Consider the following 72,089-nt stretch of genomic DNA (forward strand, 5'->3'; position numbering starts at 1 on the left):
TCTAATTCTTTGTTTGTTTGTTTGTTTGTTTGTTTGTTATTAGGCTATATGTTCATTTATCATTTGAGATCACAGATTTATTAAGTTGAGAGAGTATGCCAGTGACCCCCTAAAGCTGTGTCAATGTAAAGAGTAGCTATAGTGAACCGTTAGGGAAATGAAAAATACCCTTTTCACACTTTTATACCATAATATCCGTGATCATCATATGGACATTGGGCATATCAAAAACAATGGGAAGATTTTCACCTTTGTGTATTTTTGAGTGGCCCTCCTGGTTTAATGTTTGTTTTTAGTTCAATGTTTGTTTTAAAAATGCATTGACAATGAAGGGAAAATCTAGTCATATTGTCCCTCATTACGTCATATTGTCTCTTTATTGTTAATGGCATTTAATGTTTGTGTTGGCACCGTTTGTTTTACATCACCATTACATCGCCACATGAGTTAGACTTTAATATATTAGCGCCCCTTTCACACGGGTGTGATTTTTATATCAAAAGTCCATAAAAAGCCAATTTGAATTACTTCCTTTGAACCAGAGCGCTTTGAAAAAAAACGTGATACGTGATGACGTGTCGAGTGTTGCATGAAGCTTGATTTCATTCACCTGTTTGATTCCCAAAATTGCTGCGTCGTCCTCCAAACAGCTGATGTTGATTACAGAACTAGGGCCAGGCCAGAGCCATTTTTTTCTAAGGCTCTGGGCCAGGCCTACTCCGTTTTTAGTCTCATACAAGATGACATCCAGACAGTGTATTACTCGTTTTAAATATGTATCTGAAAACATTATAGGTATAATAAGCCACTTAGCAACAAATCGTATAACCTGCGGCCGACTGTCTGACTTTGCGTGCGCGCGTCTACCGTCCCATCGCATGAAGGGATGCGATACTCTGATTGGTTCAGAAAGTTACAGCCAATATTGCACCAGGTCTTTAAGTTTACATTGATAATCCAAAGCAGAACTTTGAACCAGTGAATAGTGTGCTTGATAAACTTTAATACCTAAATACTTTCTGTTCATTTATTTGAATGCTAATTGCTTAGTTTTTTATATTTTTCTGCATTTATTGGTGATCTCTCCAAAATGTAAATTTTTCAGGAATGGAAGAAAAACAATTATATTTGACATCAAAGTTGGTGTTGTGACTTTATATACCTCAAACCCTTAGATCTCCATATATGGAGCTGACCTGTTCTGACATACCATATGTTGATCTGACCTCATCAAACCCGGTACACTCAAGACATGCTCCATATATGGCCAGTACAGAATTCATTCCATATGTTTGATCTGACCCCCCCCATGCCAAAGCGCCAGCGCTCGCCCAGCAGTCTGCTGTCACCCATGTGGATGCGTGCACGCAGGCTTCTCGCCCTCAGGCGTCTTACTGGTAATAAAAACTCAAATGGAGTTAGGTGGTTTTCTCCGGACAGCAACAATATGGATAGTACAGTGAGGAGGGACAGGGTGACACACAGCAAAAGCCATCATGATGCAGAAACAAATCAACCCGCAACTCTCAATATATGTGGTATATATGTGCTATCATCCCCCCGCACCCTCCAAACTGGGGTCCCACAGGGATCTGTACTTGGTCCCCTCCTCTTCTCACTGTACACTAAATCCCTTGGCACCATTATCTCTGCTCACAATATATCCTATCACTGCTATGCCGATGACACACAACTGTTTCTATCCTTACCCCCCTCTGCCACCCAGGTAGAAGAGCGCATCACTGCATGCCTGGCTGACATCTCACAGTGGATGTCTTCCAACCACCTCAAGCTGAACCCAGACAAGACTGAGCTTCTGTTCTTCCCAGCTAAGTCCTGCCCTATGCGGGAGCTAACTATCTCCGTAGACAACGCCCTGGTAAAGTCTGTCCCGACAGCCAGGAACCTTGGTGTTGTCCTGGACAGTCAGTTATCGTTCAAAACACACATCACAGCTGTCACTAGATCCTGTAGGTTTACACTCTACAACATACGACGAATTAGACCGTTCCTCACCCAGGAGTCAGCCCAGCTACCGGCATGTGCACTTAAGCCCCTCCAACTGATCCAAAATGCCGCAGCCCGCTTGGTCTTCAACCAGCCAAAATTCTCACACGTCACCCCCCTTCTCCGCTCCCTCCATTGGCTCCCTACCCTACAAACCCTCCCGCGCACTCAGATCAGCCAACGCAGGGAAGCTGGAGGTACCTTCACTAAAAACGCCGGGACAACGCTCCACACGTCCCAAACTCTTCTCCCTTCTGGCTCCAAAACTATGGAATGCACTTCCCATCACAGTCAGAACTGCAGCCTCACTCCCAATCTTCCGCCGTAGTCTGAAAACCCACCTCTTCAGACTCCACCATGGCCCGTAGCCCGTGGCCCTAGCCTAGCCCCTTAGATAGCACATTATGTAGACTTAGATAGTATTTTAAACAGACTTATAGCTTGTTACGTAGACAGATCTAGAATTGCACTTTATGTAGTCATAGCACTTTATAGTACACATGTATAATATATTATATAGTATAGTATGTATAGTTAACATAGATACTCCACTGTTACGTTCTTAGTTTACGCATGATTCATGATAACTACTTTTTATATATGTGATGTATGCCATGCTTTTGTTATTGCTTAATGTAAGTCGCTCTGGATTAAGAGCGTCTGCTAAATTCCTAAATTGTAAATTGTAAATTGTAAATTGTATAGGCTATATGCGCCTTAACCACTAGGCCATCGGCGCAATAAAAAATTGGGGTCAGATAAAATATTGAAATTTAATTTCAAAAGCAAGTAAGCAACAGTTTAGTGTTTTCCTTTTGGTCTGCAATACAAGGTTTATATATATATATAAAGTATAAATAATTACTGGCAGGTACAACAGGACCTCCATCATGTCATTAATATAACTCAGACATTTATATACGATTTATGGTTCTGATTGTTATGGTCATCTTACTCATCTACTGTAATGGTTCTGTTTATTGGATGGTTTGTCTTTCAGTTGCTTCTATACAATAAAAACACTGCATCTGTACCTTCACCATGGTAATGAAAGCTAAACTGCACTATTTCTTTGGTTGAATTTGCATATAGCTGTCGGGCAGGAAATTAAAAATATAATTTTTTCAGGAAATAAAGAAAACCTTATATTTTTAAAACAAAGCAATACAGCCTCATCAAAGTTGCCGTTGTAACTTTATATATTGTCAATTATTTCCATGAGAGGGGGAGAGGTGGTAGTTGCTTTAGCAGACATTCTGAGGGTCCAATGGAGTTAAGAGGTTTTGTCCAAAGCACTTTTTACTACTTTCCATTGGTTCAATATTTTCGAAACAACACACAGACGTAAAGGGTGTTCAATAGCACCGATTTATGCAAACAAAAAAAATCAAAAACCTCAAAAATGGAGTTATGAGGTTTCCTCCCCGACAGCAATGAATTATGAAGCTCACGCATGCGGCTCACAAACCTTGGTCACAAATCAGCTTTGCCGTGTCCTCTGTCATTCCTGCCCTTTCTCTTGTCTTTTCCATGTTTCTTAATCCTTCCTATATGACCCCTGTAAAAATCCCAAATCCCAGATCCGACCCCCTCCGGCATATAGCTCAACTAACCCCATCCCCCCCCTTATCCCTCCCATCACCGTCATCATCCCACACACTCTGGTTCTCAGTTTATTTTCTCAGGTGAACAAACTGTATCGCACACACTGGCTCCCTCAGTTGCTCTCAATTAGGCTCCTGGAATCATCTGCTCTTTCATCTATACTGCAAGAAAATGTGTGCGTGCGTGCGTGCATGTGTGTGTGTGTGTGTGTGTGTGTGTGTGTGTGTGTGTGTGTGTGTGTGTGTGTGTGTGTGTGTGTGTGTGTGTGTGTGTGTGTGTGTGTGTGTGTGTGTGTGTGTACAACAACACAATCTGTTTAGTCAGCTTCTTTTAGAACTGAATCCAATTGTTTTGAATAATATTAAGAGTCACCAATCAGTCAAAAAGGCTATAAAATAAAGCAGCGCAATCTCTCTCGACCTTTTAAATGACATGTTTTCAAGCCAACAGCCAACAAAACAAAAACAAAAAAGTAATATGTAATTTGTGCCTCACATGGCACCGGTCACGAGGACGTCCCATACTAACATATGTGGATGTACTCAAGAAAGATGCATGCAGGAGTGCAATTAGGCCTCACTCACACCTTCGCAACAGACTGATGTATGCTTGTTGTATACAAAGGGTGTGATACATCTTGCCCCAATGCATTTCCAATGGGAGTCACATGGTTTGACACAACATTTGTGTTGTATGAGGGGGAGGGGGGCAGTCGAAACACAGCCGAAAGCCATACAACAGCTTGTAGTCCAAAATGTTGTATAAAACCATGTGACTTCCATTGGAAATGCATTGGGGCGGCCATGACACTTACAACATTCATACAACAAGCATGCATCAATGTTTTAAAGGTGTGAGTGAGGCCTTAAAGCACCAACGAGCTGGCCGGATGTATGGAGAACCGGGATGACTGGAAGAGACGATGGAAGGCTCGTCTGAGGACGACCTAGAGAGAGAGAGAGAGTGGGCAGTGGGTCTTTTTTTGGAGACAGGCTGAATAGAAAATGTCATAGAAAACATGTTTGCTATGACATGTCAGAGACTACTGAACGCTGGTGAAGATTGTTGCACATCCATTAGAAGAAGAGACCTATAGATTACAGACGAGAGGGTATTCTGTGGGCATTTTGGTTGATTTTCCACTAACATTTGGCTTTGTGAGACCAAAGTTAAATCTTTAACTGGTTGTACGCACCGTGTAATTTTACTGTCGTTTAATGCTGCCCAGCATTTTTTTTAAGCCAAGAATACCCATGACATATTTAAAGATAGTAGTGCTTTTAATTCCAATTAGACTATCATCATCATCATTTTTCGACCACGGTCGAGATCATGGATTTCACAATGCCACGCCAGACTTCCCGGTCCTTCATTGCCACCCCCAGTTCCTGCGTACTGATGCATGTGTCCCTAGCGATGACATCAGGGAACGACAGTTTTCTACCTCTGGTCTGCTTTGAGGCAGGACTCCAGAGAAGAAGGGAAGATATAACCTCATTGTCAGCTCTGTAGCAGTGGCCGGCAAACTGTGTTCTTCTGGATTGGACTAGTGAAGAAGACTATAGATACTAGATCTGTTACAGACTGGGCTTCCAATTCCATTAAGAAAATGCAATGGGAGAATGCTCTGCCCATGGGCAAAGCAACGTTTAAGGCTAATCCAACATGGGAGAGACTGGTCAGTGGGCTGTAAAGGTTCACTTTGAAAATTAACCTCTTTAGCCCATTTTTTTTAAATAGCAAAACATTTACAAGCTCACAATGCATAGCAATGCGAAGCCTTGTAAGCTGTAGATCAGCAATTTTAGCTGTTTTTGAATTTTTATTTCTTTTATTTTTTGTTTGGAAATTACTGCCTATAATAACATGCCCAAAATCGGGACACCAGGTTGAATTTTAAGGAACATTAAGGAAGTTAGACCAACAAAACTAGATTTACATTTCTGTTTTATGAAATTACATGAAATGTGAAGATTGGATTTCTTGAATGAATGACATTTGGTTTCCTTTGTTGTGACCAAGTGGTATAAGTCCCAAAATACATTCAGTCAGACAGACAACTCAAGAAAGATGTAATATATATTTATTGAATATAGATGAGCAATGCAGTATATTTATTATGGTTTGGCGATGTATTGGATCTGCTTTTTAGGTACTCAGATCAAGCGCATCAGTCCCGGCTATAGGGACTCCGAATCCCCCGTACCTAAACAGTAGATCCAAAACGACAGGTGGTAGCTGGGGTGGAGGTGGGTGAGCAGCAGGTTTGTATACAGCGGCACGCTGATACAGCAGCAGCAAGCAAGCAAGCTGGCAGAGGAATGCAAACCTCCGGTTAAAGTAGCCGGTATGAAGATGGAGTGAGTGTGTGATTGACTGAGTGAATCATGTGAATGAGAGCGTGATGCTGAGGCGGCCCAATTAACGGCCGGCAGCAACTGCACTGAGGTTCCATGACTGAACTTGCTCTGCGCATGTCTACGACAGGCACAAATGCTCATTTGTCTACCTGAATTGAACATTACAAATTTTAAGAAACTTACACTGAGGAGATAATTATATATTCAGTTGTTTTTAATGCTACACACTTCAAAAATACTGTGTGAAATGCTTTTCACTCATGATTATACTGTTATATGTTCTAATCTATATAGTACAGCTGCTAGTTCATCCTGAGTTAAAAAAAAGAAAAGAAAATCACACATGAATGTAGTCCAAACAACAGATGCTCAGAGACCTGTGGAACACGGAGAAGGAAAAAAAAGATGACTGAAATCTAGGCAACAATTATAACCTTCAGTTATATCCCACCTTCACAGAAGGCAGATTAAAACATAGATTAACCTATGTAAAGTGAAGAATCTACGACTAGATTAACAAGTACACGACCATTTGGCAGGACAAGCAATTTACGTGTGATGTTTTGGCTTAAAATAAAACGTTGACCTACAGCAGGTATGCAGATTGCAGACATTTACTTTGTTTTTCTCCTTCCAAGCAAAGCAGTACAATCACTGATAAGACTTGAATTATTTTAATTTTAAAATATTATTTTTTTCCCCATACACACATGGACATGGTAGAATGAAAAAACAAAAACAAAACAAAAACAAAACAGAATACACACCTTTACAACATCACATTTCTAGCTTGGTGTATTTGTCTGTAATTAAATAAATAACTATAAAGTGCACATACTAAAGCATATTATGTAAATTAACCACATCCAATCCATTAAATCCATACACAACCTTTCCTATAAAGATGTTGGAAAATCGGAACGCTAACTTATCTTTGTTTCATCACTTCAACATAATCACATGGGCTTTAAAATATGTATTACATATCACAACCTATATACAGTACAACTCTTATCAAAAAAACTAAGATAAATCACAAAGGCAGTCAAGCTGAAAGAGACCAATACATCACGCATTGTTTCATTCAAACAACAATTTGTGCGATAGCCTTCATACATTAAGCAAAAAATAACTGATCTCCAAGCTCAATGGTAATATCGCAGAGATTTTAATTCATCGTGAAATTGTACGCCATTCTATACTTACTGGACCTGAGTTGGCTCTGTACTTGGACCGTTTTTCTTTCCCGTCTACACTGCCCAAATCTCTTTGCCAAAAATAGAATATCTGCAAGCTTTCTTTGTTTGTAGTTCTGCAATTTCTGACTAATGTTCTTCCCAGAATATGGATGCTGGGGTGCCCAGTTAACAAAACTGGCATTTTGGAGTTTTTAAGCATATTTTGATCATTGCGATAATATTGTGAATTGCAATTTTTTTTTGGCCACAATAATCATGACACGAAAATGTCCATATCACTCCATCCCTAAAGCTCATGCACAACCCATCGCATTGTGATGCATTGTGAGCTTGTAGATCAGCTATTTTTGGTACACCACACGTTGCACAGCCTAAAAGTATAGTTTACTTTACATGATGGGCAAAAATTAAAGAGAGTGGCAGTCAATGACAGGATACTGTGTGGAGCAATCAAAGTAGTGTTGATTTCGTCGACTTTGTCAACTACCTTTTTTCACTGAGGAAAATGAATAAAAACGAAATAAAAGCTATAGTAAGCTATGATGACTACATATACTATGACTACATATATTGACAATTTCATCAACAAATAAAAACTAGACTAAAATGTTAGGGAGGGACTAGTGGAGAAGAGACAACTAATGCTGAAATTTGCTTGCTGAAAATAGCTATTTGGCTAAATGGCTATTTTCAGCATGCACCCAACTCTAAAATCAGTCATTACGACACCAGCAAGGCCTGCCAAATACCTTTTAGTCGACTAAATCTACTGTAGATTTACTCAACTACAATATGAAGATATTTAGGCGACTAAAACTAGACTAACATTTAAAACATTTCAGTCGACTAAAATGTGACTAAAACTAAATAAATGTATTCAAAAGACTATGACTAAAACTAAATCTAAATTTGCTCAAATTAAAAGTGTAGAAATAAAGTACACATGTGAAAACACCAGTTGGAACACTGTGCTGCCTGCTTCATTCATCTTTTAAATAATCTTGTCACTTTTCCCAACATATCATAATACATAATGACACATTATATTGAATCAAGTTTACAATAGCAACATTCTGTATAGTATCTCTAGTGATAAAACTATCAATTTATTATGGTGGACATATCCCCAATTAAACCCAATATTGTCCGAAACGTGCTATTGTCGTCATTATAGCTCAAAGGTGCAGTAAGTGATGCTATTTTGGATTGTTTGTTCAAAAGATTGTTGTAGCTCTATATTCAGACAGCATTCTTTTTTTATTTTTGAATTGGAATCCTGAAAAGTAACCTTTTTATTGAATTTCAAATGCATTTAGTTATAGTTACGTTAACTTTATGAACTGTTAACACAACTACATTGGACACAAAAAGAAAATAACATTTTAATAGTCATTAAGTACCAGTCATTTAATACTAGTCATGAAGTAATTAAAGCGGGTTTGGAATTGTAACAGCTGAAATCAATACGATATCAGTATTCTGATATTAACATGCGGGCCACATTAAGTGAAGGTGGGGCCCCCGGGCCACATGCCGGGGGCATGTGGCCCCCAGTGATTTGGCCATTGTATCCCTGTGTAGTGCTGGGTTCCAGCAGCTATTGAACATTTGCTCTGATTATGGGGTTACATATGATGTCATATACAATGCCAAAAAGAGTGTGGTAGTCATTTGCAGGACCAAGGAGGATCAGAAACAACATTGTCCAGTGTTCTACTTGTCGGATCAAACCCTCTCTGTATGTAGAAGTTGCAAATATTTGGAGCACATCATTACTGATAATATGGAAGATGATGCTGTTGCTGACATGTACCGACAGCGAAGAATGCTGCATGCCCAAGCTAATATGTTAGCCAGGACATTTCACTAGACTACTGCTCAGTTGAGGTCAAGGTGATCCTATTCAGAGCGTACTCCACCCCGCTGTATACAGCCCCCTTAGGGACCAGTCGAAATTTAGAAAAGGGGGCCCTGGAGGAAAATAGGGGAGGGCCATGTCTTTTTAATTTTAGTCAGAGGGAGGGTGAGCTAATTTTATTTCGAGTCCAAGGGAGGGTGATCCAATTTTGATAATAAATTTGTCCGGGTTTTATATATATATATCTAAAATCGCGGTTTTTGCGGTCACTTTACTTTCTCACATATTAAAAACGCTAGCAGATTAAAGTTAGGAATAAATAATACTCAGGTAAATGTGATATTAATTAATAGGGGAGGGTGATTCCTTTTTGTTTAATCACCTGGGGAGGGGACTGGATTTTTATTTTCATTCACAGGGAGGGTGATGGTATTTTATATCAGGACACATACATTTCCTCCAGGGGTACCCCTATTTAAATTTCGACCTGTCCCTTATGGGTGAATTATAAAAAAGAGAGCCTGCGCAAGCTAAAGGTGGCTTATAATGATGCTCTCAGGATTCTCCAGAAGAAGCCTAGGGGTGGCAGTGCTAGTCAGCTCTTCTTGCGACTCTGGCCTAACCACCTTCCAGGCTCTCTTGTTCAGCTTTAAAAGCAGACTTGATGGGTCACATAATAACGTGATTAAGGTGTTGACCAATCCTAGGTTTAGCACTGTTAGATACCGCTCTTTTATTTGGAAACATTGGTACGAGTGCCTCTTATAGATTTTTTTATATGAGAGACTTTTAGAGTTTTATGAACTCCTGTATTTATTTGTAACTGTTTTGTATGTTTTTAATTGTTGTTTGTCTTCTATTGGCTACGGCTGTCAATAAAGTTTGATTGATAAGAAGTCAGCGCCCCTGAATCATAGGGCAGGGGATAGATAAGTTGCTTTGTGTGTAACACAGTGAATCATATCATAGGACAGGGAATATACGTTGGGTGCAGTTGGGTCACATGGTGCACAGCAGGTAGCGCTCTGGTAATCTACGTGTATAGCAGAGTTGGTCCAAGTGGTTAGGTTACAGCTACAGAGACATCCATCCGCTCAGCGGGCTGCTCTGGAATGAACGGTATAGATAGGAAAGAAGGAACGTTAATCTTCAGATACCTTTCTCTCCCTTGTACGTTGATGTTATTTAGCTCTTGTTAATACTTTTCATTGGTCATATAAATACAATCTAGTCTACAGACACACTTTCACTTAAACTTTCAACATTATTCTAAAATAGCAGATCTACAAGCTCACTGGGAGCTTGTAGGCCGGCTATTTTTCGCATCACATTGTTTTTGCCTGAGCAACGCCTTGTAACTTTCCTTCTGCTACACTGCACAAAGTTTGCAATACATGTGCTTCCCCCTTGTGGACAGTCGGTTGACATGACATCCTGATCTCTTGGAAGAAAGTACTCACATTCTTTTACATTTTAAAGTAAAAGTATCGATACTGCAATATAGAAGTACTCCGTTACAAGTAAAAGACCGGAATTCAAAATGTACTTGAGTAAAAGTACAAAAGTATCGACATCAAAATGTACTTAAAGTACAAAAAGTAAAAGTACTCATTATGCAGAATGTCCCATTTCAAGTTGGGTAAATTACTTAAGTAAATGTACTTTCCATCACTGTCCGTAATTTTGTTGAATTGGAAACAGGTTCATCAGTGGTGGAAAGTAACTAGTAAAGTTACTAGTAAAGTCCAATTTTGTTACTTGAGTATGTCAAATTTTCAGTACTTGTACTTCTACTACTCAACTACATTTCAGAGGCACATATTGAACTTTTACTCCACTACAATTTGGCCTAATTGACAACTTTACGTTACATTTACTTACTGTAGACTTTCATTATTATTACAAAACATACATTATCCACTTCAGCCCTATATAGATTTCAGCCCTTTGAAAATAGCTGATCTACAAGCTCACAATGTGGCGCAATGCTGCTATTTTCCAAAGAATATTGAAAACATGAAATGCGACATTCTGCATATAACGAGTACTTTCTACTTTTGGTACTTTAAGTACATTTGAATGCCAATACTTCTGTACTTCTACTCAAGTACATTTTGAATTCCGGGACATTTACTTGTAACAGAGTATCTAACATTGCAGTATTAGTACTTTTACTTAAGTAAACCATGTGAGTGCTTCCACCACTGTTGATCGTCGCCATTATGCAACACGTTAGATTGGAGCCCTTTATTGACTATGGTCAGAGTGTATTGAGATGATTGGCCCTTCAGATGCAACACCTAATAGATTGGAGCCCTTTATTGACTATGGTCAGAGTGTATTGAGATGATTGGCCCTTCAGATGCAGCCTCTCATTACTATGGTCAGAGTGTATTGAGATGATTGGCCCTTCAGATGCAGCCTCTCAGACTATGGTCAGAGTGTATTGAGATGATTGGCCCTTCAGATGCAGCCTCTCAGACTATGGTCAGAGTGTATTGAGATGATTGGCCCTTCAGATGCAGCCTCTCATTACTATGGTCAGAGTGTATTGAGATGATTGGCCCTTCAGATGCAGCCTCTCAGACTATGGTCAGAGTGTATTGAGATGATTGCCCCTTCAGATGCAGCCTCTCAGACTATGGTCAGAGTGTATTGAGATGATTGGCCCTTCAGATGCAGCCTCTCAGACTATGGTCAGAGTGTATTGAGATGATTGGCCCTTCAGATGCAGCCTCTCATTACTATGTAACTATGTAGAGGCCAGTCAATGTTGATTTCGTCGACGACGAAAAATGTTCGTCGACTACCTTTTTTCACTGACGAAAACTAAATGGAAACTAAGCTATATGATGACTAAAACTAAGACTAAATATACTGTCAATTTTGTCAACAAATAAAAACTAGACTAAAATACTAGGAGGGGACTAGTGGACAAGAGATCCAGTATAAGTCATTTTACACTTGGTTGCATGCTGAAAATAGCCGATCCACAAGCTCACAAGTTGTGAGCTTGTGGATCGGCTATTTTCAGCAAGTGTAAAAACAGTCACTCGGCTAAATCAACTGTAGATTTAGTCGACTAAAATCTTATGATATTTAGTTGACTAAAACTAGACTAAAACTAGACTAACACTAAAACTTTCCGGGTGACTAAAATGTGACTAAAACTAAATAAACTATTCAAGAGACTATGACTAAAACTGGCTGCCAAAAACAACACTGAGGCCAGTATAGGTGTCCTCTCCATGTCTTTCTGCTGTAGTGAAAGATGTCTCAACTCGTCACATAAAACGGCTCTTTCCCTCTATGTCCTATATCGGGTATTTGGGTGGGGATCCTGGGGATGGGGGTTGTTTTGTGTTTTTGTGAATCTGTGCAAACGATCATTTTAATTTAGATCTGATATACTATTATTTGTGTATCTTTGTGTGTTCTGTTCATTTAGTAGGCCTAATGCAAACAAACATGTAATAAACATAAATTAAATGAACATAAAATGAAAATGCCACAATAACAATGATAGACCTACCTCAACTATCTAGGAGGGGGGCACACATGAAGATCGCCGTGATCTGCACATTGTTCTCTGTTGGGGGGGGGGAGTACAGTAAAACCATAATGGACATGAACACATAGAAAACATGATAATCCTTGCAAAGTTGCACTTTTTGATTTTTGTTTTGTGATGCACCGATATGGAAATTCTTGGACGATACCGATATTTAAAATAACACATTTAGGCGATAGACGATACTGATACCGGTATATGTTCATTTTGTTTTTGTTGCTTTTATTTCCCCCCTTTGTGCCAAGAAAACAAATCTTCAATAAATCATCTTCAATATAAGAAATAAATGTTCAGAATCTACAGCTGCAGATAACCAACACACCGACACACTAACATAACCAAAGCAAAATGTATGCTTATCAACAACAGATAAACATCCGCTACTGCCATCGGTTAATGTCAGTTTTATTTGCCGATATTGTCCGTTAACGGCAACAAAATACCGATATGTGCTGTATATATATCTACGAAGTTTGTAGATGTTGTTTTCTAAGAAAGGGGGAAAAAAAGCTAACAGAAAGTAGGGCTTAAGTGGTTAGTATAGTGGTAATCATGTACTGTACCCTTGTATACAGGCGGTGATGAAGGACTGGGTCTGAAAGCCACGGGTGTCTCAAAGCCTCCGACGCCCCCATCCTCCAGCTGCAGATCAACATGACAACACATGTCAATTCAATTCAATTCAATTCAAAGGGCTTTATTGGCATGAGAAAACATACGTTTACATTGCCAAAGCAGAAATCACAATACAACAATACAATACAATACAATCAAAACAAAAAATATGTACATTTGAACGTCAGAATCTTCAATAGATCAATTTCTATATTGTACCAAGATCACTGGATGCAGGTATAGTGCAGGAATATACACAATGATTAGTCTTTAGGGTGGTTGTGTTCCGTTTGATATCCTTCTCCTATCACAGCAACTCACAAATATTGCTGCTGTGTTTGCACATTGTTGTACTTCGCCCAGCAGATATGGGTGTTTTTTGTCATTGGTCATGTTTTCAAAATCTCCGTGTGTGGTTGTAATCTGTGGGAAGTATGTGTCTCTGATGTCTTGGTACAATGGACAGCTGGTTAGGAAGTGTAGCTCGGTTTCCACTTCATTTTGTGTGCAGTGGGTGCATAGTGGGTGTCATCCTCCCCCGCCGTTCTAGGAAAGCACCGCTGTGGTTGACACTCGTTTTTGCAACTAAGTAAATGTACTTAGTTACTCTCCATCACTGTCCGTAGGTTAATTTTGTTGAATTGGAAACAGGTTCATCAGTGGTGGAAAGTAACTAGTAAAGTTACTAGTAAAGTCCAATTTTGTTACTTGAGTATGTCATATTTTCAGTACTTGTACTTCTACTACTCAACTACATTTCAGAGGCATATTGCACTTTTACTCCACTACAATTTGGCCTAATTGACAACTTTACGTTACATTTGTAGATTTTCATTATTATTACAAAACATACATTATCCACTTCAGCCCTATATAGATTTCAGCCCTTTGAAAATAGCTGATCTACAAGCTCACAATGCGGCGCAATGCTGCCTAAACCCTAAACCTAACCCCAGTAAAACTATGCTTAACCCTAACCCTAACCTCAGTAATACATATGCCTGCCCAGGAGCCAATCAGACACATGGTAAGGCGGGTCTCTCCTAGAACGTTGGTGGGATTCATAATCACCCGAGCAGCATGTAAGAGCAAAATGGCCGCCGTGTGAACAAGGTCAATAACAACACTGTTGTTATTATTATTATCACATGATAATTCATCAGATTCAAAGGAAACAAACAGCAGATGGCGCTATTATTTCTTTTTTTTCCCTCCTCCTTTTTTGCCGATGGCCCAGATTGTTGTTATTGCATGAATGGTAAATGGCGCTTTACATAGATTGTGCATTAGGTCAGGGGTTCTCAACGTTTTTGGCCGGGGACCCCCGGAAATGCTTTGGCAATGTCTCGGGACCCCCGCCCCGCCCCTCCCGACCCCCAATATAAATTGACTGCTACAATAACCTTAAACCATTTTGGGCGGGAGCCGGGAACCCCTTTTGGTGTTTTAAGCATTGTTATAATTTAGCTATTTTTGAAAAATCGTGGAAAAAAAATTAAAAAACAAAATCTTTTTTTTTTTTTTTTTTTTTTTAATAATTTGGGGACCCCCTAAAATAATTTGGAGACCCCCCGAGGGGTCACGACCCACGGGTTGAGAACCCCTGCATTAGGTCACCCATTCATATACACCAATGGTGGAGGAAACCATGCAAGGCATCAACCTGCACATCTGGAGCAGGTTGGTGCACTGCACTACAGTCCCTATGTCTGGGGAGAACATTCAGCGAAAACAGCCGACACATGATATGATGTGAGCTTGTAGATCGTCTATTTTCGCTTAAGAGATTTGGGGCTCCATTTTCGTCACCGCTAAACCCCTTATCCCTAAACTAATTTGCCTTTTTTACTATTTTGAATTGGCTGTTGATTGGCTAATTTAACTATTCAAAAATAAAAAAGGCAAAGAAGTTTAGTTTGGGGGGACGGGGGACGGGGGGGGGGGGGGGACTAGGAAACTAGGGGCTCCATTTTCGTCACTGCTAAATCCCTTATCCCTAAACTTCTTTGCCAACATTTTTGAATAGTTCAACTAGCCAATCTACATTGACATGTTGTGAGCTTGTAGATTGGCTATTTTAACTATTCAAAAATGTTTTGCAAAATAGTAAAAAAAAAGGCAAAGAAGTTTAGGGATAAGGAGTTTAGCGGTGACGAAAATGGAGCCCTAGGAGGCCTAGACGGCACAGACCCCAGGTGGACTGGTGGTAATTGGGTAATTATCAAAACACAAAAAACAGGTGGAGAGACTGAAGGACAAGTAATCATACCATTTATTGAAGATGAGAAGCTTTCTGATGAAGTCCTTGGCCTCTTCAGAGGTCTCAACGAACTCCTCTTCCTCAAAGCTCCAGTTACACTTCAAGATGTTGTTCAACGTCTGAGTGTCGTCGTCGCCCAGGAAGGGACACAGACCACTTAGACTGTGAGGAAAGAGCAGGGGAGACATTAGAGGATGCATGTGTGTATACCGACCGTACTTGTGTACGTGTGTGTGTGTGTGTGTGTGTGTGTGTGTGTGTGTGTGTGTGTGTGTGTGTGTGTGTGTGTGTGTGTGTGTGTGTGTGTGTGTGTGTGTGTGTGTGTGTGTGTGTGTGTGCGTGTGTGTGATTTTATTTAACCTTTATTTAACCAGTAAAAACCACATTGAGACTGAAGTCTCTTTTACAAGTGTGAACTGGCCAAGAGAAGAGGCAACATAAGTGACACAGCTCTGCCAGTAACAAAAAAATACACGACAAGAAAAACAGGACAGACATACAATGCTCATAAATACAGTATACCGAAGTAGCTCAAAGGGAGAACAGGAACGTTTAATAACGCAACCAATAAAGACTAATAAGTAAAAACTAAGCAACGGAATTTGCTAGTAAACTAAAAAGCTTGTAAGCTCCTAAGCTTGTGGCCGGGACACCGCGTGGGTTGTTTTGATTACATAGCATATACATCAGTTTGTGAGCTTAGCGGACCTGCCATTTGAAAGAAATCTCAATAGAAATGTGATAAAATTGAAACATTTTACCAACACGTGAAATATTTTGTACCGCATTTGGGGATACGCTTGAGAAGCCCCGTCTGTCTCCTGTACTTACAGCATGTAGGCAATGACTCCAAGGCTCCACATGTCGGTGTTGAATGACACGTAGTCGTAGTTGATCACTTCCGGGGCCAGGAACTCTGGAGTGCCAAAGTTCACTTTTAACTTCTCCTTTGGTTTATATCTACGTATATGGAGGAATCGTGTGTCATTTCAGTCTACAAATACTCGTCCCATAATCAACCCTAATCACAAAACGAAACAATACAAAACGTAGCAATATAAATGCTATACGTTTTCTTATTTGAATGTTGTGTTTTGAAGCTCTGTTGTGGTATTACTACTTGTCAGAGCATACTTATTTAGCCGCACCTCGACAGTGGGTGCAGGGCCATTGGGCCAATAAGGCCACCATTCTTTTGGTAAATAATTACTTTATTGAATAAATGACTGACGACTGACCTGACGAAGATCTACTAAGAACGAAACGTTGTCGTTTATTCAATAAAGTAATTCTTTACCAAAAGAATGGTGTGCGGGCCCTACCACCTTCCAGTATTACTACTTGTGACATCAACCGCGGTGAAAACAAATGCAACTTTGAACACATACTGTAGGTACAGTAGCAGAACTGATGTGGATATGAAAACTTACATTCTAGCAAGACCAAAGTCAATGATCTTGACCTTGTTTGTGATCCTGTTCACGCACAGAATGTTCTCAGGCTGAAATAGAAAACAAAACAAATGAAACACTTTAATGTGATTCTACTGATGAACCTTTCAGGCCTACATGGAGGATTACATCTTTCTAATTGTTTCTAACTGTTTTCCCAAACAGTGGGTTGTGGACCAATTTCTATGGGTCGCAAAGTAAATACCCCAATTATTTCAAAAGACAATTGTCTGTCCTGATGAAGGTCTAACGACCGAAACATCGAATAAAGAGCAACATTTTTCCAAGTTCCTGACAGTGTGCGGGTCCTTTTCGTCCTATTCAGAGATCCCCTGCATTTTTTATTGTCATACAATAAAAAATGTCATACGCACCTGTCACCAACCTTTTGAGCTGTGCATTAACCCTCTTTTATGTATTGATTTATTTTTAATCACAAAAAAACCCCAACAATTCTTTTAAAAACAAATTCAAATGATTTTTTAAAATAATTATATTAAAAATAAATCCATTATATAAATAAATAGTGAAAATGCAGATCTATAAGCTTGTGAAAAGAGCTCGATTTACAAGCGAGACGCCGCAATGCGACGTGTTGTGAGCTTTATATAGATCGGCTATTTTTTTCACAGGTTTTTCTCACTAGCTTGGGTCCTTGGGGAAGACATTCCCACACATTTCTCCTTTGGGTCTCGCCGCGAAAAAACGTTGGGAACCTTTTGTTCTGCTGTACCTTCAGGTCCAGATGGAGGATGTACATCTTGTGCATGTGCTGCAGGCCCTCGCAGATCTGCCGGATGAGAATCACCGTGTCCAGCTCCTTCAGCGTGTAGTTCTCATCGATGATCCGGTCGAACAGCTCTCCTCCGTCCACGCTGGAGTCGCACACACACACACACACACACACACACACACACATGTAGAAACCAATTAAGACCTGGAACAAGCATCTGTGTCGCCTTATAGATTTTAACCACTTTTAACCATTGTTGGAAACTTTAAGTTTAAGCTGTTGAAAAATAGGCTAGCAGATCTACAAGCTAGATCTGCTATTTTTGAAAAATCGTGAAAATGTGGCGCACATTTGATATGAATATATAAATATATATTCTTTCACTGCGTTTTTAATGCGAATCTTTGCTTCTGGCGGTGTCCCTGGAAAAAAAAAGATGGGGGTCGGCGGCCAAATATATATAGTATTTGGGGTCCTTGGCAAGAGCACCACTGATATAGAAACATAGGTTTTTCAGAAGAGGATTCAGAAGACATTGTCGAATCTGGTCTCAGGTGGTAATGGGTTAGAGTAGACAAGCATGTCAGAGTTACAGTAAGTACTTCTGTTATATGGCCTATTATGAATTCAGTTCAACCGTATCAAATGTAGGAACATACTATTCCATTACAAGGATGATATCGTTTCTTGACTCGTAGGCAGCGTAGAGTTGGATGAGGGACGCATGGTCCAGTTGGTTCATCACATTGATTTCATTCTTCACCTCTTCCTAGCAAAGACAAACGCACACGCACAAGCACACGCACACGCGCACACGCACACACACACACACACACACACACACACACACACACACACACACACACACACACACACACACACACACACACACACACACACACACACACACACACACACACACGTTGGTATTACTATACTTCAACATTTTAGGAAGGCAATTTTTTAATTTACTTTTTCTTTTTTTACTTTATTTGTCATTTTAGGTTATACTGAGTACCAAAAATAGCCAATCTGCTCTTTTTGGTGAAGCAGATATAACTCCCTAACCCCTATAACAATGTTTAAAAAAAACAAAAAAAAACAATATATTTATTGACATTCTTTTTCAATTATATAAAAAAATTACAGTTATAGCTCTCTTGTTAATGAAATGTCCAGAAAAAACTAACATAACAGATACACAAATACAATACAAATACAATGACAACAAAAAAATAAATAAAATACAGTCATAACAAACACAACTCAACAATCAAAACAAAAACAATGTTTTTTAATGAACAACCATGTCCCCGTTACTGTAAAAACTAACACTATAATAAGAATATAGTTTTAAACCTATTAACAAAGAATCACTTACCAGCCTTTAAAGGAGCACTTTATGTGTCTCATAGGAGGGCTGTGGGCAGTTCAGAAACCCGTCCACCAGTGACATCATCATTAGGCAGATTTTTGTTTTAAACAATATATATATATATTTAAATGTTTATTGTCGTGAGAACGATGGCTTCCATTATCGCATTGCAACTTTTCAGGAATGGAAAACCTGCAGTTTATATTAGCTTGGATTCCCCATCGATGATGTCACTGGTGGACGGGTTTCTGAACTGCCCACAGCCCTCCTATGAGACGCAGACCGAGTAGAACAAAATTGTGAGCTTTTCATGAACATTACTTACTTACTTACTACTGGAAAGTGGTGAAGTGGTCATTTAATGTGAGACAGAAAAACAGAAATGTCACTAGAATAGACTCCGGTAAAACCAAGTACATGGTTGAAGTGGTTAAGTCGTACAGTATTATCTGTATATACCTTTTCTCTTGAAGCCTTGGCTTTGAGGATTTTGGCTGCGAAGGTAAGTCCAGAGGAGTTCTCGACACATTTGTGCACCTGGCCAAAGCGACCCCTTGGAAAAACAAACAAAAAAGGATTAGTTCCCATGTCTTCAATTCCCGGGGTCTGAAGCGCACCTGTTGAGGGTGCGCTATACCCTTTCAGTGGAACTGTAATCTCATGTAAAGGTCAAACTTTGCATTGGCAGCTCTCACACCTACAAGTCACAAATCCTACGGTGTGGCACTCTTGGATAATCCACCAACAAAACACCATTGAATGGTGATAGAAGCCGTTTTAAATTTTTAATCTGCCCGTTGATAAACCAATTATTTTCACACAGAGACATTTTAGGAGTTGTATTGTTGGACATAATCAATGTGCTTGTTAAATAAAAGTAGTATTCCCTCTCCTCTTTGAAGATTTTGGATTAACACGTAGCGATTAGCCACCAGCTGGCAGAAAGGATATGGTTTCACATACCCCACAGTCCACAAGTAAAAATAACTGTCGTGACTCTAAAGCTATGAACCAGATGAGAGATGGGGGGGGGACCTTTATGTAATTAGGCTTTCGGAGTTATTGAGAAAGCCCTTCTGTCTTTGACCTACTGTCTGGTCAACCACCGCCTCTACGTTTGCATTGATTTCAATGAGTTTACTATCCTTAATGTGCTGTACTGAAGTCTGGACACAACAGCAATTATTATTTCTTAGACACCATTAAAACAAGAAGGGGGAAAAAAACAGCTAGCAGCACAAACATGTGTAGTTTCTGAATTACTTTATTCACAACATTGAGTCTATATTATGGACCACATTGATTGATTGATTGATTGATTGATTGATTGATTGATTGATTGATTGATTGATTGATTGATTGATTGATTGAATGAATGAATGAATACCGGTACTTTATTAGCAGTTTGCAAAAAACAAAGTACAGGAAAGTACAGTTCTAGGTCTGCTAAGAGGATTTTAAACCTAAGAAAGCCTATTGCTTGTTTCCATTAGGGTCTTTTTTTCCTTTTTGGGGTCCTTTTGTACTCAATTAATCCAAATCTGCTATTTTCGCTATTCAATATTCATCATACAACCTTGAAGCTTATGCGTAACCACTTAAGCCTTAGCGAAAATAGCAGATCTACAAGCTCACAACGCATCACGGCACAGTGTATCACGATGCATCGTGAGCCTGTACATCTGCAATTTGCTCTTCGTGTTTTCATTGCTGCTGAAGGGTTTGTACATTGCAAACACATGTGTGCTGATTTGTGACTTTGTACCGTGTCGCTTGTCACATGTACACGTTTCTAGCGACAGGTAAACAGTGTGCGCTAATGCTAATGATAGCAAATGTTTACACTGAGTGTGTGTATGGGGCTGGCGGGGGGTGGAAACTCTTAAAGATGGAGTGCCACAATTTTTTGTATTTTTCCAGTTTTTCATGTGTCTATGAGGTGACAGCACTTCATTAGACACCCTGGAGTCCTTTTTATGTGCAATGGTGTATTAACTTTGTATTTAGGGTTTCTTCCTGGAGGCTGAACCCTTGACAGTCAAACGGGCCAATGAAATAAACAGTAATATAGTGACATCACATTATCAGCCCCTCCCCTAACCCCTTTATCATACAACTACAGCTGTGGGTGTGGCTTCAGTTCAGGTGGATCACCACCCATCACCACCCACCAGGCAAACCAGGCATACTTAATGAACTGGTGGGGGTGCCCACATAAAAACGACATTTTAACAAATACTGTACACTTTTTTGAAAAAAAATCTTCCTCCTTATATAACAATAAGACCTGATGATCATGTTTTAGGGTGGAAAAAAATCATGGCACTCCATCTTTAAAGTGAACGCTGATGGTGGCACAGGGTAACTTCATTTATGCTAACAGCTAGCCGCAATAAAAGAGTTAAATCCCACAAAGTAACAGTTTTGGACATAATGAGGTTTCCACCCGTCAGAGACGACATACAGTAGATGCTAATGTATCTCTGGGCTGCAGTACTTACCCTCCTATCATTTCTTGCCGATTGATGCTGTAAAAGTTGTTGATCTGGTTGGGCTTAGCCATCACAATGCGGTGAGTAAACGGAGCATCCGGGGGAAGGCTTTTGTCTGCATGGAAATAGGAAAAAATAATGGCCTAATTTAATCCCAATCTGGCTTTAAAACAAGTTATCATGTTTCATGATTATTCCGCCTGCAACCACTCCAGCTGTAATCCATAATAATCCTCCTGGCGAGCCTCGACACAAGTATAGCCGGTATAAGAAATCATTTACAGTTCATTTCCATGACCAACATGTAGTGGTGGAAACGATGTACCGGTAGTACATTTATGTACAATTTTGAGGTATTTACTAGCGATGCACGATTAATCGGTAGCATAATCGGATTTGGACATATCGGCCATAAAAATGCCATATCGGTATCGGAATGGTCTCAAAATAATACAGATTATTTAATCGGTTTTCACCAGCACATTTTTTTTTAATTTAAATAAATCTACATTTAATTTGTGTACTCATCTCATTCAGTAGTCATTCAGTAGTCATTCAGTAGTGAAAACACTTGGAAACTTGGAAAAGTATTAGGCTATTTATTGATTGATTGAATACTTTATTAACAGGCTTTGGGCCAAGCCCCTATGGCTTGTTTCCATTGTGGTCCTCTGTATAATATCGGAATCGGTCAGAATCGGTATCGGCAGATGTGCAAATAATCGGAGATCGGATATCGGTCATAAATTCATAATCGTGCACGCCTAGTATTTACTTGAGCTCACTGCTAAAATCTAAAATATCTGAAACCACATATTACACACAGAAAGTTTGACAGCTAATTTTGATTTAGTTTTAGCAATTTGGGAGGCAGACTTTTTTTTTTTTTTTTTTTTTTTAGTTAGTTTTAGTCACATTTTAGTCAACTGAAATATTTTTGTGTTAGTCTAGTTTTAGTCTGCTAAATATCATCATACACTATTTTAAATCAACTGTAGATTTAGTAGACTAAACTAACTGTATTTTGGCAGGCCTTGATGGTGTCATAATGACTGATTTTAGAGTTGGTTGCATGCTCTAAATAGCCGATCTACAAGCTCACAACCAAGCATAAAATGACTTGTCTTGTAGTTCTCTCTTCTCCACTAGTTCCTCCCTAACATTCTAGTATTTATTTGTTGACGAAATTGTCAATATATTTAGTCATAGTTTTAGTCATAATAGCTTAGTTTTTATTTTGTTTTTATTCAGTTTTACTGAATAAAAAAGGTACAGTAGTCAACGAATATTTGTCATCATAATTTTAGTCGACGAAATCAACACTAAAAAGTAACAAAGGTGTGCGTGTGTGTGTATTTATCGGTCCTTTGTGTAACTTGAGAACTGTTTGACCGATTGACTTCAAACTTGTTATGTGTCATTCAGTAGTGAAAACACTTGGAAACTTGGAAAAGTATTAGGCTATTTATTGATTGATTGAATACTTTATTAACAGGCTTTGGGCCAAGCCCCTATGGCTTGTTTCCATTGTGGTCCTCTGTATAATATCGGAATCGGTCAGAATCGGTATCGGCAGATGTGACCCTGCAAATAATCGGAGATCGGATATCGGTCATAAATTCATAATCGTGCACGCCTAGTATTTACTTGAGCTCACTGCTAAAATCTAAAATATCTAAAACCACATATTACAAACAGAAAGACCCCCAGGAAAGTGTTCTAAATCTTCTAAACGTCATTAACATATCTTTTTTTGCAAAATCCCTTTTAAGTCAAATAATGGGAGTGCTTTTTCCACCACTGCCAATATATACAGTATGTTCAAAACTCACCAATGAAGTAAGTCTGCTCAGGTAGAATGTCGTCCTCCTCCTCCTTCTCCAAATCCTCCTCCTCCTCCTCCGCCTGCTTCCTCGCTTTCTCCACCCTTTCTCGTAGGTCTTTTAGCTGCAATTGTATTCCGTCCGCCGCGAAGATGCCCCAGCCCTCCTCATCTTCTCCACCTCTCTCCTCCTTCCCCGCTTCTCCATCCTCCTCCTCCTCCTCCTCGTCTTTGCTCGTCCCGTGGTCCTTCTCCTCCGCTCCTCCGCTGTGTTCCACACAAGGTTATTAGGGTTAACGAAAACTAACGAAATAAACAAAACTGAAATTGAAAAAACATTGAACAAAAACGATAAACTAACTGAAACGGTATTGTGTGTTTTGTTTACCAAAACTAAGTAAACCGAACTGAAGGGCATAAAATGCCATTAGTTTTTGTCAATTTATTTACAAGCTTAATCTGTAACTCAATATTATTATTTTTTATTTTTTATTACACAATACTTACTGTGACCCTTTTCAATCCTGCACCTGACTTATCAGGTGCAGGATTGAAAACTAAAACTAACACTAAAACTAATAAAAACTAAACTAAGACTAAGCGTTGTCTAGCTGCTAGACAAGTGTTTGCTAGACTCTAGCAAACGCTTAGCAAACCCGCTCTAAAAACAAACTAAAACTAACTGAATTCGAAGAAAAATAAATACGTCAAAACTAACTAAAAACTAAACTATGATGAAAAGTCATTGTAACCTTGGTTCCACAGTCACGTGGCTCCCCTCTGCTACCTGGTCCTGCTCTGCCTCCGCAGGTAAGGAGGCACTTTTGTGGTCATCACTGCTGGTACTACAAAGCAAGTACTAGTGTTGATTTTGACAGCTAATTTTGATTTAGTTTTAGCAATTTGGGAGGCGGACTTTTTTTTATTTATTTTTTATTTAGTTAGTTTTAGTCACATTTTAGTCAACTGAAATGTTTTTGTGTTAGTCTAGTTTTAGTCTGCTAAATATCATCATACACTATTTTAAATCAACTGTAGATTTAGTAGACTAAACTAACTGTATTTTGGCAGGCCTTGATGGTGTCATAATGACTGATTTTAGAGTTGGTTGCATGCTCTAAATAGCCGATCTACAAGCTCACAACCAAGCATAAAATGACTTGTCTTGTAGTTCTCTCTTCTCCACTAGTTCCTCCCTAACATTCTAGTATTTATTTGTTGACGAAATTGTCAATATATTTAGTCATAGTTTTAGTCATAATAGCTTAGTTTCTATTTTGTTTTTATTCAGTTTTACTGAATAAAAAAGGTACAGTAGTCAACGAATATTTGTCATCATAATTTTAGTCGACGAAATCAACACTAAAAAGTAACAAAGGTTTATTTGTGTGTGTGTGTGTGTGTGTGTGTGTGTGTGTGTGTGTGTGTGTGTGTGTGCGTGCGTGCGTGCGTGCGTGCGTGCGTGCGTGCGTGCGTGCGTGCGTGCGTGCGTGCGTGCGTGCGTGCGTGCGTGCGTGCGTGTGTATTTATCGGTCCTTTGTGTATCTTGAGAACTGTTCGACCGATTGACTTCAAACTTGTTATGTGTCTGTATAACAGAGGACCCGAGGGAGAGAAATTCATTGTTTGGCCTAATAACATAAATTAAATCAAGCTTTGGCCAATCATGAGCAAAGCTGATAAAAAAAAAGGCCCACTGTTCAATGCATTGTCTTGTGCATGTATGTACTGTAATGAGTGTAATACAGTAGCACTGTATTTCCTCAAATTATGTTCATTCACAACTCTTATGTACTAAAGCCGGAATTATACTTAGTTGGGCACGTGCATTGTTGGTGCGCGACACTGGCAAGTATAAATCAGGCTTGTGTTAAAGCCTGAACATCATGCTTTAATACAGTATACTGGAATCGTAGAAGGACAGTAAAGTAAAAGACAGATTGAGGTTAATAACCTTCGCTGTTGTGTTGAGTTATAGGTACCTTGGCCTTGCAATAGGCTCTTTTCCAGAATCCTTGGAAGAAGAAGGCAGTTCTATGGATGATGTTTCCGGCGATGCTTTCTCCTTCTTCTCCGATAAAACCTCCTTTTTCACCGTAATCACGTCCTTCTCTTCAGGCTTGGGTTCGGTCGCTGTCACAGCCTTGGCCGCCTCTCTCACACCATCCACCTCCGGCAAATCTTCCTTCTTCTCAGACTCAGGCCCAGAAGCCTTTGGCCTTTGGGACCCGAGCTGTGGCTCCCCAGGGGCCCCTCCAGCCTCCAGATCCACATGTTCAGAGGGGACCTGTTGCTCCCATTTCTCTTCATTCTCCCTGTTGAGCTTCTGCACTTCCTCCAGGAGCAATATTTGCTTCTTCAGGGAGACATCTACAAACAGAAGAACAAAGGGTAAGACTTTATATTAAGGTTGTGTTTATAATGTGCTATATAAGCCATTATAACACTTGTTATGAATGATTCTAATTATGCACAATTGCTATTTTGTGTTCTCTCCTCCGCGTCATCAGTGCCCATACCCGATCGTGGGGTTGGCGAAAGCCGGGCCTTTCTGTGTGGAGTTTGCATGTTCTCCCCGTCTCCCCTAGGGTAGGTACCCTCACAAAAAACATGCAGTAATCCTGGTCTCTAAACTGCCTCCCCCTGGCTAGCCGGGGCGCCGGATGGAGGGGAAAGAAACTGGTTGAAATAAAATAACATGTTCTTTCCACGCGCTATGCAACCGGGGAAATTCCACCCTGTCAGGTGAAAAGAACTTGGACTCCTCATGCATTGAAGGAAAGATGAGGTCAGTCCTTTGCTCTCCCCAGGTTGGCAGAGGAAGTGTAGAGCCCAGGATTACATTAGATAATGCGGGAAAAAAAGGCTTGAAAAATCGTATGGATAAAAATGTAAAAAAAAAAAAAACCTCACCTGCTGAGGCTCTTCTGGAGGCTTCTTCTGGAGGCTTCTTCTTCTTTTGAGCTTTCTGGCCCTTGGAGCTCAAGGGCCAGAAAGCCCTTGAGCTCTGGCCCTCTTTCTCCTCTTGCCCCTCTTTCCCCTTCTCTTTCAGCTGTGAAATACACAATATGACAGACGGGAAAGGTGCGATGAAGTCAAATAGAATGGCCAGGTATGAAGTCAAAGTCAGATGGCAGTGAGAACTGAGAACTCTCTCTGTGTCAGGATGCATTACTTTGATGTTTTGAATTATAGTTGGTACGGTCATTTCTCTCCACCACCACCACCACCACCACCACCACCACCACCACTAACAAACGATTTTGGGGCAGATGTTCAAATATGGAAACCATTTTGACACAATGCTTTCTGGTAAAGAAACGTATATAAATCCCCAAAAAGTAATGGTATCCCTTAAAAGCAACAACAACCAAAAATGTTTGGGTGAATTTGAGACCAACCTGAGCAAGGATATGATCAGCACAGGACACAAAGGGTACATGAACAGACAAAAAACCTACAGAGGTTCCACGTTTACGGGAGGAGAGGAAAGGCTTTGGTCCATGGTGTTTGATCTTGTGAGAAGGCTCTGGAGTACTGGGCTCACATGCAGAACTTATCTCTTGAGTCCCTTTGGCTTTAGTAGAGGTATAGGTTTCTGTTAAAGAGACAGATGGGCAATGCTTGGTAGTGTTTGAGCCATGTAAAGAGTTTAAGTCTTAAAAAGACAAAAATAGTGCGGCTGCACACACTGATAGCCAAAGAGCCGATTATTTATTAGGATGCAGAGTAAAACCAACGTTTCGGCAGTACAACTGCCTTCTTCAGGGTATGAAACGTTGGTTTTACTCTGCATCCTAATAAATAATCGGCTCTTTGGCTATCAGTGTGTGCAGCCACTCTTTTTGTCTTTTTAAGACTTAAACTCTTTAGATGTTTCTGCCGTGAGCTGGCACCGGTGTGCGTTTAGCATCCTCCTGCACAGTGTTTGAGCCATGCACATTGCACATGGGATGATGGGACAGTTATGTGACATGTATTAGACCAGGGGTTCTCAACCCGTGGGTCGCGACCCCTCGGGGGGTCGCCAAATTATTTTAGGGGGTCCCCAAATTATTAAAAAAAAAAAAAAAAAAAAAAAAAAATTATTTTTTAATTTTATTTTCACGATTTTTCAAAAATAGCAGACCTACAAGCTCGTAGCGCGCCACTCGGTGGCGCGCTATGAGCTTGTAGATCTGCTATTTTTCAATAGCTAAATTATAACAATGCTTAAAACACCAAAAGGGGTTCCCGCCCAAAATGGTTTAAGGTTATTGTAGCAGTCAATTTATATCGGGGGTCGGGAGGGGGCGGGGCGGGGGTCCCGAGACATTGCCAAAGCATTTCCGGGGGTCTCCGGCCAAAAACGTTGAGAACCCCTGTATTAGACAACAATGAGTGTGTAGACATTAGTCAGGTTGACAGATGGATCAGATGAAGGTTGTTAGAAACAAAATGGAAGAAAACACGATGTTAATCCTGGTCTCTAAACTGCCTCCCCTTGGCCAGCCGGGGCGCCTGATGGAGGGGAAATGAACTGGTTGGAATAACGTGTTCCTTCCACGCGCTACGTCCAACCAGGGAAACTCCCCCCTGTCAGGTGTAAAGGAGCGACTTGGACACTCATGCATGAGTTCAAGTCCGTTGCTCTCCCCAGTTTGGCGGAGGGTGTGTAGAGCCCAGGATCACATTAGATAATTGACACAGGGGTGAAAAATGGGTTACAAAATCGTGGGATAAAAATTATATTAAAGATGGAGTGCAATTTTTGTATTTTTCCAGTTTTTCATGTGTCTATGAGGTGACAGTACTTCATTAGACACCCTGGAGTCGTTTTTATGTGCAATGGTGTATTAACTTTGTATTTAGGGTTTCTTCCTGGAGGCTGAACCCTTGACAAACGGGCCAATGAAATAAACAGTAAAATAGTGACACCACACTATCAGCCCCTCCCCTAACCCCTCCCCCTTTATCATACAACTACAGCTGTGGGTGCGGCTTCAGTTCAGGTGGATCACCACCCATCACCACCCACCAGGCAAACCAGGCATACTTAATGCATTGGTGGACGTGCCCACATAAAAGCATGATTTTAACAAATACTGTACACTTTTGGGAAAAAAGTTCTTCCTCCTTATATTATAATAATACCTGATGATCATGTTTTAGGGTGGAAAAAAATCGTGGCACTCCATCTTTAAAAAAAAAAAAAACACGATGTTAACTAGATTGACAATATAATTGTCATGGGTAAAATAACAAAGGAGATAATCAAGGGCAACGTCCCTGTAATTGTCTCGACTTTCACAGAATGGTGCCCGTCTCTGTTCTCCATGCGTGCATCATACAGACTAACTTGGACCATGGCATGCGCTTGCTTATTCATAGCAGATGGACAGACAGACTGGGGCAACGCGGTGAATTTATAGCTTATCACTTGTCACACTCAGCAGTGGAATGCAATGCTGACCCCCGGACGGAAAATATTGCAATAGAACATACGCAGTTATTCAACTTTTGAAAGCAGAGCTGAGCAGGACTCAATTGAAGAACACAACCTTATACGAGTAGGTCAGCATGGAAAAAAAGCCCTCTTGAACTCAGGGAGTCTCTCTGAAAGTTGTTGTGTGGTAAACACCCGGTTTGCAGAGAGGCAGCGGGGGCGATGTTTGGAGTATAGGGAGTTTCCACAGTAACAACAGTTATATGGGTGATTTTATGCTTAGCCGCCTGCCGGTGCTCTGCACACCACTGTTGATTTTGGCAGCAATTTTGATTTTAGTTTTAGTCATAGTCTTTGGAATAGTTTTCATTTAGTTTTAGTCACATTTTAGTCACCTGGAATGTTTTAGTGCTAGTCTAGTTTTAGTCGACTAAATGTCACGCGATTTTAGTCGACTAAATCTACGGTTGATTTAGTCGACTAAAATGTGTTTTGGTGGGCCTTGATGCCGTCGTAATGGCTGATTTTACACTGCGACGCGTTGTGAGCTTGTAGATGGGCTATTTTCAGCATGCAACCAAATGTAAAATGACATATACTGGATCTCTTGTCCACTAGTCCCTTTTAGTCTCGTTTTTATTTCTCGGCGAAATTGTCGATATATTTAGTCTTAGTTTCAGTCACCATGGCTTAGTTTTCATTTAGTTTCTATTTAGTTTTCGTCAGTGAAAAAAGGTAGTCGACGGACATTTCTCGCCTTCGTTTTCGTCGACGAAAACAACACTGCTGCACACAACAAAGTATATCAAGCCCTTTAGTGCTTTCAGGGGGGGGACAAATCCCTGGGATGGGGAGCTTCGGGGGGGCAGCTAAAGTAACAGATGTCGCTCCGCAGACATCTCACACCTCTGGAGGCGGCCCCTCCCTCGGCGGCGCTTCTAACGGCAACAGAAAATTCCTTGAAATCCGAGACGCCGTCGCATTACTACTGTATGAAATCATGGCAATAACAAGCTTTTTGTCTGATTATTCAGCATGATTAAGTCATTTAGACCTGACGTCGAAATTTAAAAAATGTCTTCTAAATTCTGCCGGTTTTCTGGACCCCAAAAATGATATGTAATTGGCCGCCAACCCCCATCTGAAAATATGTTGTTCCAGGAACCCCCCCAGATGCAAAGATTTGAGTTAAAAAAACGTTTGTTCTGAAAAAAATATATATTCCAAATTTGCGCCACATTTTCACGACTTTTCAAAAATAGCAGACCTACAAGCTCGTAGCGCGCCACTCGGTGGCGCGCTATGAGCTTGTAGATCTGCTATTTTTCAATGGCTAAATTATAACAATGTTTAAAACACCAAAAGGGGTTCCCGCCCAAAATGGATTAAACATTTAGAAATTACGCTTGCAGGCTGCAGAGCCTGGCCCAGGGAAGGAAGGGGACACCACTCTGACATATTATGCAGCTATGTGAATGATGGAGTGTGTTGATGACTGGCTTCGAGGTCTCTTTAAGTATAGCTTAATGCCCCAGTGCCAGAGTATCCTCTGACCTTCACACACAGAGCCCCCCCTTCTATAGCTATTGTTCACATCTTCACAATAGAGCTGCAGGGAGAACATGTTGGGTGCCTGGCTGTATCATTTTAAAATGAATACCACTTTACCCACAAGAAAGGCCTTTCTTTTAGCCTTGATAACAAAATGGTTTCATCCCTTACAAAAGACCACACACTATCTGAAGCTATTCACAGATCAAAACATTCCTCTCTATACTGTACACATGCGGGACACAGTATAATTAGCTACTAACATCTGAACACCATGTCAAAAATAGATTCAAACTTTTCAGGGCAGGACCTCCAATAAACGTTTATGGATAGCTTCTTCTGCAGACTGCATGAGAGATCCAGGCAAAATTACTGACCAAGGTTATAATAGTTAAGTAAAACTAACTAAAAAACGAAAACTAGAATTAAAAAAACATTTTAGTTAACTGAAACTAAAAATAAATTAAAAAACGATAACTAAACTGAAACTGTATTGTGTGTCCTCAAAACTAACTGAAATTATAGACAAAATACCCTTAGTTTTAGTTTTTATCAATATTTATATGCCTTTCGGATATTTATAATATAATCCTTTTAAATTCATTAGATTCATTTCCTCATTTCTCCAAGTTTTTTGCAGTTTTCAGCACCGTACGGCAGCATGTAGCCACGCTAATCCTTTTACCCACAAATAAACCAAAGTACGAAAAAAACTAAAACTAAACTATAACTAAACTAAAACTAAACTAAAACTAAGCATTTTCACCAAAATAAAAACTAGCAAGCCCGCTCTAAAAACTAACTAAAACTAACTGAATTAGAAAAAAATATGTCAACACTAACTATAATGAAAAAAACAAAACTATTATAACCTTGGTACTGACAGGGATGGACAATGTGTCGCAATGTGTAGGTCATGGTATTTATGCACGGCACCGGCGTAGTATAAAGTATAAACTAGGACTTTAACACATTTTACTGTGTAGATTGAAATGAAGCACACAATAAAATGTGAAATGTGGATATAGTTTAAGTCAGTCACGCAAATAAAGAGAAAGGTAGAGGGAAAGACTGAGTCATCACAAGCTGTTGACACTTGACTCCTTACTAGCAGGTGGGTTTAATTAAGGCCCATTTGGCTCACAAACAACACTACAGCTGAACTCCTAAAAGTGGCATTTCTAAACATGGCCACCCTACATTCCATCCCTAGCCTCACGCCGGCCCTTTCATGATCTCCATGGGGACCCTAAGCATGCCTCATGGCTTGGAGGCCACATCGCGTGTGAAGGGTGTGCGACGTATACAAACAGGAGTTAAAATGGAATAGGTGTGAAAATAGTATCTGGAGCTGCTGCACAAACACTAGTATTAGTATTTTCTTACAGTGCTCAACGCTTAAAGGATCATACCTGTGGTTTGCAGGTTTAGGCCAATGGATTACAAGTCATGTACTTCATATTAATGGTGACACCTTTTTACAAACCATTCCACAGGTTTTTAGATTTTTGGAGTTTCTTTTACTGTAGGTTAATCATTTCAACGTAAATCTGCTTCTTCGTGTCACCATAAAGAAGCCATGGGAGTATGAATTTCATGTGCACATTTCAAATTCAACTGAATTAAAATATATTTTTTGCCAAACATTTAAGGCTACAGTATATTTTCAGTGCTGACATTAACCTGTGGCTTCCTGGAAAGTATAGGAAAAAACTACGGGATTCTTTGGAAAATTGTCAAGTATATGTGACTTGTACTTAATGGGCTAAACATGCAAATAAACTGGTATGGTCCTATAAGCATGAGCTGCAGAACTAAATCAATTTGAAGCTATGCAAAAGGCCCTTTCCGCTGTCCCTAAAAAGAGAAAAATGTTGCTCATAATAGTCGATAGGTCACATTTTACACCTGCCTACGGAGAGTTACAGGCATGAGCCAAGACACTTTTTTTAGTAAGAGAACTCTTCCTGAGTGCTCAGCTTTGCTGCTATGATCATTTTCATATTCATTGCCAAGAATGTTAAGATACAAAATAAGAGCTAATGGATTTCAACTCAGCATTGAGAACCTGTCACTCCATATCTTGGACTGTAAATAAAACCCGGAAATCCCCGGAAGCTCTTGCCAGTACAAAACATAGGGCATAACCCAACCTCATAATGCACATGGGGCTGTATTCATACACTTGGAGCAGAGAGATAATTTTGGAGTTTCACCTTGTCAGCTTTCTTGGGTATTGCATCCGCAGATGATTGTCTCTTGACGGTTACTTTGCCTTTCTTGTCTTTAGGCCTGGAGGCCTTTCTGGCTGCGGGACCTTTGAACATTAGCTCCATGATCCGCGAGCTTTTCACTGTCTCCCCGATGAAGCTGATCATTTGCTGCATGTTGAGAACCAGTTTCTCCATCCCTTCAAGTTTCTGAGCTTGCTGCTCCGAGCGCTGGTTCACGGCGGACATGATGGAGCTCATCTCCTGACAAAGCAACTCCACCTCTCCCCTGATGACAGCCGGTGCCGCGCTTGTCACGCCGGGCACAATGTGGACCTCCTCTTTGTCCGCCCCGATAGTCTCCGTATCCTGTTCGACGTCAGACCGTCCGTCTAGTCGGTTGAGGACCTTCTCCTGGATGTTGATGAGCCTGTCCATCTTGCCGCTCAGAGACTCAATGTGATTTTGGATGAGGTCGAAGCTCCCACTGTTGACATCCTTCTGGTCACCCATTCTTCCGCCCGTGGTCGGAGAGCAATGCGACATCTTGGAACTCGGGGCGTCAGGCGAGACAGGATCACGTAAGGACACCCCGAAGTAAGAATAGTTCCTACCACGTCCGTGAGGCCGTCTTTTGGGAGGGGATTTAGCCAGTTCTACCCGTCAGTGCACGCAGATGAGCTACAAAGAAATGCCACAGCAAAGAGAAAACTAAAGTATTTACCCACAAAAAAAATAAGACACATAAAGGCAAAAATCCAAAATCCACAGGCCAGCAACACAGAAGGTAAATCTCTTGTCAGGGAAGGTAAAGCCCTATAGTAGCACCTCTGAGCTCTGTCTAAGTGGTCATCTGGTTATGGGATTGCCTCTGTTCCTCTCACCCTCTATCACCGGCACCTGTCACTCTTCCCACTAGAAATGGTATCAAGAATGGGGTAAGCCAGTCTCTCTAAATGTAAACTGGCCGGCTTACGTCAGCAGGGGCCAAGAATTGGGGGCTGGACTTTGGCAATGCTTGTGGGCTGTGAGACATTTGAGATCCCTTGAATCTTATAAGCCCCCCACTGTTGCCTGCCTGCCAAGTGTCAGAATGGCCAGTGTACACACCGTGCCTGCCTCCTCAGTGTGGAAACTAAAGTGCAACATTGCCCGCTCGTCCTACTAGTCCTGCTGCATATCGTAGAAGGTATTGCTGGGTGTTTTAAAGCGCAAATAACATGCATTTTAAAACGGCTTTTAATATTTAATATCATATTGTCTATGTCCCTCAAAGTTATTTCTAATGGTTTGAGCCTCAATCACAATCACCACTCTGATATAACCAAGCCTTGTCATTTCTTTCTGGACTTTGAAAGCAGTTTTGGCTGCAGTACCACAATGTCCTGAGGTGGTGGGGGTGCTGATATGCAGATTATTTAATATTTGAGTCATTATAATACTGAGGCTAGATAAAACCAGGCTTGTTTACATTCCATGCCAGCTTGGAAAATCAATAATGGTGGACATTGTAAACAAAGTGGAAATGCAAATTTGGAACTGAAGACTGAAGAAGAGGAGGAATTATACAAAGTAGGGTGACATTGATGACATCACGATGAGGCCAAAATCAGTTGAGCTGTTCCTGAGAGCAATTTCCATTACAGCACCCATATGATAGCCTGATTGTTCAAAATTGGTTATTTGTGGGGATAGAAAACACATATGGGAGCCCCAAAAACACAAAAGAAATTGAAAAAGTTGAATTTGATGTTATAGGTCCTTTAATTGAAAGCGGACACAGATTTTTGGGGGTATACGTTTGGGGATTTTGAGGACATTTTTAGGAGCAACTCGAGATAACCATTCATTAAAATGTCACACAAACAGCTATGGTGTTGACGAGAGGAGCACAAATATGAATTTATGACCACCATAACCTTTTCAGGATTGAACGTTACTCATTTGGCACTGTATATGCACCTGTCTGCGGTCAATGCAAGCACTTTTGCAATGGAAATTCCCTCCTGGCTGGTTCCCCGTCAGTGGCGTGCACAGACATTTAGAGGGGCAGGTGCTCAAGTTAAAAAAGGGCACCTTGTGCAGCGCGTGTAACCGGCCGGTTGCCTTAATCCATTTTGGGCGGGAACCCCTTTTGGTGTTAGCATTATGTTATGCTTTAGCTATTGAAAAATAGCAGATCTACAAGCTCATAGCGCGCCACCGAGTGGCGCGCTATGAGCTTGTAGGTCTGCTATTTTTGAAAAATCAAAAAAAAAAAAGAAAGAGAAAAGAACGTTTTTTTTTCTTTTTTTTTTCAAAAGGGCACATTGCCAAAAGGGCAGGGGGTGCTCTAGCACCCCCTAGTGTCTATCTGTGCACGCCACTGCCTGTAACTAGCACCTAGTAAGAGGGAAAAGTGAGGAAGCTTGTGGTTCCTGCAGGCTACGGACTACTGAAACAGGAGACGGGCGTCCAGGATGATTCATGGTGTGTCTCTGCACTGACAAACACATCCAATGAGAGTCTCTGTGTATACTTTATCATACACAGTTAAGACAGTTTAACTTAGGACTTGTAATATGAGCACGTACCGCATGTACCCTATAAATCTATCACAATATGACTGATTTAGGTGTATGGGTTGACATACAGTATGGGCTTCAAATCAACTCCTAAGATATCAAACATTTCTTAAAAATCACACCCGTGTGAACTGAGTGGTGTAAGGTATTATATAGCCTGATCAGCTGTGTTCTGACGTAATGTCTGACGTAATGAAATCAGCATCAACCAATCAGCATCAACCATGCTCATTTCTTTTGCACAGACAGACTAACAAAGCCAGTTGTAGGAGTGGTTTACACCACTCAAAAATTACAGAATAGCCATGGGGACACTTGTGGAAATGTTTGGGAAAACAATAGATCTTTCCGCAAATCCGCGGGCATTAAAGGAATGTCATGTTATCAAGTACAGCACTTGGGCTGGACAAAAGGGACACTTGAGATAAGCTTGCGGGACTGTGCCAACTCATGCTGTCTTTGTAGATGAAGGGGGTGAGTGACGCTGATGAGGCATGCAGCTTTGTCAAAGGCAACCATGAGACACGTTGCTGACAAAGGGCCACGGCCTACGAAGACCTCACTTAAAATAGTCCAGCACTCACCTCACTACAGTGACAGTCGCTGGAGGGCCATGGCTGGGCTCACGGGCACAGCCAGGAACCAGAGAAGGATGGGGGTTCATAGTAGGAGGATGGCATGGGCAACCAAGCTCAGGTTACTCGACGAGTCACGCCACCAGCTTTGATACTGCTCTCTTCTCCAATTTGGACAAGAATTAAGGCACAATGCCTGACTTTCAGTATTTGAAGTCGTTGATGAATTGGGAGGTGACATGCTGGACTAGAATTGACTTGAAAGTTCATTTGCGCGAGGCCGCCGAGAGGGGAAAGGGCAGGTGACCCCGACATGGCAGTAACAGATGGGAATCATTCACACATAGCGGAGAGCGAGGGAGACACACTCACACCTGTCCTGGGGTGCCAACGTCTGCCAAGAGATGACAGCGTGGGCAATTCTAACAATGTGGGTCATTCACCTCATCTTGAGTTGCGTGAAATACAATATCTTTTTTTTCCCATTCAGGCTGCAGGTATGCTACTCTGACTTCATAATGAATGGAAATACGAGCCTAAATGTGACGCACCATAACAGTTCATATCCAATGAAAGATATGTGCTGCATCATCAAATAATCCCTACAATGCCTGGTAGCTTATTAGGGCTGCATGTGTTTGAGGTCATTAAACTCCAGATATAAACAGGCCTCAGTGGTGGCCGGCTCATTACACAAACCAAAAGATCATGTTAATATCAGACACGTCCCAGTGCAACTCGAGCGGCGGTGCTATGCCGGCCTAAAGCGTCTGCCCACCCACCCTCACCTTCGCGGCCAAGCTGTGTGTCGTGAACCCACGCACGGCTTCAGTGCATGCAGGTGGCATGCAGCCCGAGGAATCGTTTCCCGGTCTCTCTTTTAGTGCATGATTGAAATGTCGTTTACTGTAATGTGACATCAGAATTATCGGGATGTCGAGAAACACTGAAACAAGTCCGCACACATGAACACTAAGATGGCCAAGGAGGTGATCATGTCGATGCAGTAACTTCATTGTGTGTGTGTGTGTGTGTGTGTGTGTGTGTGTGTGTGTGTGTGTGTGTGTGTGTGTGTGTGTGTGTGTGTGTGTGTGTGTGTGTGTGTGTGTGTGTGTGTGTGTGTGTGTGTGTGTGTGTGTGCGTGCATGCGTGCGCGTGTTTGTGTCCTGATTGACCTGATTGGAATACTGTAGTGACTTATTTCACAGAGTTTTAAAACAGAAAGCTGAAGGAAAATGATTTGTCACCCAAATAAAGTTATCAAACCTTTTCTCTTCTCTTAGTAACCATACAATATGTGAAGAGAATGGACTAATGTTTTGGCTATTAATGCTTGCAATGCTATCAAGATACAACAAAAAAATCCAATATAATGGCAACACATGCACAGTTTTGCACACACTTATAAAATGTCATTTTTGAACAACACATTATCTTGACCAAAATAAATGTCTGTGCTTGTCACGGTATATCAGCTAGAGCAGTGGTTCCCAACCTTTATAGCCCTGTGACCCAAAAGAGAAATGAATACATTCGCCCGGGACCCAACTCAGTGAAAATAGCAGATCTACAAGCTCAAAACGTGTCGCTTTGCGCCGCGTTGTGAGCTTGTAGATCGGCTATTTTCACTACTTTTTAAACATTTGTTTTCTAGTAATAATATGGAATTTCTTAGATTTTAGTTTTATTTATTGACTTATAGATAAAACATTTAATTTGGTATTCATTCATGAAAACTTTAGCTTTTTGGGGAATGCCTTTTGAAAATAATTAAAAACAAAATGTACGAAACAAAAAATGAATTAAGGGACCCCAAAAAATGTGTCCGTGACGTGACCCACAAATGGGTGGACATGGCGAGACTTCCAAATGTTGGGAACCCCTGAGCTATAGAGTGGTGTGACCTGTGTGGTATTGGGTTTGTTTGGCAGCCGGACAAGATTGACTGTTAAAAATGGAGCGCTACCCTCCTCGACCCCTCCCTCCCCCCCACCGCCTTACCCAGAACACAGTGTCCTGTTATGTAATGAAGCACCAGAGTGGTGTGCATATTGCTGTGGTTACATGGGGCTGTTCCAGGCTGCCAGTGCACAAAGTACTCAAATATTTTACTCAAGTCAAAGTATCAATACTGCAATGTAGATGTATACTCTGTAAAAGTCCAGAATTCAGTAAAAGTACAAAAGTATAGTGTCATCAAAAGTACCAAAGGTAAAAGAAAAGAAAGTTCAAGTTTTCAACTGCAGACCGGCTATTTTCAAATGGCCGAAATGCATGTAGGGCTGAAGTGAATAATGTATGTTTTGTAATAATAATGAACATCTACAAAGTAACTAACTAGTAACTAAAGTTTTAAAATAAATGTAGTGGAGTAAAAGTACAATATTTTGCATACGAGATGTGGTGAAGTAGAAGTAAAGGTATTGTACGGTAAATTGGAACTACTCTTAGGCCTCACTCAGACCTTTACTGCATGTTGCGTGTTGTGTAGTGTCATGGCCGTGTAGTGTCATGGCCGCCCCAATGCATTTCCAATGGAAGTCACATGGTTTGTAGTCCACATTTTGGACTACAAGCTGTTGTATGGCTTTCGGCTGTGTTTCGACTGCGCCCCTCCCCCTCATACAACACAAATGTTGTGTCAAACCATGTGACTCCCATTGGAAATGCATTGGGGCGGCCATGACACTACACGGCCATGACACTACACAACACACAACATGCAGTAAAGGTCTGAGTGAGGCCTTACAAATACCTCAAAATTGTACTTGAGTACAGTACTTAAGTAAATGTACTAAATGTTACTATACACCACTGCACCCTTTTCCCCTTCTCCCTGGTTCCATAAGGATATGTCCACAATGTCCTCCCGTCAAGTAAGATGTAAACATTGAGAACTGATTTGACGTGAGGGGAGGGGAGGCGGCTATCAGATCAGAACACCCGGACATTTTCTAACGGCGAATAATAATAATAATACCAGCGTCGATCCAGAGCCATAGAGTAGAAGAGTTGTGACAAGTCAAAGATAGTAGAGAGATGGAAGAATATGGTGTACTGCAGTGACAGTTTACACACCAGCGTCACTGACAAGCAAACTTACAAACTACAGACTGGCAGCCAAGTAGCCTAGCATCCTATACTAGCCTAGATCAGGGGTTCTCAACGTTTTTGGCCGGGGACCCCCGGAAATGCTTTGGCAATGTCTCGGGACCCCCGCCCCGCCCCCTCCCGACCCCCAATATAAATTGACTGCTACAATAACCTTAAACCATTTTGGGCGGGAACCCCTTTTGGTGTTTTAAGCATCATTATAATTTAGCTATTGAAAAATAGCAGATCTACAAGCTCATAGCGCGCCACCGAGTGGCGCGCTATGAACTTGTAGGTCTGCTATTTTTGAAAAATCGTGAAAATAAAATTTTAATTTATTTTATTTTTATTTTATTTTTTGAAAATATTTTGGGGACCCCCCAAAATAATTTGGCGACCCCCCGAGGGGTCGCGACCCACGGGTTGAGAACCCCTGGCCTAGATGTAGGCAAGAAGATGGCGCCCAAATAAGCCAAAATCCTACCGAACGAGTCACTACGCTCTCCCCATATACCCCCCACCAGCATTCAGCCTGCCGACTCTGGCTGTGCTTTCTCCTGGAAACCAAGGGACATAAACGTGCATGGTGGCAATGAAACGCAATACCAGCTGACATCTCAGGCATGTCGTACAGAATCAACATAGGGGGAGAGAGAAAGAGAGAGAGTGAGAGGGTGTGTGTGTGTGTGTGTGTGTGTGTGTGTGTGTGTGTGTGTGTGTGTGTGTGTGTGTGTGTGTGTGTGTGTGTGTGAGAGAGAGAGAGAGAGAGAGAGAGGATCAAATTTCAAACATGCAATATATTACTCTAGTCATTCTAGTCATTCTCTAGTCATTACACAGGCATACAAATATTGTATTGAACATTTGGAAATGCTGGATGTGAACTGCAAGTCATAGAGTGCCACCTTGCGCCTGGTTGATTACTCAGGGGTTCTCAGCCTGGGGGTCGGACTCGTAACCCCTCGGGGGGGGTCCCCAGATTTTTATTTTTTTGCACCTCAATGGCTGGAAATGGAAATTAAGAGTTTACATACCGGTAGTACACATAGTCAATGCATAAACTTATCTGGTTTCAGTATTTATTTATGATGTATTTTCTCTATTGGTATTAAGATTATTGTAACGGTCAATTTGTATTGGGGGTGGGGGCTCTTTCTTTCTTTCTTTCTTTCCTTCTTTCTTTCTTTCTTTTAAACAGCAGATGGTGCTCTTCGTTCGTCATTCAAATAGAGAATTATTTGGCACTGTCAAGTGTGTAATGTAATAGCATCTAGCAATGAGCAAGACATAGACACCAAGAGCAGGTCGCCATGACCTGCTCTTGGTGTCAGCCATTGTGGATGTTCAATATTATATACAATTTACAATTTAGGCATTTAGCAGACACTCTTAATCCAGAGCGATTTACAGTAAACAGGAACAACACATGGTCAATTGTAATACATCAAATACATGAAAATAGTCATGTATGTTTTTTTTCCCAGTAAGAATTGAGGCTTGAATACCTGCACGTATAGTGTAGTAAGCAATAGGTCTATTGAAGTTAAAGGACCACTTCACCACTTTTCAACATCTCTTCATATAATTGGTCGTCACTAATGTTCATGATAAAACACCATAATTTTTTCCTACTCAGTCTGTGTCTCATAGGAGGGCTTTGGGCAGTTCGGACACCCGTCCACCAGTGACATCATCATTAGGCAGATTTTTTTTTAAACAAGATTTGTTTTAAAATATATTTAGATTTGTATTATCGTAAGAACGATGGCTTCAACTTTTGCATTGCAACTTTTCAGGAAAAGAAAGCCTGCCGTTTCTATTAGCTTAGATTCACCATCGATGATGTCACTGGTGGACGGGTTTCTGAACCGCCCACAGCCTTCCGATGAGACACAGACTGAGTAGGAAAAAATGGTGGTATTTTATCATGAACATTAGTTAGGACCAATTATAGGAAGAGAAGTTGAAAAGTGGTGAAGTGGTCCTTTAATTGATAGGCATATTAGCTATATGATGCATTGTTATCTGCAGTGTTGTTAAGCTACATGTTAAGCTACATGTAGCTGACCCAACAGTGCACGCACGCACGCACGCACGCTAATTAAGCTCTTCACCATGTGAAGAAATCATCTAAAATGCCAAGAGAGGAATGGAAACAGGATAGAGTGATGAGGCTTCATCTTGCCTATGTTTATGTAAATATATTTATACTTCAGTGCTGTGTGAATATTTAGACCCATGAAGAGCTCATTTGAATGTGCACGCTTTACTTTCACATGCACCGATCCTCATCGGCGACGGAAAATGAACAGCTCAACAGAAACAAAACAGAAATAGCGCAGCAACGAGTATCCTACACTACAAATACGATTGCATAAGACTTTCTGCAATCCCATGGTGGGAACGCAGGCACCCGGACTCATTTATAGCCATTTATTGTGACCGTAGGTCGCAGATTACTATGAAAACCTGCAAAACCTGTCAGTGACTCCGTCATGCCACCATATATAGCCGTCACGCACGCAACCCTGTACACTCAAGACACTTCCCCAGCTGCCACCCTTAGATCTCCATATATGGAGCTGACCTGTTCTGACATTCCATATGTTGGTCTGACCTCATCAAACCCTGTACACTCAAGACACGCTCCATATATGGCCAGTACAGAATTAATTCCACATGTTGGTCTGACCTCATCAAACCCTGTATACACTCAAGACACGCTCCATATATGGCCAGTACAGAATTCATTCCATATGTTGATCTGACCTCATCAAACCCTGTACACTCAAGACACGCTCCATATATGGCCAGTACAGAATTCATTCCATATGTTGATCTGACCACCAATGGCAAAGTGCCAGCACTCGCCCAGCAGTCTGCCGCCACCCAGGCGGATGCGTGCACACGACCTCTCCCTTTAGGGCTACAAGCTCACAATGCCGAGCTTGTAGATCGTCTATTTTCAAATGGCCGAAATGTATATAGGAAGTGGTTATTTTATAATAATAATCAAAATCTACAAAGTAACTAGTAACTCAAGCTTTTAAATAAATGTAGTGCAGTAGAAGTAAAATATTGTAAATTGGAAGTACTCAAGTAAAGTACAAATACCTCAAAATTAAATGTACTTAGTTACTTCACACCAGAGTACTTCACACCACTGTAAGTACCAAGTAGCCATGTAATAAGCGGGAACATGTACAGTGAGTCATTATGGGAGGGGTTGTATTTACAATACAATCATGCACATACCGTAATCATACTTATGTCCTTTAGTTCACCAAGCTATTGAATGTCTCTCATGGACATATTCCAGAATCGCATTACTGCTGAACATGCAAACAACTGTGTTGAGATAACTAATTGAGTTAAATGTCATGACATTCGGATGGAGAACCTAATGTCCCATGATGTTAATACTGTCATCCTGTTGTGTAGCCAGTAGATAGATACCATTGAATGGCACATTAACATGTTTTGGTCCATTTTTTATCGGTATAGACATTCAGGGACATTATTGAACAACAATACAGAATCACATACAACATATATTCAACATAGTTGAATATAGTTGACCTTCATTTCGCTCACCAGTTTAGTGGCCTTGTGGTTAGAGTGTCCACCCTGAGATTGAGCGGTCAGGGTTTGATTCCACGGCCGGGTCATACCAAAGACTATATGAAAATGGGACCCCAAAGCCTCCCTGCTTGGCACTTGGCATCAAGGGTTGGGTCCCCGCGTCAACATAACCAGGGGGGCGTACTTGAACCTCAAGTTGTTACACGCTAAGGAAACAGGAGATGACATATGGCTCGTTGGATCCCAAGGCGACTTACTTACTTACTATCGATATTTATAACAACACTGTATTTATATATATATATAGGCCGTATACTGTACACCAGTGGTTTTCAACCAGTGGTCCGGGGACCACCATGTGGTCCTTGACGGGGGTTCCAGGTGGGAGAGTTGGTAACCAAATGGACTCGTACAGATCTTTATCTCTTGAGAGTGCAAAATGAAACCTAATGGTACCACATCAATGTACAGAATGGAATTGTGACCAAACAGTCTATCCAACAATAACAAAATAAGTTTTGAGTCTGAGAGGCTAAATCTCATCAAATGGTGGTCCGTGGCTGAAATGCCAAATAACTAATGGGCCTTGATATGAAAAGGGTTGAAAACCACTGCTGTACTGTACATACAATGCTGTATATATATATATATATATATATATATATATATGCCACATATAATGTTGTGTATATATGCTATATACTGTGGATGGACTGTTAATAAGCCTATCTCACAGAATTTCCCCGCCCCCTTTTTACGCCCCCTTTCGGGGCTAGTGGTGATAGCGTGACGTCACTCCATATAGACACTACATGTTAACAGAGGTTATTTAAGAAGTCTACAACTTTTGTTTTCTCAAGGTAAGGTTTGTTCTATCTGTTCGAGCTGATTTACCATCTTGTTTGCTTCATAATAATATTGGTCTGTCACATTTTTACATTAGAAAATGTACTTATATTCTCCAGAGAAAAAAACATGTAAATGCTAATGTTAAATGACACCACTATCTACCGGAAGTGGGCGTGGAAAGCGGGCTGTGAGATAGGCCTATTTTTGCCTGCCGAGTACGGAAATAGCGTTTGTTGACCACCAAGGGTCACACGCACGCACACAAGCACGCACGCGCACACACACACGCACACACAGTAGGCCAGGGAGGAGGGCTTGTACACATTGTTACTCCATGGATGCCAACGATGAACCTCTGCCCCAAATATTCCTCAACGGCCTGTTATAGTAGCCTGGCTTGGCCAGCCTCATAGCGGGGATTCACTGAAGATTCTTCCATATGCGGGGAGGAAACATCAGTGAACCCTCGCTATGAGTCTGGCCGCGCCAGGCTACTGTTATAGCACCATGAGGCCGATTTAGGCAAAACACATTTCTGTAGATTACTCGTACACATTTTATCCATACATCACACAATTCGGTATACACTATCTCCATAGTCATGTGATCAACACAGATCTGCACAATTTCCATCCTGATTGGCTAATATTGGCTTCCAAAGCTCACATGACAGTTCACCGTTTCGAACAAAATGCCACAAATCCCAAACACTGTGCAATTTCCGTGAAATTATACACACACATTTCCACTAGGCCGAGGACGACATGCCACTCATTCTTTTCCAAATCAGCCTCATGGTGGTGCTATAACAGGCCAATTCCTGTTTTTAGCTATAACTTCATCAATCTGTATACAACTTATGTATGCGCACTCCCTAGAGGCCATGGAAAAACATTGTCCCTGCATCCCTCCACATCTGCCGGTTATGAGGCCGATTTCTGCTAAACACATTGCTTATGTTAGTCGCACAGATTTCATCCAAATCTCACGCAAATCGGTACACATGATCTCTGTAGTCATGTGATCAAGACGAGTCTGTTGGATTTATCAGATTCTACACTGATTGGCTAACATTGCCTTCTAAAGTTTTCAGGAGTGGCCCATTTCGTTCAAAATGCTGCACATGTCCTGCTCATCCACAATTCTATCCTCAGAGATTCTATGAGTGATCTGGCTCTGCATTTCCTCAACAAAATGAAGAAAATTGTTGTAAAAAACAAACAAACAAAAAAACATGTTTATATTACTCCTAAACATTTTGCCAAACATCACACACACTCCTATCCTCCTGGTGGAGACCTGTGCCCAGAAGGGCACTTTTTCTAGTTTAATGTGCATTGTGCTTAATAACCCAGTAGTAAGGTATATGAATAAACAATGCTATTTTATATGTAGAGACAAGGACATGACATGGCACGGAATAAAATGTTCTTATCTCAGATGAGGTATTTCTGAGGCTGCATGGCATTAGATTGATTACTAATTAACGAAGGTTGGAACCCTTTCACAGCAGTTGCCATGGGTTTTCCCCCTGCACTGTATCCTGAAACTCGATGCTGTAACAATGCACATTTGACATAGGGCACAATGTCCTTGCAACCTGCTGATGGATTCTGGGCGATTTCCAAGCTTTCATACCCAAGCAGTCACTATGTGACACCTTCTATGACCACGTGGAAAACAAAGGGCCTCACGAACAACAGAGGCGTCCACAGAGGTCAAGCGGTTATTGTGCAACTTTTTTTTATGCGTGTCATGAGGATTGTGCTCTAACCAAGAATATAGTGACCTTGCTGCTTAATGTTCTAACTGAGAAGAGGTGCATGCATAGAAACTGCTGAATTAAATGCAAGTGTTCCATTCCAAACAAATAGGCATTATAGAGCGTCGCAGTCCCGCCCCCTACCATGGCCCAGGAAATGAATCCCAATGCATTTTTCCCATAGACATTTCTTAAAGTATTTATTTAAAGACGGTTACGCCGCGGACAAAGCCAACTCGAGAGTCGTGACAACTCATGACAACACAAACAATATTTTGGACCAAACAAATAATTACAAAGAAGAAAAACAACAAAAAAAGTGTTGTAACCTGCCGTTTTTTTCTTCTTTCTAATTATTTGTTCGGCCCAAAAAATTGTGTTTGTTGTCATGATTTGTCACGACTCGAGTTGGCTTTGTCCGCGGCGTAAACGTCTTTAAATAAATACTTTCTGAAATGTCTATGAGGAAAATGAACGGAGAATCATTTCCTGGGCCATGGTAGGGGGCGGGACTGCGACGCTCTATTGGACCTCTGAAGACCACTTGGCCTGTGTGGTCAACAATCCAGAGGTGAATTTAATATACTGCCGGATAAATTAACAATTTCTGCATCCTGTGCACTGACGTTTTTTCACTCTGTACTGCATTTACTACCCTGTCAGCAATCATAAATCTCTGCCCTGATGTCTCCACTGTTGAATCAGGTGTTAAGTGCCACTCTTATATACAGTGAAACAGATGGTATAACTGAAGCTGATGCTACTACACTACAGTACACACAAATATGTGTGTAAATGTTGGTGATATATAGCTTAATCATCAAGCACGATCTTCTACTTTCAGAAATATATATATATTTTTTAAAAAGCTAATATATCTGATCCACAAGCTGTGATATGGCCCTGCCATATTGCCTCATCAGCTGCTCTCTTCCCCTCTGAATAGAGTCCAAATAGTTTGTCAAGATCTCACATCACAAACAGTCTAGTTTTCAACCAGACAGGGTGGATTTATCAGTCTCATATAAAATACAATCCTGAAGAACTAACAATACCAGTTTATGTAAAATACTGTACTGTAACACATTATTAGACCACAACATCTATACTGACAGTCTGACATGAAACTATAAAGGGTGAGTTTTTACAAATTATCACACCGGATTTTGAAACATGGAAACATGGAAAATGGAAACATGGAAACTAGCATAAACTGCAGGACTTCAAATGTAGCCTATATATAGACTTCCCGTCTAAAAATATAAAAGCAGTGTGTGGTTATAGTAGCTTCCAGATCTCCAATACTGTTGACAAGTATAACATTATACTACCACAGATGTACTGGAAACATATACGAGATGATATTTTAGCTGGACCATTAGAGACTCAAAGAATGTACACAGGCAAAACATGCTAGTCAGAACACCGTGCAAGATGAAGGCAAACCAAAAATGCACAAGCACTTTCAAATAATAATAAGCACTTTATGGCTTCCATAGTTTGTCAAACAAAATTCAACAAATTTCAAAAATTCACTAAAATAAAAAACAATAAAAAAGTGAAAATAGACAAAAAAAAGTATAAAGTAGGGCTTGAGTGGTTAAATCAAAATGTAGGTTTTTGACACATACCCCAAAAAGCGAAGGGTGCAGTGAGTCACAAAGAAAAATGTATGTACATTTTTGAAGTTGCTCGTTGAAAATAAAAGATTTTAAATGTGAAACGTTTTACCCCTTGCATTACTATGCTTGGTATAAATCATGCTCAAATAAGGGGTTCACATTAACCACACTGCCAGTGTCAGCACATCCCACTTACAGCCGGGAACACAGACCTCTCAGTATTATCCAACAAGTCATAATACAACAATCCTTTTCTACCTGGGCGTCGGGAGGAACGGATGCTCTGTGTCGCGTCCGGTAGCAGAGTAAATCCCACAGCGTGTACCAGAAATAGGACGCCATCAGATGCATTCCGTTCGCTAGCCAAACAACACCTCTGCCCTTCAGACAGTTCTCTGTGGGTTTCATCTCATTGTTGAAGCTTCTTCGTCTTGCTTCTACTACTAGACCCTCCATCTATCCGTCTATTCCTGCTGGCTTACAACTCCCAAGGGCTTACGAGTGGAGTGGAGATGTCAGAACACGCTGATTAGGAGGTGTTCTTGAACTTCTTGGTGTGCAAGGAGGAACACCCAGACATTTACACGAGCTCCATGGCTTATCTGTTAATTCAGAGTCCCCCCCCCCCCCCCCCCCCCCCACACACACACACACACACACACAAACATGCACTGACACGGACACGCACACACAACTATCTCATCATCGCTTACAGCCAAAGGACAGGCAGCTCTTATATGACATAAGAGTGACAGGTGCCAGTAATGGGTATCTATCTATCTGCATGGGAGACACACACTCAGACACCCTCTGTCGCTGCTTCATTGCTCATGTCTTAAGTGGTTGAGAACAAACCATAAAAATAAAACGTCACATAAACTTCACAGCAGCATTAATGTTGAGAAGAGTAAGATTTAATACTGAACATTTAAGAGGGTTGATAAGCATTCTATATCTGTCTGTCAGTGTGTAGACATTTGGATTGTGAGGTAAAGAAATAGCCCCTGGTACTATTAGATTACGGCTGCAAATATCACAGAGTCAGACACTCATGTGGGTCGTTCCTTCCAACTGTTTTGATTGGCTTAGAGGCCTCTACACTACAGCAGAGGCATTTTCTTATGGGATTGTGATTTGCGTCAATAACGAGCATAATTATGTAGTATAATAGTATAGGCCTAGTAATTAGCCTATTGTTTAACTGACGTTCACTTACATTTATTATGTTTTCAAAATATGTGATATTAATGATATTTCAAAAACAATGACATAATGACGTAATAACACTGTCTATTAACACCGTCTAATATAACAGTGTAATTTAACTCCTCACAAGGGATGAGTTGCACCTGTGCATACTCCCGGAGTGACATTTGGGTTAGCAGGTGACGAGTCTCTATGTGGAATGAATGAACAGGTGGTTTTTCAATTGAACTGAAAAGAAACATCAAACGTTGTTTGATGTTTGATGAACAAAGAAGGCTAAAAGACTGAAAGACTCTGTGTATCTATCTTAAAATCATGTTCTGTATCTGTACTTAACCCAGCACCCACTGTCGATGTTCTAAATTAACTCCTATTGTAGCCTACAACTTTCTTTGTGAGACTAAAGTTGGCATACAAGAGGATAATAAATTATACATTAAAAATGTATATCTGCCTAAGTCTATTGTACATTGTGACTAAACCCATTAAGACCTGAGGTTGATTCTACAAATGTCACCTTTCACCTAACAGTTTTCTAAGAAACGTATGTTGCTATATCAGTGTCTCTCAAGGATCCCCAAAATGGTATGTATTTGGCCACGGACCCCATCTCAAAATATTAGTGAAAGTTTTTGCTTAAAAAAACAAAAAACAATATATATATATATATATATATATATATATATATATATATAATAATAAAGAATATTATATCTTTTTTCAAAGATCTGCACACATTGTCACCATTTTTCAAAAATAGCAAATCTGCAAGCTCATAGTGTGTCACTTCGTGCCGCTCTATGAGCTTGTAGATCTGCTATTGAGTGGCTTGAGTGGTTAAATCAAAATGTAGGTTTTTGACACATACGAATGTATGTAAATTTTTGAAGTTGCTCGTTGAAAATAACAGATTTTTAATGTGAAACGTTTTACCCCTTGCATTACTATGCTTGGTATAAATCATGCTCAAATAAGGGTTTCCCATAAACCACACTGCCAGTGTCAGCACATCCCACTTACAGCCGGGAACACAGACCTCTCAGTATTATCCAACAAGTCATAAACAATCCTTTTCTACCTGGGCGTCGGGAGGAACGGATGCTCTGTGTCGCGTCCGGTAGCAGAGTAAATCCCACAGCGTGTACCAGAAATAGGACGCCATCAGATGCATGCCGTTCGCTAGCCAAACAACACCTCTGCCCTTCAGACAGTTCTCTGTGGGTTTCATCTCATTGTTGAAGCTTCTTCGTCTTGCTTCAACTACTAGACCCTCCATCTATCCGTCTATCCTGCTGGCTTAGGATACTCCCAACTCCCAAGGGCTTACGAGTGGAGTGAACTTCTTGGTGTGCAAGGAGGAACACCCAATAGATCTGCTATTATTGAATTATTGAAATAATGACACAGATCTTAAAAGGTATATTTCACTTTTGGTCATTTTTATCGTCTACTCGGGCTTATGTGAACACCCCAGACAGTTTTTAAGTTGCTTGCTTCAATATATAGATATTTGATATTCATTTGAGCTGCCCCGCCCCCTTCCTATACAAACCCATTGTAAATTCAAACTCCATTTTAACCCGGTCGATGCCAAACTTTGCACACAAACTCCCTGGATGCCAACGATGAACCTCTGCCCCACATTTTCCAGAACGGCCTGTTATAGCGCCACCATGAGCCAGCTTTTCACATTTTTTACCTAAAACTGCACCGATCTGCGTGAAACGTTGCATGCACACTCCCTAGAGGCCAAGGACAAACCTTTGACCTGCATTTTCCGCATCTGCCTTTATAGCGCCACCAGGAGGCCGACTTTTGTAAAACACATTTTTAGATATTACTCCTCCAGATTCTGTCCAAAAATCTCACAAATCGTTATACAGTATCTCTATGGTCATGTGCTCAAGTCGGATGTGTCCGATATTTCATCCTAATTGGCTATAATTGGCTTTCACAGTTTGCCCCGTTTTCAACAAAAGCCTCAAATCATGAACGCAGCATGCAATTTACGTGAACTCTTTCACACATTTTCTTACTAGGCTGAGGAATATATCCCACCCTTTTCACATTGGCCTGTTATAGCACCACCAACAGGTTGATTTTGGCAAAACACATTTTTGGAACAAAATGCCTCCCTTTTCACATTGGTCTATTATAGCGCCACCAGGAGGCCACAGCCTGACCTGCCCTGGTGGAGACCTGTGCCCCGAGGGGCACTTTTTCTAGTTTCATATATTTTTACTAATTTCTTTTGGAAAAGAATAAGGAGGGGGAGGTGCCAGTGGAGACGGAAAAACAAATCAAAAACAATAGAGTGACAGCAGTGTCACTCTATAGTAGTATGGCAGCAGCAATAACACCTAAACAATTACTGCAGCACTATGTCAAACAAGTCTGCAAACAACCACAGGTATGGAATCAGGACAGAGCCATAATTATTTGTATTTGTAAAATATATTTTGATTTGATTTCATACTTCATACGTCTCTCTAAAAGGAGGCTTTGCCAAGTACATTTCTAGCAGCAGCTACCCGTGTCTTGGATGCTGTGGGTTACTGTGGGGCTGTCACCATTACAAATTTAACTTGGCGATTAATTGTCACACAAATAATTGCGATCAACGATTTAATTGTGTTTTTGGCATTGAACATTGGAACTTTGATATGAATCAAAATGAAATTTCAGATTGCCTTTAAGGCGTCGTACTCAAAAATGGACATATTTAATCATTATAATTGTATACTTTTAAAAATGTAAAAATAACGGAAATAGATGATCTACAAGTGACGCATTGTAAGCTTGTACATCTGCTATTCTTTTTTAATTCGGACGAATATGCCGATTATGCATAAATATTTGCGATTATCTCAAATAATTTCGATTAGGCCATTATGTAATAACTGTGACACTGTGTCCACGAAGTCTTCCTTAGTAGACTTCTCAGGTTCTTGTTAATCCTAGACTGCATGCCACATTCTATTTTGGGCGCCCCTTGGCTTGACCTTCCAATCATCAGTCTGATATAGTGAACATATTCAAAACAATATATATATACAGAATCATGTATGTCTATATGTCTGAACTATACATCCAATCGACTTCACACTTGCCGAGGATCCAAAGGAGTGCTATGTTGGCTGTGAAGTCGATCGGGTAAGCGCTTCTTGAGACCGTTGCAAGCAATATTACCATACCAGCCCACTCCCAACAGGCACACGCTCCCAATGGCCAAAGACTCTATTCGGAATGGACAATAGTTCCACTAATTAAACCTTTTACACTTGTGGATGATGTTTTAAGGTATTTAACAAAAGATCCAGAAGAAGAATTACAAGAAGATAGAATTAAATAAACCCTATCTGAAATAGCTCAAAATAGCTATTCTGATATTTTAATAATCATTATTATGTATATCATTTTTAAACTATTTTTTCCTCATGCTGAATTTAACTTTTTTGCATTGAAAATAATATTTGTTGACCGTTAAGTGTCCTTGTTATTATTTTGAATTAACCACACCGAATATAGATTTGAGTTCCTATTCATGATCTATGAATACTCAATTAATTGAGTCTTCTCCGTAGAGTGAACTAACTGGATTGTTTTTTCAAACAAAAAAAGCTGTATGTGTAGTTCAGCTTGATTGATTGTGGTTACTTTAGTTCAGGGGGTGTAGACCAGTGTTTTTTTAAAGTGGGGTCCGGGGACCCCCAGGGGTCCTTGAGGGACTTCCAGGGGGTCCCCAGCTAAATCATAGTTTGGAACCAAATGGACCCTTATGGGTCTGTAACTCAGAGAGTGTACAGATGGAACCAAATGGACCCTTTTGGTTCCATTTGTGCACTCTCAGAGTTAAATTAACATTGATTTTACAATATAAATTGGGGGTCCCAGAGACCCAGAGATAGAAATGCCATTAAATGGGGCGTCCGTACAAGACTAATGCATGTCAAACTGGGGGTCCTTGGTTGAGAATCACTGCTAGAGCCGTAAAGATCTTCTCTTATGGGGGTCCCTGGCATATATTTTCAAATGGGGGTCCACAGGGTTAATTAGTCAATTTGGGGGTCCTTGACAATTGTAAATGTTTGAGAACTTTTTGAGAAATTACTGGAGGATCACCCTGGCTCAGGAGCAGTAGTGGAAAGTAAGTAAGTATATTTACTCAAGTACTGTACACCTTTGAGGTACTTTTACTTTACTTGAGTATTGTCCAATTTTGAAATGCTTTTACTTCTACTCCACCACATCACAGAGGCAAATATTGTACTTTTACTTCACTACAATTATTTGAAAACTGTACTAGCTAGGCCTACTTTGTAGATTTGAATTAGGTCTATTATTTAAACTTTGGCTATTTGAAAATAACACGATGTGACCGTTTTGAGCTTGTAGATCTGCTATTTCCAAAAGATTTGAATACATTTCATATGCTACCTTGTGAAATGGGACATTCTGCATAATGAGTATACTTTTTACTTTTGGTACTTTAAGTATATTTTGATGCCAATACTTTTGTGCTTTTACTCAAGTACATTATTTCTATTTCTACATTGCGGTATTGATACTTTTTCCACCACTGCTCAGGAGGCAACTTGAACACTAGATGTCACTCATGGTCAACAATGTAATGCAACTCTGTGTGGAGTTTGTATGTTCTCTCCCCTAGGGTAGGTACCCTCACAAAAAACATGCAGTTGTACCGAAGTGAAGTCTGACGTCAATATCGGTAGAGGGCGCTACGTCCACCAGGTACATTTTTATTTGCATTGTAATACCCATAGGGAGATTATAGATCGCCTCATATAAGAACTGTGTTTGAAAAATAAACAAATCATCCTGGCCGTTATACACTCATATGGATATGAAGAATCAACTGACTGAGAGAAAACGCTAATGTTACTGCTGCTGAATTGGTTACATTTTCGCGCTAGAAACTGACTGTATCAAATATGAGTGACTAACTATCGTAAACGATACAGAGACACCTCCCCGACAATATCGCCAAGACAGTTTGTTTATTTTTGGACCACAATGCTTATATAAAACGATTTTAAGAGGACCCCATGAAAAGAAGCAGCTTGGACTCCTCATGCATAGGAGGAAGCATGAGGTCAGTCCGCTGCCCCCCGAGGTTGGCAGAGGAAGTGTAGCGCCCAGGATTGCATTAGATAATTGACACTGGGTGAAAAAATGGGTTGCAAAATCGTGGGATAGAGAATTAACAATGTAATGCAGCTCTGATAATTGTCATGAATTTGATCTCACTATATAAAGTGTAGTTGCTTTTTGGGGATGGATTGAAACACAGAACAGATAACGGATAGATACAACAAGTAAGACGCGCGAACGCGGGAAGCGAACGCAGCTCGTAAATTGCAATAACAACAATTAGAATAAATTACGTACTTTAAGGTTTTTTTTAAGTTCTCTTTTTTTTTTTTTTTTTTTTTTAAGTGTTTTAAGATTTTTTTAAGTTACGTTTTTTTAAGCTCTTTTTGTAGTGTGTGTATGTATGTGTGCGTGCGTGTGTGTGTGTTTTTTTTTAAAGTTTTCTTTTAAGTTAAGTTTTGTGTGTGTCTGTGTGTGTGTGTGTGTGTGTGCGTGTGTGTGTGTGTGTGTTTTGTGTGTGATACAGCTGTGCCCTCTGGTGGCGGGTGGGTGGTGTTACAGCGTGACACACAGACACACAGACAGACAGACATGTTCTGCTAGGTCTCATAGTTAGTGCTCACTGCATTCGCAATCACTGCGTTCGCAATCACTACGTTCACAACTATTAAAAAGATTCAAGAATGAAAATTACAAATAAAAACAGAATACATCAAGCCTGTCCAGACCATCTGCCCTGACCAGGGGCCCGTTCCACGAAAATTGGATTAGAGATTAAGCCGGGATTTAACAGATATCCTGGTTTAATATATCCTGGATCAGCGATTAACCGGTTTCATGGTGGTTGGTTAATCTTGCCAGATTAATTTAACCAGTTAACCTGGATATGTTGAGGCTTGATTCGGTTTCATGAAAGTGATGCTACATTAGTTACCATGGAAACTAATGCTTTGGATTTAGCCTGCTCCGGACCAGGCTAACAGCCAGGTTTAACCTAATCCTGATGTCTTTACTGTTCATTAAGCAGTCAATCTGATCACAAACCAATGATGTTTTCCACACTTATTCAATTATTATGGGTTTATGTTGCCTTATTTTTATCGGTCTGCATTAAAGAACCAAAATATATAGGCTGCACAACATCATGACAGCTTGTGAGCTTGTAGATCAGCTGCTTTTGGTGAATGTTCCCCAGAATAGGTTTGCTGTCGTGCAAGTGCACGGTTAAGAAGAATTATTATATTATATTATTATTATTATTTTTTTGTTGTAAAAGTGAAAACCACTAAATATTACCATTACTCATTGTTTTACAACATATTGCCATTGTAACGTTTCACCCACTATTGAACCCATGACCCACAGTTCACCAGTCTGGCCCCTGTCTCGACAACAACCCCCTTCCCCAAAGGTAGCTCCCTCAGAGGAGGGAGTTATGGCCAAATATCACAATGCGACAATATCATTATGCTTACAATATTAAGAATTCTGTTTTAAGTTAATAGTAGTGGTAAAATGTAAACTATATTTTTGGGGTAGTTAATCATTCAGTCTATCCACTATTGAGAGTATGTTCTCTCTTTAATTACAGCAGCAGTATTTATTTTAGAAGCTTAAGTCCTTGTATCAGTAAGTCTTGAATAGATTAGTAAAGATACTAAGATATACATAAGGGGGCAGTATTGCAACTATTAAGGATGCAAACTGCCATAATACTCCATGAAGAAGAAGGATCAGTAAATCTGTGTTCCACCGAATGGGTCTAGAGACAAAAAGCCAGGCTATCTATTCAGCCAGGCTTTATGATCCTGGCTCGCTAAATCCGCTCATTCTAAGCCTCGCTTGGCTTTAATGGAACGGAATAAACCAGGCTGTAAAGACCAGGATTTAAAAAGCCTGGTTTTGTCCTAAATCCTGGATTAGTTAATCCAAGTTTCGTGGAACAGGCCCCAGGTTAGCATAATGTATGAACTATTAACAGATATAAATATACGGTAAGTATCATGTACAATCTGTCACCAATAATATGGGCATACATCTATCGTTCATGAACTATTACGTATGCCAGAGTGTCAGCCGGCAGTGGGACTATGGATAAATACGTAATAGTAAAATATACAGTGAAGGAGCAATGTCCATCTCAATTTGTTCCTTGCCGGATTGTATTTTGCATTAATTACACTAAGCCTTCCAGCAATTACTACCTGGCTTTCTTGCTTGATCGATTGAATACTTTATTAAGAGTTTTACAGAAAAAAAAGGCACAGGAACGTACAGTTCAATACAAGGTCTGCTAAGAGGATTTATAACCAAAGAAAGCTTGTTTCCATTGGGGTCCTTCATATATTATTCAATTCATCTGAACATGTAACGACATACAACTTCTGAACTGTCCTGTCTGAACTCCTGCCTGATCTGGATTGTGGTTCTCTGCCAGATCAATGTCAGTTACGTGTATTCATCAGGTGATTTAGTGGAAGCGTTGCGTGTGTTAATAAGATCACAGTCAGAATGCCGCTGCGGGGCAAGCGGCCAACGCGGCAATCTGCCGCGTGGGTGGAGCTTCATTTCCATCCACCAGCTGTCTAAAAACCTGGAAATGACGCAAAAGACAGCTTCTTTTGTCCGCGCATGGAATCTTAGGTGTGCCCAGACCCCATAGCAGAGGAAGTGGTGGTGGTAGATGACTTTTGTGACACAGAGCTTTTTAAATATCAACCCACCTGAATCAAAATACAAAACCTGAGCTAAAATCACTGTATGATGTACTCCCAAAACATGTACATTAGGGCAGCAACCATCGATGATTTTATTAAATTATCGAATATCTGTATTTTTTTCTATAATCGATTAGTTCGATTAACTGTTGCACCCCAAATTTACATGAATTCATAGCTATACAGTTAAGTAGGCCTACCTTCATATCCCAGAAGGAGCGTGTGGTTTCCACCCCCTCCCGATACTGAGATAGTGAAAGATTCATGCCTTCAGGCTGATGAACTGACCTCCTCCGGCTCCTGGCCGGATTGGCCACATCCCTCTCCGTCCTTGTGTGGCTGACATCAGGTGCCTGACTACTAGGATGGCTGGGCTTATAGTCTGACCTGGAAAGGAGAGAAAAAAGGTTAATAATTGATAATCAGTAGGTGTGCAACAGCTATTGAACTAATCGTAGTTCAATATTTGAAAATAGTTGAAAATAGACGATCTACAAACTCAAAAGTATAAAGGGATCATGACATAAAAAAATAAGTTTTGTAAATTTATTTATTTATTTTTTCTTCTGAGCTCAATTGCACCCTAGCTAGGCGGGAAATTGATGTGATAGTTCAGTTGGTGATGAAAGCATGAAATTCGGCACAGATGACCTTCATATGACCCTAATTGATAATCAACCTCGGGCCACGCAGAATTCCACCATTTTTCAAGATGGCCACCAGTTTGCAATTGGACCTATACGTTTTGGACTATATCACTTTGCTAGGGCTGTAAATCTTTGATTTCACCATCATTTTGATATAAGAGAAGATCAAAATAACTTTAGGTTTCAATATGGCGGCATGTTTTCCAATATGGCTGCCAATAAACTGCATAAATGTACATCTGCTCATGGTTAATGCACAGTTGGTGATAGAAACATGACATTTGGCACAGATCACCTTCATGACACCCTAATTCATAATCAACCTTGGGCCATGCAGAATTCCTAAATTTGTCAAGATGGCCGCCAGTTTTAAAAATGGCTGCAACTGGACCTATATTTTGGACTATAGCACTTTGCTGAGGCTGAATCTTTGATTTCCACCTAAGGGAATATGTCCTGGAGGTATTTCTACCAAGTAAGATACAAAATAACATTAAGTTCCAATATGGTGGCATGTTTTCCAATATGGCTGCCGATAAATTGCATAACTGTACATCTGTTCATGGTTAATCCACAGTTGGTGATACAAGTATGACATTTGGCACAGATTACCTTTATACCACCCTAATTGGTAATCAACCTCGGGCCACGCATAATTCCTCCATTTTACAAGATGGTCGCCAGTTTTTGCCAGTTGAAATGGCTTCAACTGGGCCTACGTTTTTGTCTATATCCTTTTGCAGGGGCTGTATTTTTTAATTTCCCCCTCATTTTGATATAAGAGAACATGTTCTGGAGGCATTTCTACCAAGTAAGATCAGAAATAACATTAGGTTCCAATATGGCGTCATGTTTTCCAGTATTGCTGCCGATAAATGATTATGGTTAATCCACATGATTTTATAACATGAGCTCCAACACCACATGCTTAAATAATAATTGTATTAATAATTACCATACACAGGATCCATTTAGGTTTTCAATGACCTAGGTTCAAATAGCGTGGCATATTTTGAAATATGGTCACCATCACCATACACAAACTTAGATCCGATAAAGCTTGGTGAAGGTTTTTGGCACATCTTTGCAGCTTGGTATGCAGTTATGGCTTTGTGCAGATTTTTTGTTTTGTCTGTCTTGTTACAGGTCATTCAAAAGCTACCAAATCACGCGCAAATGGGCAGATGTTACTTTTAAGGCTGCTGCGAGTGAATTTAGCCGAAGATACTTTACACTTCTCTTCTGATATTAACTTCCTTTTTCTTTCCAATTTTGATGTTTTTAACTGTTACCATGAGTCTTGGTATGTAGCTTTGTTCAAGTGTCAACTGAATTCCATCATCAAGTTGCCTGGGGTCAAAAATAATTGGCATGCAATTCATTTTGTAAAAACAACTTTGTTAGTTCAATCACTGTGTTTTGTTATGGCCGCGTTGCGTCGTGTGAGGGCTTCGGAGGCAGCCAATCATGACTAGGTTGCTACTACGCGATTTGATACACAAGTCTCATATAGCTTAAGCGGCATTTCAGAGTATGTGGTCAGACTGGGAGTCTGACCACATACATTGGCTTTAATAGGGGCAGTCAATCATGACTAGGTCACTAAAATAAAATGAGCTGTTGTATGCCAGGTTTCCACCTGGCAAAAAATACACTACAATAATTATGGGATACAACTGGGCTGGGCTCAGTAACATCACTATCCTACCCCCAGTCCGATCATTCATCCAATGCTATGTATTTCCTATATGATCTGTACACCTTCCGAAAGACTAAAGCCCTGTCTTCCTTGGCTCGGCTCTCCCGCCCTGGCACATCATGTCAATTCAGGTGCGGCTGTTTAACTTTAATTTGGGGCAAGCTAAACAGCATTTAGGAAACTAGAAAATGTATTAGCATTGAACCCCATGCTGAGTAACACAGCTATAGTGTCAACCAGTGTACCCTGGTACTGCAATAACACAATAAAAACTTGTCAATTGGGCTTTTGGGCTTTTGAAAACCTGTCAGGCATCTTCCCAAATTGAGGAATTCTGCATGGCACGAGGTTGATTACCAATTAGGGTGGTATAAAGGTGATCTGTGCCATATTTCATGCTTGTATCCGGTCTGTGTATTATCCATGAGCAGATGTACATTCATGCAATTTATCGGCAGCCATATTTCTGATCTTACTTTGTAGAAATACCCCCAGAACATATTCTCTTATATCAAAATGAGGGGGAAATAAAAAAACATTACAGTCTCAGCAAAAGGATATAGTCCAAAACATAGGCCCAGTTGAAGCCATTTCAACTGGTGAAACCTGGTGGCCATCTTGGAAAATTGTGGAATTATGCATGGCCCGAGGTTGATTACCAATTAGGGTGGTATAAAGGTCTGTGCCAAATGTCATGCTTGTATCACCAACTGTGGATTAACCATGAGCCATGAATCATGAGTAGTACAGTTATGCAATTTATCGGCAGCCATATTGGAAAACATGCCACCATATTGGAACTTAATGTAATTTTGTTATCTTACCTGGTAGAAATACCTCCAGAACATATTCTCTTATATCAAAATTAGGGGGAAATCAAAGATTCAGCCCCAGCAAAGTGATATTATCCAAAACGTAGGTCCAGTTGCAGCGATTTTGAAAACTGGCGGCCATCTTGAAAAATGTAGGAATTCTGCATTGCCCAAGGTTGATTATGAATTAGGGTGTCATAAAGGTGATCTGTGCCAAATTTCATGTTTGTATCACCAACTGTGCATTAACCATAAGCAGATGTACATTTATACAGTTTATTGGCAGCCATATTGGAAAACATGGCGCCATATTGGAACCTAATGTTACTTTTTATATCGTACTTGGTATAAATACCTCCAGAACATATTCTCTTATATCAAATTGAGGGGAAATAAAATATTTACAGCCCCAGCAAAGTCATATAGTCCAAAAACGTATGTACAGTTGCAGCCATTTTTAAAACTGGCGGGCCACCTTGAAAAAATTGGAATTCTGCGTGGCCCGAGGTTGATTATCGATTAGGGTCATATGAAGGTCATCTGTGCCAAATTTCATGCTTTCATCACCAACTGAACTATCATGTATTGAAAACAGCTACCCATAAAACCAGAACTTTTAACATTCCGTAGATTTTCTGTGGTCTGGGGATTTCTGGATCAAACAAGTGCTCTGATTTGCCTGTCGCTAGTCCACAAATTCCATATCATATAAAAAAAGTTTTGTCATATATATATCACATTATGATATATATATATATATGACAAAACGTTTTTTTTTTTTACCCAAAGTAGTAATGCTATTATACTAATAAACTAATAATCATATTATATATTTTTTCCACCAAAGACGGAGGTATCATTATTCATTTCAATCATGCACAACTTCTTCACACGTGCGACGTGGGCGCGTTCGGAAATAGCGCACTGAGCGCACTGTGCAATGCAAACTAATAGGCGAGTGCGCTCCCGGTGCGCATTTCCGAACGCACCCACGAGTACCAAAGTTCAGACAGAGGAAAGAACCAACCCGGAAGAACAACAACACGTTCAACAACATGGCGGGCGCAGAAGAAGCAACAGCCGCAGCAGTAGTGTCGGAGTCGGCCGCAGTGCAGTGTCCAGTTTGTTCAAAGGACTTCCAGCCTTCCAAAATCAACGCACACCTGGACAGATGCTTGCTGGGTGGTGGTGGTGACGGCTCATGTCCTCCACCTCCAGCAGCAGCAACGACAGACTCGCCGCCTCTAAAGAAATCGCGCATTTCTGGGGAAGAAGCGCTTCCACACACCACCACCACCCCCGCGGACAGCGAGCCGCCGCTATTACCCACCGCCGCATCTGTGTTCTCCATGTTTCACAGCAACAGCAAGAGTAATAAAACTCCATTTAAAAATGAGCGAAACGTGTCGTTTTCTGCTCAACAAAGCCCCGGTGGCACTAGTTCCGCCGCTGTCGGAAAGGGAACGAAGCGCAACCTCGAGAACGGCGTGGAGCAAAGAGGAGCTGCTTCTGTGATGATGATGCGTACTGCTGCTGCTGACAGGAGTGACAGCCGTTCTTCTACCAACGAACCCATACACGGGATGAAGATGTCGTCGTCGTCGTCATCGTCAAACCCACTGATCGCCAGTATCGACAAGCCTCTGGCGGACAAACTGCGACCGAACACGCTGGATGAATATTTCGGGCAGAACAAAGCAGTGGGAGAACAGACACTGATCCGTTCACTGCTGGAGTCCGCTGAGATCCCGTCGCTGATCCTCTGGGGGCCGCCTGGATGTGGAAAGGTGCGTCACGTCACAGGTGGTTCTCAAACCTTCATGCCAGGGAGTCAGGGCCCCCCAAATGAATATAAATTATCTGCAGACGGATACAGGATAGGTGGGCGCTATAGGGCAGTGGTTCTCAAAGTGGGGTCCGGGGATTTTACTGTATAAATGATCAAACTGGGGGTCCTTGAAATTAAAATGTTTGAGAATCAGTGCTGCTAGAGCCATACAAATCGTCTCTTATGGGGGTCCCTGGCAAATATTTTCAAATGGGGGTCTGTGCCTCTGCGGGCTATTAAGTGCCAATTTGGGAGTCCTGACTCCTTGAGTCCTTGATATGAAAAAGTTTATTAGGGACATCCCGTGCCCCCCCCCCCCCCCCCCCCCCGCAGCTTCCGGGGCGGAACTCAAGCGTTTAGGTTCTAAACACTTATTTGTAACACTTTTTAAACGTGTCACAGTGTTTAGTTTATAAACAGAAGAGCATGTTTAAATGCCATGATTGCAGGCTAGTCCTGTCCGCCTCGGCAGGTTCTGTGTTTTGTTCTTGCTGGTGGTGGTTTCATGGTTACTTGTGAACAAGTATAGCCTAAAGAAGCAGAGTACAGTAGCCTACTGTATGCATGCATACCCAGATTAGCATTTCAATGCCTGATCTGCATGTGTACAAGGGGACACGCTACGCGGTCCACCCCCCACCACCCCCCGCCCCGGACAGTGAGGAAAACAGACGTGTTAAGGTGCCAGACTTGGATGGTTAGAGCGGCGCGATTACATACAAAGTCAATGCAAGACGAGAATTGCGCGAACGGGCGCGACCTGATGCGGCACAAACGGGACGAACCGAGGCGAAATATATTCAGGTCCAATAGGCCTATCTCACAGCCCGCTTTCCACGCCCACTTCCGGTAAATAGTGGTGTCTTTAACATTAGCATTTACACGTTTTTTTCTCTGGAGAATCTAAGTACATTTTCTAATGTAAAAATGTGACAGACCAATATTATTATGAAGCAAACAAGATGGTAAATCAGCTCGAACAGATAGAACAAACCTTACCTTGAGAAAACAAAAGTTGTAGACTTCTTCAATTACCTCTGTTAACATGTAGCGTCTATGGAGTGACGTCACGCTATCACCACTAACCCCGAAAGGGGGCGTATTAAGGGGGGCGGGGAAATTCTGTGAGATAGGCTTATTCCTCATGGGGGCCGAGATCCCTTTTCCAATTCCTCATGGGGGCCCTGGCCCCCCCGGCCCCCACAGACTCTACGTCACTGATTCAGGCACATTACAGCTACCACTTTTGCACCACAGACATAGAATGTCATCAACACCGTGCCATGCTTTTGCCTGTGGCATATTTCACCACGTCACCATGACAACGTCACCACACCACAACTTCACGATGCATGTGATATGACACACAGCGGGACACTGCAGAAGAGAGAGCCAACTCAGCCCAGAGCCGTCAATCCAGTCATTCAACACCCTGGCTACCTGGAACGCCCCCACCCCTCCCTTCCCTGTAAATCTGTCCGGAGGCCAGACATCTCACTGGCTGCCAGCCACTGCCAGCCGCCCATTCCATTTCATATACGTTTCAAACACGCTGCTGCTGTTTCGATTAACATACTACAGTTATTTCAGATCCCATCAGAACGCACTGTTGCTCACATGCCTCCAGGGGGAAAACCCGCAGCATCGGAGTTGGAACCGGAGACCGGTTGGGTTGACCCGCTGAGCGCTGTTCAGAGGTGGACAGCCGCTGCCCCCGGCCTGCCCGCGCGGGCAATGGGGCTCAAGAGGTTAAAGGCAGGCAGATCTGCAGTGCACATCATCAGGCGCTGATAGCCTACAACCAGGCGCCGGCTGCCGTCTTTAACATTATTTATGACGTTACATATTATTTACAGCTCGCTTTTACAAATGATATCTGCACTGCACGGGTGTGCGGCGTGCACCGACGGAAAAACAATCACCTTTCATATACTCATATCTTCCTTTTCTATCCCACCCATACTACATGCAGTACATTAAATTCACCGCCACCAGGGGGCGCCAAAAGTCCCAGACCGCCACCATATATATTTTATTTTATTTTATATATTTTTATTTTTTTCCAAAAAAAAAGTCTAAAAAACAAACTAAAAAAAAAAAAACGTCCTTGGCGCTCCAGGACATCATGAAAAAGAAGTTAAATAAGTCCTTGGTGACCATTGAGTTAAAGTAAAGCCCCATCATTTCCGAAGCACAACAATGCTTATGATGCCTTGGCACATGGTGGCCCCTATTGTACACAAGTATACTGCTTTACACTGTCGTCCACAGCAACAGGTTTCTGGTTTTGTAGTGAGTTGTGCTTTCATTCCAATTTAAATGTTCCCATTCTACATAGTGCATACTGCTAAAAAATACTTCAATCAATCCATCCGTCACGCAATCTACACGTGAGCTTGTAGATTGGCTATTTTCACCACTTCTTAATTATTTAATATTATTTGTATTTATGGAATCTCTTAGATTTGTTTGTTCGGTTGCTTTAAAATGTATACAATTCTTTAAAAATGTATTTTAAAAACAATATTTTTTAAAGATATTTCGTGGGCTTTTTTTTTGCCTTTATTGATAGATATACAGCAGCTTGACAGGAAACAGGGAGAGAGATGGGGGGGGGGGGAGACACACAGCGAAGTTCGTCTGGATCGGGACCAGCCAAGGAGCCTGGACCGCTAAGCCGACCCAGGCCAAAAAACGAAATCTTTTGAAATGTATCTATTCTATATTTCTATATTTCAAAAGTCTAAACCATCACCACCACCTACTATCCCTTTCCCTTCTCACTCTCTTTGTTTTGTGCATTTGTGTTTGTGCATCTCCTATAGACGACGCTCGCTCATATCATCGCCAGCACCAGTAGAAAGAAGGGGACCGTTCGCTTTGTTACCCTGTCGGCCACCAGCGCCTCCACCAACGACGTCCGGGAGGTCATCAAGCAGGCACACAATGAACTCCGACTGACGAAGAGGAAGACTATCCTCTTCATTGACGAGATCCACCGCTTCAACAAATCCCAACAGGTGGGATATCTTTTTTTTAAGATATTTTTTTTGTGGCTTTTGCCTTTATTTTCTTTTTTTTTATAGAGGGATAGGTATACAGTAGGCTGACAGGGAATGGGGAGAGAGAGATGGGGGGATGACATGCAGTAAAGGCCGTCGGGATCGGGAGTCGAACCCGCGGCACACTGCCAGACTTGATTACCAGCCAAGGTGCCCAGATGGCTACGCCAGCCGCCCGGGCCAACAGGTGGGATACTGATTGAGACTGCAACGCATCCATCCAGTTCCTTCCCTCTCAAATCCAGTGTTGTGAAGTAATCGAAGCTTTGCTGTTTTGATTTTTGTACTTTTATGTGAAGCAGCTCATTTTGAATTACGGACTTTGACTTGTAACAGAGTAGTTCTACATTGCAGTATTGATACGGTTACTTAAGTCAAATATTTGAGTACTTTTTCGTATATATGACTCCTTCAATGGGTATTTCCCTCGACCACATGCTCTACACATTTAACTGCAGTCTAATGAGAATGTGCTTCCCTAAAATAAACATTTGGCCCGGCCCTCCCTCCTGAAAAATGACCCTCCTAATTGTGCACCTTCATAATTTTTATTGCAGATATTGAGTTACGGCCAAGCTACACCAGGCTTTTTGCGCACAAAACGGGCGTGTTTACCCTAAACGTGTGCGTTGAATTTAGGTCCAGGTCCAAAACGCACACGCGGGCCATGCATTTGGGGTAAACGCGCAAGAAAAGCCTGGTGTAGCTTGGCCGTTAGACCTATTAATCAAATCTCAATAAGACCATTCATATACTAGTAAGTCCAAATTAAATATGTCATATATCAGAAATGTAAGAAACATGAGCTTTACATTATTACAACAACATGTTTTTATATTGATCCATTGATAGACGGCACACTCGTAAGCAGAGCTGGCTCTGTCCGTGTGACTCAAAATAGCCTCGACAGACCAAGCGCACAGTGAATAATGAACAAAATGAATACTTACGCCTGACACAAGTCTGTGCAGAATGTCAAGGTCTTCTTTGTTTTCCCCATGTATCTTTTCTTCTCCCCCCGCTCTGACGATCCTGGTTTGAACATAGGATACCTTCCTTCCTCATGTGGAGTGTGGGACAGTCACCCTGATCGGAGCGACCACGGAGAACCCTTCCTTCCAGGTGAATGCGGCGCTGCTGAGCAGGTGTAGGGTGCTGGTGCTGGAGAAACTGTCTGTGGAGGCGATGAGCTTGATCCTGCGCAGGGCGGTGGCCTCACTTGGGATCAGGGTGCTGGGAGAGGACCCGGCCGAGGACGATCCCCAGCAAGGCGACCTATCAGATGATGGCTCTGAGTAAGTGCTCCCCGGGTCGCTCCCAGAATCCTCCCCTTTTGTCATGATAGATTAGTACCAGAGAGCTGTGAAGACAGACACCCGACAACTCAACATCCCTCCTCTGTCCTTGAATGGATGAAGAATGGGACCCAGGGGAGTAATTTGGAACCCAGGGGTCCCTGTAGACTTATTATATTATATAATTAACTCTGTGGGAGTCTCCCTTTGCACCTTATTTTTTATTTGACAGAAAAGACGGGAGTCTGCAGTGGACATAACCGTCTGCTTAGTGAGGTAACTGTTAACTGCTGGTAGCTGAGAAAAGCAATATTTTAACAGCTTGCTAGATTCATGTTTAATGACAGCCTCAAGCTTTTGACTTAGCTAGTTGTAACGTGTGTTGGCTGGAATGTAGAGAAGGCATCTGTATATTATGTTTGGAATCCATCCAAAGAGATGCAACCAACGGTGTTTATTTAGACAGATCACCACCTCAGTTGTTTGACTTTGACTGAGTAGTTGATAATTTTTCTATAATTATTTGACAATGTACAAATATGGACCTTGTTGCTGGGCTGAGGTCATCATAATTATCTTGACTTAAGAATAAATAGTGGATTAGTTATATACTAATTCAACCTTGTGACAGAATGTTTTTTCCTTAACTTTTTCTTTTTGACCTAAGCACTTAATGAACAAAATGTTACTTGACAAAAATCACACAGTGGACCATTTTTAAGGCAGAGGAGATGTGAGCAGAAAGAATGGTGTGGGTGATGAGGAATGGGTGCTGCTGTCTCCATGGATGCTGCCACTGCGTAATTAAAGAGTCATCCATGGCTCTAATGTTTGTCACCATTCACTGGGGTTATATTACGGCCACGGGGTGGACATCAATGTCTCTTCACTATGTATAACTTTTCTTGTGACCACCGCGCTCTGACTTACGGCGGGGCTCCAACGGGCGCGTCAGCGTCGTGTCTCCGTCACCGTCAGGGAATGTTCCCCTTTTAACAGTTTGACTCCATAAAACGCGTTACCCGCATTTTAATCAAATATTCTACGCTGCCGAGATTGTTTTATTACCTTTGGAGCATACGCTGAAGTATTTGCAGCTTTCAACCACGAAAATCCGGTGAAAAATGGTTCGATGGTTTGTTATGATGAGACGAGCCAGCGGCCATGACAATGCGAAACGAAACCACAGTGCAGAGCAAGTTGTAGTCCAAACAAACCCCCCGTTCACTTGCATTGGGCTCAATTTCCCAGAAGCCCTAGCAGCCCAGATGATGACTTGATTTCCGGCCTCGTCATCAGGTCCCGGATAAATCCGCTGTTTCTTTTTAATTATTTTAAAACAGTGAATTAAACGCATTAAACAAATAGCGGGAATGTCGTATTACGCGCGGCCGAACCCTGGATTAAACAATTAGCGGCCGTCAAACTGTTAATCAATGAAGGGTGGCTCCACTAACTGCGTTGCGCTGCGTTCGGTGACTGCTTTAAAATTGCCCCGGTTCGTTTTTTGACGCACGCACGCGTCCAGTGGAGCCCCGGCGTTATGGTTATCCATCATGCAAGAATAAAAACGTGTGTGTGTGTGTGTGTGTGTGTGTGTGTGTGTGTGTGTGTGTGTGTGTGTGTGTGTGTGTGTGTGTGTGTGTGTGTGTGTGTGTGTGTGTGTGTGTGTGTGTGTGTGTGTGTGTGTGTGTGTGTGTGTGTGTGTGTGTGTGTGTGTGTGTGTGTGTGTGTGTGTGTGTGTGTGTGTGTGTGTGTGTGTGTGTGTGTGTGTGTGTGTGTGTGTGTGTGTGTGTGTGTGTTTTTAACAGGCCCAAAGTTTCCATTGAGCAGAAAGCTCTGGACACCATTGCTCACCTTTGTGACGGTGATGCCAGGGCTGGACTCAACGGTCTCCAGTTGGCTGTTCAGGCCCGGGTGGGTGCGGCCCGCCCTGACTCTTCTCCCCTGGAGATTGTGGTGCAGGAAGTGCATGTCAAAGAGGGTATGCAGAGGTCCCATATTCTCTACGATAAAGCAGGTAATCCCAAACCCTAAATTTGTTTTGTTTGTAGTCAAGTCACCCATCGGCACCTGAGGCAAGGAAACGATGTGATGCTCAGTTTATTTTGTTTGTTGATTGATTGATTGATTGATTGAAATATTTATTAACAGTTTGCAGAATTACAGTACATTTCAAGCACAAACTCAATACAAAGGCTGTTAACTGTGAGTGGACGACCCAATTAAGCATTACACTTGTTTACAATAGGGTCCACCATGTTCAATTCATCAAAACATTTAGAGACGTACAAATAAACACTTCTATATAGACAAAGAACAGAACAGGAATTCATCATAATGGAGGTAAAAAGGGAAAAGAAACATATACAGTGAGGGAAAAAGGGGTCTGTCCGGCGTGTCCGCCCAGAGATGGCGGTTGCGCTGTCCAGATTTCACAGCTGTCGCATATGAAAGTTACACAGTCAGATGAAGGAAATAGATAAGAAAGTGTTAATAGTTTTTTTGATGGCTTTCACAGGTTGTGTATGCCAGTGAGCTGAAATTGAGCGTCTCTGTGACCAAGCATATACATATCCTAGCCAAGGAACAAACTTCTCCTAAAAGACATATGTGCATTTCTGTATATCTCCTTGCTTAGCTAATGGACATCAGAGTCTGTGCTAATGAACTTACTCACAGACTTAGCAGATTTCACAAGGCAAGATATAAGCCAATGTAAGGGAAGTGTACTTTAACACATTTTGTGCCCAAGACGTCTGTGGACGTCCTTGGTATTACCGCACGGGCATAGCCCAAGACGTCTGTGGACGTCTTTGAAAAAGATAATAATATATATATTTTTTTATTTAATTTTTATTAAAAAAATCAAAAAAATCAAAACAATGATTTTTTTCTTTTTTTTTAATACTTGGTGCCAAAGTTTGTGTTTTCGCCATTGAGAATGCATTTGGCGTTTAAATTAAATAACTCAGAAACTAGTAAACTCAGTAAAAAGTTCCAGCATGTGTTTCCACAGAAAGTGAAAGTGATTTTTGGGCAATTTTGCGTGGGCTCTCAATGTAGCACTGTTCGACAAGGCAATTCAAAGTGTTTGCTTTACACAAAACATGAAGAGCATTAAGAAACGCATTATAAAAGGCCATGTGAATACAGTTAATATGTTGTAAGTGATGTTTTTGTTAAACTGGCGGGGGGAGAGAGAAAGGAGGTCTTCACTTATATAACGGTAGTTGAGAAATACAACGTTTCGGTCTCGCGACCTTCATCAGGTATCTGGTTACAGAGGCAACAGGTAATATTCCGGCAGCCGACAGGCTTCTTTTGTTTAAAGTGGGAAATTTGGTATATAGTCTTTTTTTATTGGCCTAAAATTGTCTATATACATACATTCATGAATCCACTTGCTGACCGGCTGTCAGTATTGGGCAAATGTTCTTATAGGGGCTTCTTGTGACCCTACCATTAACATCCTATGGCAGGCAAAATTGTCAAACTTTCCTTTTAATAGCATGTGACATGTCAAACTAGGGTGTTTTCATGATTCTGAATCCATTCCAGGCATTAGTTTTGCACAAAATACACTCCTTGGGCTAAAACGGCCATAGAAGTCATGACAAATGTGATGAGGTTAGCACAAATGTGAGGGGTCAGCACATTTGGGCAAGTGGCTATGGCTGTTAGTACTGTTAAAACTAATAGAGAAAGATACTTAACAGGGCGGTATGAATTACATTATAGCCAACTACACCATCTGGGGAGTTGCGCCACAGGAATTATTTATAAAGATATACCAGTGTGGATATGCTGGTGTACCTGCAGATGACCTAACTGAAACTATTGTCACACTGTTTACAGTGGTATGGTTTTTCTCCAGTGTGGATACGCAGGTGTACCTGCAGATGACCTAACATACTTAAACTCTTGTCACGATGTTTACAGTGGTATGGTTTTTCTCCAGTGTGGCTACGCAGGTGTGCCTTCAGATTACCCGAATCAGTGAAACTCCTGTCACACTGTTGACAGTGGTATGGTTTTTCTCCCGTGTGGATACGCTGGTGTGACCGCAGATGACATAACTGACTGAAACTCTTGTCACATTGTTTACAGCTGTGGGTTTTCTTTCCTGTGTAACTCGGCTGATTTGTCTTTACTTCTCCCGCCAGAGCTAAATTCTTGGTAAACTGTTGATGACATGATAGATTTAGGTGCATCTGTGTCTCTTTGTTTCTGGCTGGTTTCAGAGCCGTTTAGTTGCTGGCAGGCTGCTGAAGGGATCTGTTCATTCCTCAGTGTTTGGCAGTAGCGGTCGTTGTGGCTCCTCTTCATGGGTTCATGGAGGAAGGTGGGGGCACAGGCAAAGGAGACCTGAGTCTGGACATATTGGGCCTCACTCCTGCCTTCCATCATAAATTCAGCTAAACATGGACTGTGATGAGAATGAGAGTTTTAGGTTCCTCTTTTGGGGTTGGACAACGGTGATTTATACTATATATCACTCTCACCCTCTTGTCCGTGTCGTTCTTTCAGTCTCTCGCTCTGGAAACCGCAGGATAAAGCTCCATACTTTGCACTGACATTAAGTGAAAGAATTTTTTTAAAGAATAGAATAAAAATATCAATGACTTTAAATAATAAAATGGAATTATCTAATTATAAAAGAATCAAACCTCTGTAAAAGTTCCAAATATGTGGTGCATTAAAAACCCGAACACTGCACATTTAAAGTTTAGACTCTGGGAACATAAAGCTGACCTGTCGGCCAGAGAGGTCTGAATGGTTCATGATGAATATGAGTATGACATCATATGCAAGTTTCACAGAAAGAAAATACAACTCTTTGTTTTTATATTTTCTCCCACAACTCCTTTCCCAATCCTCCCCACCCACCCACCATCTTTCCCCACGAGGCCAGACATACAAACAACATAAATTATACACAGGTATAAAACCAATAAGTTGAGTACATAACTAAGATACACACAACATATATACAGGTATAAAACCAATAGGTTGAGTACATAACTAAGATACAAAGAAAGGGATCACATGGTTATGTTCACAGAAATAATTAATAAACAACTTAAAAGGGGGGTAAAATAAGAGACATAAAATTAATAAAAAAACAAAAAAATAATAAAATAAAACAGTACAAATAATAATAAAAATATTAATACTTATATATAAAGAGATAAAGCTTATAAGAGCTTAATTGGCTCATTTCTTGACCCTCATGTGTAATGATTTCTGCTATATTAGGAATGGTGCGATAAATTATGTCAAAGTAAAGGTCGATACAGGAGCCAAGCTAATCTCATAAATAAAATAAAAGACCAGAAATGTATTTTGACCCGAAACCATTCAATGCTTTATAAACCAACAATAGTATTTTGAAATGAATAATTTGACAGGCAGGGAGGCCAGTGTAAAGATCCTGAGAACTGGCTTGATATGATGACAACTCTCTTTGGTATTATAAGATCTTGAGAAGCAGCTGTCTGATCCATTTTCTTAGCGCTCCAATGGCTATGGCGACTGACCGATTATGTTGCCACATAATCGGAGAGACTGAGTGACGCCTCTGCTCAGGGGAAGCATGATTAGTGTGTTTATCGGAACCACATAACTAGTCTGCATTGTTAGTGTCCCAGCTGGGGTTTGTAGGAGTTAATACGGCCTGCTTAGAATAGCAGGGTCAACATTCTAATGCGTCAGGATTTTGTCCTGGAAGCAACAGACCCATTTATCATTTAGGACAGGGGTGGGCAACTGGCGGCCCGGGGGCCACATGCGGCCCCCACCTTCACTTAATGCGGCCCGCAGGTTATAGTATTGATTTCAGCTGTTACAATATTCCAAACCCGCTTTAATTACTTCATGACTAGTTCTTAATGACTAGTATTAACATGTTATTGTCTTTTTGTGTCCAATGTAGTCATGTTAACAGTTCATAAAGTCAACATAACTAAATGCATTTGAAATTCAATAAAAAGGTTACTTTTCAGGATTCCAATAAAAAAATAGCAAAAAATTATTCAGGTTTTCAATTCAAATATAGCAAAAATAGCTGATCTACAAGCTCAAAACGCGTCGCAGCGCGACACGTTTTGAGCTTGTAGATCGGCTATTTTTGCTACAGTAACATGCACTGTGGCCCTCTGGAGTGAGTGTGGAAATATAGTGGCCCTCTCCATCGTCAAAGTTGCCCACCCCTGATTTAGGAAAAGCTGCCCCCCAGAGTGACAAATGAGATCGTGTTGCAGATCATTAGAGGACCACTGTCTAATAATGGAACGTTACTTAGTTGTCACGCATGAGGCCCAATCTTATAAAGGCTTCATGCAACAGAGGCTTTAACCCATTCTGACCTGAGATCAGATTCTAAAAATGTCTTCCTGACATCCTGACAGTTTTCTGAAAAAGCTATGTTTCTGTGTCAGTCGTTCTTCGATTTTTCAAAAATAGCAGACCTACAAGCTCGTAGCACGCCACTCGGTGGCGCGCTATGAGCTTGTAGATCTGCTATTTTTCAATAGCTAAAGCATAACATAATGCTAACACCAAAAGGGGTTCCCGGCCCAAAATGGGTTAAGTTAATACGATTATTGAATGGTTATTAAAAGCCTATGGCTTTGTCAGAGGCAGCCCTGTGTCGTGAATCCATATCATAAGTTACCATCCTTTTGCCTGCCATCCAATGTATTTCAGAATGACCCTCGCACTACCTTCGTTCTGGCACTGAGACAATAGTATAGTATAATATCAATGCCACTGTTGTCTTGGGGTTGTAACAATAACAGGGGTATATGAGTTATGATAAAATTAGCTCTGGTCCATACTCCATAGCCCTAATGCTAATTCTACCCTGCATTAAGGCTATGGAACTGATGGCGCCTAGCTCTCGCATGAAATGCAGACCAGCCTCTCTTCTGTAGCGGGAATATAAAGAACGTTTCACCTACTCACCAATACAAAGACGAGTTGTGTAATTAGAAAGCCTACTTTCCTTAGTGGACGCACTCTGAGGCCCCCCACCACACGTATAAAATGTACTTTTTGGCCAGAAAGGAATTGTTTTTCTACCGGAAAATAAATACTTTTAGTTACTCCACTACCGCACCCTCTACCGA

The 72,089-nt window shown here is 41.1% G+C and overlaps 2 protein-coding genes across 3 annotated transcripts in view; one reads left to right on the forward strand and one right to left on the reverse strand.

Annotated features, from left to right (window-relative positions):
* Window positions 1-9,543: 9,543 nt before the first annotated feature.
* LOC306943792 (uncharacterized protein) lies at window positions 9,544-33,431 on the reverse strand. Its single transcript, XM_079530318.1, has 15 exons — window positions 32,508-33,431; window positions 26,262-26,400; window positions 25,337-25,718; window positions 24,101-24,193; window positions 23,359-23,615; window positions 21,536-21,641; window positions 19,494-19,587; window positions 18,319-18,428; window positions 17,660-17,801; window positions 16,906-16,976; window positions 16,307-16,435; window positions 15,485-15,637; window positions 13,164-13,242; window positions 12,562-12,618; window positions 9,544-10,136 (listed from the first exon to the last, which is right to left on the reverse strand). Exons 1-14 carry the CDS (start codon window positions 33,078-33,080, stop codon window positions 12,571-12,573), a joined length of 2,376 nt encoding a protein of 791 aa, XP_079386444.1. The 5' UTR covers window positions 33,081-33,431; the 3' UTR covers window positions 9,544-10,136; window positions 12,562-12,570.
* A 26,339-nt stretch (window positions 33,432-59,770) lies between these two features.
* The window catches only part of wrnip1 (WRN helicase interacting protein 1), a 17,996-nt gene continuing 5,677 nt past the window's right edge, over window positions 59,771-72,089 (forward strand). For both annotated transcript variants that reach the window (XM_079529867.1, XM_079529868.1), the window contains exons 1-4: window positions 59,771-60,561; window positions 63,428-63,622; window positions 64,712-64,959; window positions 66,771-66,979. In XM_079529867.1, coding sequence (XP_079385993.1) covers window positions 59,830-60,561; window positions 63,428-63,622; window positions 64,712-64,959; window positions 66,771-66,979 — 1,384 coding nt within the window. In that variant the 5' untranslated portion in view covers window positions 59,771-59,829. The remainder of the gene's footprint in view (window positions 60,562-63,427; window positions 63,623-64,711; window positions 64,960-66,770; window positions 66,980-72,089) is intronic.

This window comes from Electrona antarctica, assembly GCF_951216825.1.
Source record: "Electrona antarctica genome assembly, chromosome: 19".
NCBI classification, from domain to species: domain Eukaryota; kingdom Metazoa; phylum Chordata; class Actinopteri; order Myctophiformes; family Myctophidae; genus Electrona; species Electrona antarctica.

Coding starts and splice junctions, on each gene's coding strand:
- LOC306943792 (XM_079530318.1), bottom strand. CDS start 33,080: ATGTCGCATTGCTCTCCGACCACGGGCGGAAGAATGGGTGACCAGAAG. Junction 26,401..32,507: donor ATTATCTCTCTGCTCCAAGT/GTATGAATACAG, acceptor TGTATTTCACAG/CTGAAAGAGAAGGGGAAAGA. Junction 21,642..23,358: donor TGAGCAGACTTACTTCATTG/GTGAGTTTTGAA, acceptor ATTTCCATGCAG/ACAAAAGCCTTCCCCCGGAT.